General features: G+C 46.3%; 1 protein-coding gene across 1 annotated transcript; it reads left to right on the top strand.

Moving 5' to 3' along the window:
• The first annotated feature begins 25,176 nt into the window (after positions 1 to 25,176).
• Positions 25,177 to 47,190, top strand: LBHD2 (LBH domain containing 2). Its single transcript, XM_083863949.1, has 5 exons — positions 25,177 to 25,338; positions 34,458 to 34,560; positions 38,715 to 38,805; positions 42,601 to 42,802; positions 43,932 to 47,190. Exons 3-5 carry the CDS (start codon positions 38,716 to 38,718, stop codon positions 44,006 to 44,008), a joined length of 369 nt encoding a protein of 122 aa, XP_083720075.1. The 5' UTR covers positions 25,177 to 25,338; positions 34,458 to 34,560; position 38,715; the 3' UTR covers positions 44,009 to 47,190.
• The last annotated feature ends 9,660 nt before the right edge of the window (positions 47,191 to 56,850 follow it).

The following is a 56,850-nucleotide window of genomic DNA, read 5'->3' as shown; positions in this document are numbered from 1 at the left end:
GATGCTGGCTGCAGCCTGCGTTGCACTGCAGAGGAAGAGGCAATCACTCCTGCATGTCTCAGTCCATAAACCAGCTCATAAATCACCCCAGCAGCAGCCCAGGGAGGGGACAGGAGCTTGTGATAGTATTTCTCCATCATTTCCAGCCAGAACCCTCTTTCCAAAGTGCCATTTTCCCCTCCCTTAAATCCAAATTTAGTGCTAAAGATCCTGCTTGCTGCAGCAGAAGACCATAGCCGTGCCCTCTAAGCGTGATGGGGATATTAACCACAGCTCTGTGTTGTAGCTGCAGCAGCAGGAACTGTGTTGGCAGGGCTTCTGGCTGCTCCCTGCCTGTCAGAGGCTATGTCCTTCTTTCTCCCTCTGAAAGAGTTAACAAGCAAGATTAATTAATTGAGCAATAAGATGCCACATTGCTGCCAGTGACTGGACTTCTCCAATCTGACTAACAGCAAACGCTCCTCTAAGTCAGCAGCCCTGAGTCCCTGGGAGTGTCAGAGCTTCCAGCACTCAGGCTTGCTGCAGACCAAGTCCCAGCGCCACTCCTGGTTTCGTGCAAGCTGACGTGTGAGCACAAGCCTGGGTGTGGGGATGAGCAGGGCATCCAGCTCCCAGCCACTGGCTCCCCTAAGTAGCACTGCATTTATAGATTTAATGGTTCAGCTCTGCAGTTTGCCGGATGTAGGCTAAAATAATTTACTTTCCATACCTTCCCCTTGCAAATAATTAAGAAAAAGCAAGTTTTAAAAGGAAGGAAAGGTAACTTTTGTGTTGTATCATAAGATTGGCATAACAACAAGGTCATACCATTTTCCCTCTCAGTTCAGAAGCCTTGCTCCAATCAGACCCCAGGCTCTGTCTTGAAGTTATTCACCCTGCCTTGTCCTCTCCTGGCCACTTTGCTTCCCCTGGTTAGGCAATATTCCCCTGGGTAGGCTAATTAATGGCCTTATGCTGCTTGTGGTTACACTTTTGCTTTTCCCCCTCAGCAACTACTAGGAATCCCTTCCCAAATCCGCCTATTGAATGCTGAGGTCTCTCTTTAGTCATGTTCCAAAATTTTCTACAGAGATTTTGTGGTGAATGAGGAGAAATGGAGAGGAATTTAACCATGGGCAGCAAAAGGGCTGGTTTTGCTGCTGCCCTCTGCTGTGTTGCATACTGCAGTCCGCTGTCCCGTCCTTGGCATGAAGCACCTGGGGTCAGAGGGGACTGTCCCTCAGAGGGTGTTTGCACAGCACTTCACCCCCATGACCCACCAAGGAGCCCCCCAAGGAGCCCTCAAGGTGCAGTGAAGGTTGCACACCCAGCAGGTTCAGAGGTGCCACCAAGAGGGTCTCAGTGCACAGCCATAGACAAAGTCCCACAGCTGCAGGGCAAGGAAAGCATATGCTTTTGTCTCCCTGAAGTACAGCTGGTTTCCTCTCCAGGGCACAGGCTAGACAGGACTTTGTTCAGCCATTTTACACAGTACTAAGATGAAAAATAAAGAGAAAAAAACCTAAAAGTAAGCTGTGTTTGAACCAGGATCAGTGCTAGAATGGTGAATAAAAGCAAGCACTTTACCCTTCCTGAGGCTCCAGGCACCTGGTGGGGAATGACTAAATTTACTGCCCAAATGAGAAATGAATGAATTTAATTTACTTGCTTTCACCTTTGAATAGCAGAATCAAAATCTCTGCCCTTCCTGTGCCGATGGAAACAGCACAAAGATGGGCAAGGCTTCCTCCAGGACCCTTATGGTCCTGTGATGTCCCCTTCTTCCTCCTCTCTGCCCCTTCATCTGCTGATCAAAAACCTGAATTCATAGAGACTGATCCTAGGGTATGAACTATGTCTTCACTCATTTCTATTATACATCAAGAGAATATCTGCTCATCTGGAATAAAAATAGATCCAACGGCAAAGGAATCAAAAGGCAGAGCTCAGCCTAGGCAGCGGCCTTTCTCCAGCTGTGAGACCAACACCCAGCCCCTCATTGCTGCTCCTGGGCAGTAAATAATTCCTACTGAAGACAAAGGGGATGGGGAGTGACAGACAGAGAGCACATGCTGCTTCATTTAGCAGCACATCCCCAACTTTAACTGCACTGAGTGGCCATACCACTGGCCAGCATTCAACCCTCTGATAAAATCATGTCAGGAAGGGGCTTGCAGGCAGCCAGGATAGAGGCGGCAGCAATGTGAGTAGCTGCTCTCTCCGGCAAGCACCGGCAAAAAAATGTCACACACCTTCTGTTTTGTCTGAGCCACACGGGGCTCTGACAGGGGATGGTCAGCACCAGGAACAAGGGCAAGGAAAGGGGTTTGGCAGCTGCTGGCCTTGCAAGGGGCTGTGCCTCAATGCATTTGTTCCAGCAGGGGTCAAATCCAGTGTCTGAAGACTGCAATGGGAATCTGGCAGCTGGACTTCATGGGAGCCAAGCTGCTGCTTTAAGGTAGTAGCCTGAGCCCCCTGACATGGCCAGCTCTGTGCTGGACCCCGTGCCATCAGCACTGAGAACAGGTCTCACACAGGTGGTTTTGACAGCAGGAGCAGGGTCTTCTTTCCCATCTCATGAGATGGCATCTCCTGAGAGATGGGAGGCATCCCAGCTTCAGGTGGAGAGGGTTTGCACGTAGCAGTGGCTGGGCAGTGGCTGGTGCTGTGCTGCCTGAGGTCAGCTCTCCTCTGTGGTGCCAGTGGTGCTTTGGAATGATCTATTGGAGAAAAAGGCCCAGCACCAATGGATTATGAAAGAAAGCTGAGTCTTTCTATTCACCTCTCCTACCTCCTGCACTTCTTTGATTGTTCATTGAGGTGGTTGGAAAGGTGTGCTTCTGTTGCCCTCAGTCCAGCACCTTGTATTGTCTCCCTTTTTACAGGAAGGTTGGTGAAACAATTGAACAGGTTGCCTAAAGAGGTGATAGATGCCCCATCCCTGGAAACGTTCAAGGTCAGGCTGGACAGGGCTCTGAGCAGCCTGATGTAGTTGAAGATGTCCCTGCTCATTGCAGGGGCTTGGGCTGGATGACCTTTAACAGTCCCAACCCAAAATATTGAATGATACAGGGACAGCTCATGGGCAGTTGATGTTACTGAGACCTGAATGATGAGACCAAAGGGATGCCAAACTTTATTTTCTCTGTCAGCTGTGAATTACCTTGCTATCTAGTAGTGAAGTTCCATCACAATGGGGAAACCCTCCAATCTGAATGATACCATTTCAAAATAGCTTTGCTTTGTTTTCCAAAGCTTTCAGACATTTCTAACACATGCAATCCTTGCAAAATTTTCCAAGAAAGTGACACGTAAACAGTGATTCTCAAAGAGAAGGAACGTGTGCTTTCCACTTCACTTACACCCTTTGTACCGTGAGGCAGAGGAGCTCTTGGATCTATTGGCAGGGCATACTCCTCCTTGCTAAATGCTCCAGTAAGCCCAAAGGAACCCAACCAATGAGAAGGGAAAGGCAGACACATCACCAACTGGTATAATTCTCCATAAATTTTCAGTACCTAGTGACTTATGTCTCTGAATAAAGCACATCAAGCATATTGGATGGCTCAGTGGCTGTTCTACACCAAAACGTTTTCTAGCTCCTTTGTCACATACTGTCACTAAATCTCATGGAGTATCTCACAGGAAAATGAGGTGGAATTGAAATAAATAGGCCTGGAGGCAGCTCCAGGCTTGTGGGTGTTTAATGTTTAAAAGACTAGGAAGCATCACTTCAATTCCACAATATCCATTTGCCAAAGAACTGTTTCAGAAGTGTTATATGCTGTATTATTATTTGTGTTGTTATCAGGTATTTGATTCGAATTTTATCAGACCTTAGATTTCAATTTTACAAAAAAAAAGGACTTTTTTGAATCTGACACCTTACCACCAAGAGATGAAGAAATTGTCCTGCACTGGGCAGCTTATGTTTGAAATATGGCGAACAGATGAAAGGAGGAAAGAAAGGTACGGGAGGGTTCCATTACCTGCCTGAGTTCATACAGCAAAGCATTAAACTCTAATTCACAGTCTTGGGTCTGCAGGGACATCTTGATCCTCACCCGTGCTTTGGGTGGCACAGCTTGTCACTCTTCGTGTCTCAAAGTTATGGAGTAAGGGATATAGCTGGGACTGAAACATGAAAACATGAGGGGAAAGAATAAAAGAGAGGAGTGGATGACAATGAGCACATTTTCAGGTGTTTTGGCTTCACAGGGATGAAAGGAAGAGGTCAGCTGGCAGACAGCAGTGCTGACAGTGCCCTGGCAGAGAACAGTTTGGAAAGAGTCTAGAGAGAAGCAAGAGAGGGGAAAGGGCTGCCAAGCAGGTGTAGGGTCATGGCTGGTGAAAAGGGAGGTGAAAGCTGGGGTGAAGTGGGTAAAGAAGGGGCAGATGAGCTGCAGACAGGCTGGGATCAAGGAGGAAGATGACAGCTCTCTGAAAGTGCTGCAAGCTGAAGACTTAGATGAAGATTAAACCAGGTTGCAGGGTAGATGGAGCCTCAATCCCATGGGACAGAGGGTAGCAGCAGCAAAAGGAATTGTAGCAACACATCCAGCAATACAGCTACTGCAGACTTCAGCTTGAGGAAATGGAGGAAAAGGCAGAGAAGTGACAATTATGAACGATCTTTTCGCTTGGGAGAAAGCACATCTGTCCCTAAAACTGGTGTTTATGAAGTCAGGAAGGCAGGAGCATTAAACTCCTCTTGCTGGGGACGTGAACACAGCTGTGAAGCCAACACACCCTGGAAAACGCAAACTACTGCCTTTTGCCTGGCGGCCAGGTGCCTCAGCCCAAACTCCAGATGTGTACCCCATCCAGCCGGGGCTCCAGGACAGCCGAGAGGGCAGCGGGGTCCCGGGGCAGGGGCTCCCCGAGGCAGGGGCTGCCAGGCGGCCGCAGTTGTGCTGCTCGGGAAGGCCCACGAGAGGGAGCCCCGAGAAAAGCAAAGCCGCGGAGCCCCGTGTCCCGCCGGCCTTGGCGCGGAGGATGCGCGGAGGATGCGCGGGGTATCCGGACCCTCGCACCCCGCGGCCGCACCACACCGCGCCAGCTGGGGTTGGCCCTCGAAGGGTTAACAACACACTTACACGCGTGAATACCCGAGGGAAAGATTCTGTAGGTAACTTTTGCCGCCAAAGGCTAAACTTGACATAAGGGGCAGAAGTGGGCGCCTCTGGTGCTCGCCCCTCTTCTTCCTGCTGTTCTGCTTCAGTTCAGAGAAATGGGCTTTGCCATGGCAAAGTGGTGTCACCTCAGCCCCGTGGCTTTGGCCCCGCTCCCGCGGCAGGGACCAAAGGGTTGGGGACGGTCCCATCAGCCGCCCCACAGCCGGCATCTTCCCTGACACCTGGAGAGAGGATGGGGAGAGAGGGTAAGAAAACTCAGCATGGATGGCGTGGATGAAAGCTGCTTTCTCAGCACCCACTGAAGTCTTCACCTCTTTACTTCACTGGGAAATAAATGGGGCTTGGAATTGCCCAGGGATGATCCTTTGAGCTCTTAAGCTCTCAAGGAAGGTGAGCACATGCTTGTGTGAAGCCTCTGTTTAAGCACTTTTCAGGTCTGGTTACAGAGCTGAGCACCTTTCAGGGGGAGATCTGGACCCCGAGGAGGTATATCCACTTATTTAGGGATATGTTCTCGTGTTGCTGAAGTCTGTGGGAGGAGGTGGTGTTGGCCCAGGGAGCAGGGAGGACAGCAGTGCCTGTGAACCTCCTTGTGAGGGCTCTGAAACACCTCCTGTGCCACAGCTGGGAAGCAGCAGCTCAACTGTCCAGAGTGAGGAACTCTGGAGTCTCCACTGAAACCTACACACAGAAATCATTGTTTTAAAAAGTGGCTACAAAGGTAAAATACAGCCCCTACCAAAAGGCAAATTAGTAGCAGGCTCTGTCTAGCAAGTGTTGAGGGCCTTTGTTGTTATTCCCCTCCCAAAGCTTCCTGTCACAAAGAGAGAGGCACAGTCAGGGCTGAATAAATAATACATCATCATTTTCATGTCCCAGAGAGGTGACTTGGAGGCAGTTCAAAAGTTCAATGAATTATCAGTTCCCCTTGGGTTCATTATTTCTTTTGCAAAGGATGCTATCAATCTCTATAACTCACAAGCTACCAAAAATAATAATAAGTAAAAGATCATTATGTTGAAATATGTGTTGTAAGGCAGCATAGCAATTTGGAAGATTAATTCAGTCTAGAAGGGGCAATAGCTGCTGGCTAGAGATGGGCTGGACACCAATTACTTCTCTCACTCATTACTTCCATGGACAGAGATTGGGAAAACACCTGCAGTGCATGAATAATTCTCCTTGAGTTAATATGCTTTCAGTGCTGATTAACTCTATTTATACCTCATCTATAGTGATGCGAGCAATGTGATTCATTCCTTTATTTCTGTAACTCTCTGATAAATGGCATTTATTTGCCACCTCTGACCTCCTTATGTGCATGCTGCCCATTAATCCTTCTCAGCCTGGGCTGCTACTGGCATCCCAGACCCTTCAGTAGCCATCAAACAGCTGCTCCTCGTTTTCTTTCCTTCATTTAAAAGCACCAACTCTGCTACAAAGATGTGGGTTAAGGGAGAAAAGAGATGGGAAATTTCACTATGATGATGGAGGAGGGGGTGGTGGTATATTTTGTGCACATGATAGGTTTTGTAGGCTCTTTGTCCTATAGGGAAACCTCAAGGTACTTCTGAAGAAATAATGATCAAATGTGATGTGATTGGAGTATTTAGCCCTGAGTGACTGACAGCTGCAAGGTAAGGCACCCTGGCCATGCTTCAGTGAGCAAGGCATGACCAGCTTGAAATCAGATGTTGCCACTGTGTCACTGAGGACTAATCTGTGTCATGGGATTACTGGAATTAGTATTGGAATTGTCTGCCCAGGGAGGTGGTGGAGTCACCATCCCTGGATGTGTTTAAAAGAAGACTGGATGTGGCACTTGGTGCTATGGTTTAGTTGAGGTGTTAGGGCTGGGTTGGACTTGATGATCTTGAAGGTCTCTTCCAACCTAGTGATTGTGATTTTATTTTTTGGGTTTATTTAGTTTTTATTTTCCTAGTTTCTGCTTTGAGTCAGGGCTATAGTCATGACCTAGGGCCTACTCTTGAAACATATTATGGCCAAACACTGTCTCCTGAGGCAGGAAGAAGTCTGCAAAGAGACCTTGAGTGTACAAAATGTTCTTGCTTCTCCCCATCACCACCCAAACCCAGCAGTAAAACTTGTTTTGACCTGGGATGGGAAGTAAAAATATCTGACTGCTTGCAAGAAGTGGAGAGGTTCTTTTGCTCTGTTGGAAGTGGAGATGCATTCCCAGTGGCTGGTAGAATCTCTCACATTCACAATGGCAGCACAGACCCCAGTCTGAGAGAAAACTGGGGAAGTTTGACTTCTGTTTCATCATTTAACCATCCTTGCCAAGAATAAATCGTCCTTTACATATAATATCTTATTTTTCACATATCTTCTATGCCCTCCTAGATCCACCACTTGGGACCTGCAGCATTTCCCATAACCTAGGCAGAAGGAAATGTAGCCTATCTGTTAAGCCTTGCCCATGTTCTCCCTACAGCACAAACGTGCTTTTCTGCTGTGGGACAGGCTGGATTCCCTGGAGGACCTGAAATACCTCTTCTAATACCTGATTCCCACCACTGAGTCATGAATCTTTTTCCTCTGACTTTCTGGGGGCAGGTTCTTAATTTACATTTTCCTTTGATCATTGTTTTAAAATCTTGAGGGATTCAGCTGCCTGCTCTGTTTATCTTGCTACCCTTTTTTCTCATTCAAAGTCTCCAAACACCTTCTCTAAGAGTGAGATAAAAGCTTGCACTGAGACCCTGGCTGTTTTGTCTAATTCCCTAGCTTGCCTGGATCTCCTCACTGGCCTCAGCAGGCTTAAATGTCATTGTACTTTTGTGTAGGTGTCCTTCTCCCTACATTTCAAACCACACTTTTATTTCCAGTGTGTCCAAGGTATTTTTTCTCAGTAGAGACCTGTGCTTAGCAGGCCACTCTGCTCTCATGGCACTTCAGAGCCAGCCCAAGCCTTTGGTGAAGAATTTGTTGCAAGTGGCCTCCTGCCACTGATGGTTTTGGTTCAGGTGCTGTCTCTGCTGGTGCTTTTTGTCATCATCTGGTACTCATTGAATTATAGCTGGACAGTGTGGGGGAGTTTGGAGACAAAAGGGTCAGAGCTGGCAAGGGTGGGTTAAATCCACCAGTTAAACCAGTTTGTGGTGGCCAAGACTGGGACCTGCCACTTACTCCTGCCCCAAGCAGCTCAGTGCCTCCTGCTAGTGTGAAACAGCCCCAAGTCAAATGAGGACACATTGCATCTGGAGATATTCTCTGCCTCCAGAAGATCAGCAGGATTTCAAAGGCTTAAGTAAGAAAGAGGAAGGCCCATAAAATAAGCTTTCATAGCTCCACTGTTGTGTTTTGGCTTGGCAGAGTGATGTTTCAGGCAGAGGTGAGGTCAGATAACTGCTGGCAGAACACTGGGTGGCCAGGTCAGACTTCATCAAACAACACTGAGATCTGGACTTGAGAAAAATACTGTAATTTGAAAAAATTCATATAATTTGCTGTTTCCAGGCTCACTGTTGAAGGAAAGTCATCAGTACTGAGGGATGGTTAGATGTGAGAGGCGGCACAGCGGTCCGCAGATGGATGGACATTGGAGTCAGGCTCTATGGGGATTAATTGCTGCGAGCCCAGAAAATAACCGTAAAGGGATAACACAGCTGCTGCTGGAAAAAGCAAACCTCTTGGCTTCTTGCACCACCTCATGCACAGTGTTCCCCTCCCCTCCATCTCTCCGTGCTCCCTGTGTGCTGCCATAAGGCACGTCCTGGAGCCGTGCTTAATGGAAAAGTGATTTGTCTCATAACTGCAGCTTTACACAGTGTGCTACTGTGGGCGTTACAAATTGCTAAGCAGATTTAAAGTGTTCTTTGAGTTGCAAACTGCAGTATTTCTCCACGTAGTGATTATTATTCATCTTTTCCAAGACACCGTGGGCCTGATCCTGCAATCTGCACTCCTATTAAAGTCAGTGCTGTGGGAGTACTGCCGGCATACAGACGGCAGGAGTAAGACCCAATTAATTTAGCCACAGGGAAGAGTAGGGCAGCAAACAACCTTTTTTTCCTTTCTTGTTTTCCTTTTTCTTTCTTTTTCTTTTCTTTTTTTTTTTTTTTTCTCCCCTGTGCTTGTATGTGAATTTTCTTGTTCTGTGGCCACTTCCGGAGAAGTGTATCTGGGTGCAGGCTGCTGGCCAGTGCAGCCCAGGTGTGCTCACCAGCTTCTCGACTCTCTGGGAACATGTTCCCTTTCACTCCACCTCCTGCCTTCTGTCTTTCTCTTGGGTCAGATGACCAGTAAGTCTTTCTCAATGGAAATGTCATCCAAACTGATCTGTGTGCTTGGTGGGAAGGGGCACAAACAGATAATTAAAATGCTATGTCTGGAAAAGCTGGAGGTCTAAAAATGTGGTGTGCATGTATGCCTTGAGCCCTGACCCACATCACCAACCCTGCAGAGGCTTGTCCCCACCGAGAGCAACCCTGCATGGGATGCTGCAGACAGAATTTATGGATGTGTTCCTCACCCAACATCAGGGTCTGTTTGTGGGCAATCTGGAAAAAACCTCCAATCCTCATTCACCCTCTTCTACTGGGGAAGACAGCTCAGTGCTCTCCTGGAGGAGAAGGCAACTCTCCTTCAGTGACTGGCCTGCTGTGCTCTCCCTGCCTAGAGGTGCTGGCACCAAGGTGATGAGCTCCAGCTGCACTGCAAGGAGCATAAAACCTTGGGATGGCTGCCCTGGTGGCCCAGCCCATGGGCTGTCCCACTGGCCCTGGTGTCACTGTAACCTCCATCACAGGAGCAGACCTTGCATTAGGCTCCATTAAAGAGCATTGAGGCAACAGTGAGCCTCATGGTGAGGTGTTCATGGAAACGTGTGTTGCTAAGCAAAGAGGATATTGTGCTTTGTATCAACTGGAGTGGTTTTAGCTTGTAAGATTGCATGCCTTGAGGACAGCTGAGCCTTGGAACCACAAATATGTGGTATTGAAGCCAAGGATGATCTGGAGTCTTCCCAACAGGAGGAGGGTGTTTGTGTGACTGTGACACTGGGATACATGGTGTCCTCAGCGAGAGCTCCTCAAGTCCTGCTGAGCTTTGGATGAGAGCTTTCACCATGCAGGGAAACCTCTGCTTCCTTACCCAGATCCCAGCAGCACAGGGTGATGCCTGGGTGAGAGAAAACATCTCCTCCTTGCTTTTTTATGAAAGCTTTCTGTGAAAGCTTTTCTCACAGAAAGCCATGACAAATCTCCTATCCTCTCCCAGGGAGGCTGTGCCAGCCAGAAACACCTTAGGGAGTGAAAAATACTCTGTCAAAAACATAAGAGAAAACAAGTGGAGAAAGATCATGATTAGTTGCTTTTCTGCCATGTGCATGTATAATAAAGAACCTTGGGAGTGAGGCCACGTTAGTCGTAATTAGAGCTCTTTAAATATTTATATAGCCTAATCTGCTTACTTTGTTGGTTGGCCTAGACCAGCACATCTGTAGGGCTGCCCTTTCCAACTCAGACCCATTCATATATTTATTTCACTGGTCCCTGGGTAGCTATTATTTTGCTTTATCTGAGAGGAGAAAAACAGATCACACCAGAAAGGTAAACCCCAGGTAAAAAAGGTACAGTGTTAAATAAAAGCAAGAGGTACAAATGTGTTGTTTTGCCTGCATAATAGGTTCGTTACAATCTCCTCTCTCCATCATTTATGCAGATTTTTAACAAATGCAAAATCTGCAGATTTCAGGAAAATTCAGCATTGGACATTCCCTGAAGAATCGACTGAGACAACCACATTTCTTTTCCTGTGTGACCTCCACCAAATTGTAAATGATACCTTCAGCAGTGACAGAGTAGTACATTAACCCCCTCTTTCACCTCTCAATGCTTCATTACAACAGGTCTATTTAGATGTAATAGGAATGGCTGGGAGATAGATTAGATGCTCATGATGTGGAATTAGTTGTGTAACCAACCCCTCTTTTAGCCCTTTTCTTGAAATCCTTTTTCTAATACCTTTCCTTCAATAAACCTAAGGATCTCAGGCTCATTTCCAAAGAACTACTTGTAAACTAGAGGAGTGAAAATCCAGACTAATGTTAGTTAATATCCTCCAACCTTGGATCACACCCATTCCCCACTGTGTATACTGAACATCTAGGGCATAAATCCACATAGTAAGTGTCCCACAGTGAGGAAGTAGGCAAATTATGGACTGTCTATAACACCACCAGTGAAATGACCATCAATATGTACAGAAGAGGTGTGCAGCTCTCAGGATTTTGGTCATTTTGGCAATTTGAAGAATCTCTAATGTAGCATTTTTCATCCTGAGCACCCTTATGAGCCTGTTATGCAAGCAAAACAACACATCTGTACCTCCTGTTGCTTCCACAAAACCTTTTTAAAGGAGATGTTACAACAGAGGGACTAAATTAGTTTGCATAAAAAGTGCCTGATGTTCTCACACTGCTTGCTTCCATAACCAATTTTGCTGGCTGATCTAAGGTCTGAAATAAAAAATGAAATCAAAACAGGGACCATTCTCTGCCTCTGAAGCCAAGTAACACAGATTAGCCATTTCCCATCCACAGTACATCTGATTCTCGGTCTCATCTGACCCCCTGTGCTGTCCCTATGGCCTTAATACAGTATTCTTAGCATTATATTTTTATTTTGTTTTCTTCCCCCACTTCTAAGTGTCTGAAATAGCATTGCAGTTGAGCAGGGTGATATTTCTGTGAAAATCAGGCTATGGAAAAAGTATGGCACTGCGTGGGGAGGACAGTGCTGAAACTGGTGCAGTCTATTCCTCCCTGCCTCGTATTTGGGAACAGTCCTCAGTGCATACTGCCCTCCATGCTGTACCAGGGCACTGGCTGGCACCAGGACAGGGAGGAGGACAATGATTAAAGAGCATAAATGATGGCCAGCACCTAGGGCCTTTCGTTTGCTCATGCCAAAAGACTCATAAGAAACTTCCGTGAACAGGTTCTGGTTGACTTCCCAGTGAAGCCATTTGGTGTCTAGTCCTGAAGGCTCATTTCAAACTGTGTTTGGAGGGAAACTTTCCTGCAAAGTTTCAGGCCAACAGGTGCTTTCTTCAGGACTTGAATGTCTCATATAGAATGAGTTAGGTTCAGCAGAGGCTCTAGGGTGCCTTCCTCCAGATCCCAAACATCCTTGGACTGGGGGTACTGCAAACTGGGGAATCAGAAAGATATATTTGGAAAGTCTTTTCCTGGGCTAAGAAGCCTTCAGGTTAAGGGTCTGGCCCAATTTCCTGAAACTCAGAGGGAGGGGGAAGGGAAAAAAAAAAAAGTTCTTTTTGGTGAAGCAGAATTCCTGATCTGCAGCCAGCTCTGGTACTAACAGTGCCATCTATGTTACATTTCCAAACATTGACCAAGTGATTGCTCCTTATCAGGACTGACCTCCTTGGTACCTTGTGAGCACACCACAGCCCCAGCTACACCTTGACTTGGTGCCAGCTCTCTGGTGCTGGTCATTGCCCAGTGCTTGAGAGCAACATGTTGGTTTAGCAGCACTGCACAGCTGCCCTGTGCAGCCTGCAGGGGCCTGATGAGACTGCCTCTCCAGGGCTGCACGTTCAGTCTCCATCTGGAGAAGCCCCACCAGGACAAGGAGAGCCACAGGGAAGGGATGGCTCTCCTCGAGCCAGTGCAGTGCTGCAGGAAGGCAAGACCACTCTGGCAGGCAGGCAGGCCTGATCCAACTCTTTATTCAGCTTATGAGGGGCTGGACTGTATTTCTACAGGTTAATTTCCCTGACATTATCAGTGTGCTGAACAAATTACACTGCCAGATAGGACAGTGGTGGGACAGACTCTTTTCCCAGAACCACCCTGTTGCCAGTGAGGAACAAGACAAAATTTACCTCCAGCATCTTTTTTTTTTTTTTTTTTCACCTCAGAAGTGCCCAATGATCTGCCAAGGTGGGCATTAGCAGAGGAAGCCAGTGATGGGCAGAGACATACCAGATTTGAACAATGCACTCAAATGCCTTGAGAAGAGCTTCATCAGATGTGGTACAGAGACAGCCTGCAGTAGCAGGTAAGTATAAATACATGTAAACTACATAATATGTATCCAAATACTAGGGTAATATATAAAAGCTCTGTTTTCCAATATTGGCTCCCTATTTGCTTCACATTCAACCCTCTTTCCTCCTGTATATAGAATCCCAAAATCATTAAGGTTGGAAAGAACCTGTAAGATCATTGAGTCGTACCATTACCCCAAAGCCACTGTGTTCACCACTAAGCTGTGTCTCCAAGTATCACATCCCATGTTTTCTGAACATTTCCAGGGATGGTGACTCCACCACTTTGCTGGGCAGCCCATTACAGTGCTTGACCACTCTTTCAGTGAGAAATGTTTCCTAACATCCCATCTAAACCTCTTCCTGGTGCAACTTAAGGCATTTCCCTCTTGTCCTTTCACTTGTTAACTGATAGAAGACACCAAATGCTTTCCACAATTCAAAATGAAGTCTTCCAAGACTTGCAGGTTTTCTGCCTCCTACCACCACCCTGCAGCTGTTATCCAGGCTTGCTGCCCTTGCATCCCATTCCCCTGTTGCCAGCAGTTTGCTCAGCTCAGCACACCTGCAGCAGTTCACACAATGCAGGGTTCAGTGACCAACAACACACTGATTAAATAGTTAAGCACACTGCAAACCCAGTATGTGTAGAACAGTAATACATCCCAGGCAAAAAAAAAATCTTACTAGGAAGGGTTCTCCAACTTATTATTTCACTCAGCTGAAGATGAGTTGTCAGCACTGAGCTCCTGCAATCAAACTCCCAAGGCTGACCAAGGTGCAGGCAGGCTTTAGGGTGCTGAGAAGTGCTCAGGAAGACCTCTGGGAAACTCAGTTAATTTGCAGTGCACTTGTGCTGCTCTGTAGGTCCTGTGTAGGGGAAATCAAAGCCCAGATGGCAGAGCATACCCTTGCAAGGCAAAGGCTCCCCCTTTCCACACCTGCAGGCACAAGGAGAGCTAAGCTGGCTCCTGGTGTGGTCTTGCAGTGACCATTGCATCTTCAGACAAGACCTGTTTGGGTCCTGGGAGTTCACGGCAAGGCAACGTACCAGCTACCCAGGGATGCCCCATGCCCTGTAACATTTGTCCTGGAGGCGTGGGCAGCACTGAGCCTTTGCCACAGTAGTCTGTCCTTGAGGAAACAGAGGGGCCATTGCCTCCTCCTGAACAGAACTGAGGAGTGGGAAGAAAGGAAGTGAATGGCATTCCTGAAACATGGGAAAAGAAATGTTTTATCATGGTTGCCATGGAAACTGGGAATGGACAATAAGCACTTAGATGTTTTATCATGTCCCTTAGCACTTGTAGCATGTAACCTGTGTGAAAAGAACCATTATCTTGAACAGGGAGGCTGACAGGTACCTGAATGGGGAAAAAAAAAAGTGAAAGAATCTGTGCCAGGGCATCCCAGCAGAATGCATCCCAGCAGAGGGGCTACAGAGACAGCAGGGAGATGGCACTTCCTGAGGTGCTGCCAAAGAATGGGAACGAGGTACCCTGGAAAGATGGGCAGTGAAGAGTCAAACATCTAGGGAGACAGGATTTGGCACGGAGAATCCCATGGAACTGCAAGGCATGCACTACCCTTGGGCTCTCATTACTGCCAGCCCCATGTTGGCACCTTTCTGTGATCCTTTCTGTGGTCCTAAGTCCAAGCAGGGATCTCACTCACAGCTGTTCTGTTTGTGTGCTTCCTCTCTGCACTCTTGGAGGTTTTATTCAACACATCATGTACTACTTTCATCACTCAAATTCATTTTGGTGCATTTGACTGGAAAAGGTCACGTAGATCCAGCTCAACCCCTAAATGACAGATCATGCCCACACACTATCAATACTCCAAAGAGCAAGACATTTCCCTGGTTACAATGCATTCATAGGCCAAAAATCACTCTCTGTCCTCAGCACACCAAACATCCAGTATGTTGTGGTCATGATTATTTTGGTCATTTTGCTTTCCCCATCTGCCTAAAACATTAAATTTCTTCCTCCTGCTCCCACTCACATTCCTCCTCCAACATTTCCTTCAGGAAATCTTCTTATGGATGTGCAAAAAAACGGCACTTATCACATGAAGCACATCATGATGAGAAACACCCACCCTTCTCATGAAGTACCACCTCCCTCCTATCCATCTTCTTGAAGTACATGCCAGTGATCATCTGCAACCACTCTGCACAAAGCTAAATAATTCTTCCTTCATGCTGAAACCACCAACAAAGAGCCTCCTTGGCCAGGGAAATGGAGCCTACACTGAATCCAGATGCCCAGAACAAGAAGAGGAACTGTAATGTTTATATCTCTAAAAGCAAATAGTCCCCTCTATTCCAGCACCCAAACCTTTTTTGCAACAACAGAGCATCACAGACCTTTCCACTACCCATAACTTTCTGTTAGTCTGCCTCTGAAAACCCATGGAAAATACCTGGTCCTGCAAGAAAAGACCTGGTATGTGTGTCTGTCATTTACAACCCCTAAAGCCAGCTCCAACTCTTGCACATTTCCAAGCTTTTGACATGACAGAGCAGAAATCTCCCCATTTCAAATCTCTGTGACATTTGCTGTAGCTGATCCCCCAAGCCTGGCTGGTGAGCTCCTGATCAGCAGTAAGATGGCAGAGGTAATGGTGGCAGGGTTGCCCACTTGGATGGGCACATTCATGCTCCTCTCTTGTAGCTCTGCTCACAGATCCAATTGGTCTTTGTCATCCAAAAGCTTTGACACTGGCAGTGACCATCCAGTTCTGAACCACTACTTGTTCTCACCAGTTGTTGCTGCCTAGGTGAGCCCCAAAACAAAAAAATTGTCAAATAAGACTGCTTCATGTAACTTCTCCACAAAATTTTATCTCATCTTCTTCCAGTATAATTCCTGCAGTGTATCACCTCAGTATCCAGTGTCTTTGGAAACCTCAGATGTAAATTCTTCTGCCTGCCCAACTACAAATGCATGTGCATAATTCTGTCCATATTAATGAATCTCATAATCATAGCACTTAGCAGCATGTCCTCCATCTGCCAAATAGTAATTTGAAAGTGGTGCCAGGAACATTAATGGGTGTCAGGAAAGGATGTGAATCACGGGAGTTCAGCGGTTTAATATGCTTACGCTCCAGACCAGTATTCCTGTAGTTTTGGAAAGGCATCCCACAAATTACTGCCAGTAAATTTGTAGAGTACAGAATAGAGGAAGGGACCATTGAACCTCAGGATATCTCCCAAGTACTGAGAAAATAGCATATGCACAAGGGTTGTCAAGAGAAGCACATTAGACTCTGGTAAATAAGCAGGGTGCACCAGGGAGTTTGATGTAGAGCGTAAAATGTACATGTTTATGTACTGAAAAATACCATTCCTGTATAGACATGGGCAAAGCTCTAAAAATGTTAATGTCTTTTCTATAGATGGCCCAAAGACATCCTTAAAAATCTAGAGATGTATTTGAGTACCGGAGGGAGAGAAAACTGCAAGCTGTCTTCCTGACTGGTAGCTGGGACTAAATCCAGAATAGTTGTTTTTCCCCATGGAGTTATATGACTATATTTTGACAGGTATATTATTTGAATCTACTTTTTCATGGTGGGGAGAAACATAGTTCAACTGAATTTCTGTGAGCATAAGCCCTCTCTTTGGCTATGGTAAAATACATTCCAGTGCACAGCAAACATGATTTGAAGCAAAGGTCTGTAGAGAATTAATATTCTAGATAAAGGCTTGGGTTTTGCCTGACACAGCACCAGAATGAATGGGCTGTTGTTAGGTTGAATTCTTTTCCTGTTACCAAGCAGGTCTCCCAGTAGCACTTGCAAAGATAAGGAGATCAGATCTCCAAAGTCAGTGTGAAAACTGATCACTAAATCATGATGGAAATTTTTCTCTTGCTTTCAAGGTATCAGGTAGTGGCCATTACCACAGGCTACTGTGTCAGTTTGGAGACACATAAAATACCCTATTTTCTTCACCCTTAATACCAAGATTGTTGCCTCCCCATTAATATGCCCTTTTTATCTTTTCTCTTTAATTTGATATGTAATGCTACACTTTGCTTTGCTTGGTACTTTGCTGTGTGACCTACATCCCAAGGAGAGCACAAGTGACTGTGGGTCATATTTGTTTGGTAGCAGGTCTGGCTGCAGATCATCATTTGAGTTGTCCATACAGGATATGTAGCTGGTTGGCATAAAACCATCTCTGCCATGTAAATCTGAGGTCTCCTTTGTCACATTGCTTCACAGCACAGATAAGTATGTCCTGCAAACACATTTCTGTGCATCTGAATCTTTTTATGGGTTTGCTTTGACTGTGTTCCTTCCTTTTTTTGTGTTTGCTTTCCACAGTTATCCTTGGGAACACATTTTCTGGAAGGAATACTCACCAAGTGTGAATTTAGCATGAAAACACATTTCAGACTCATAATAACATCCACTTACATCACAAAATAATTCCAGAAAGTTACACTCACCCACTTGGGAACAGAAACACATCACATCATCAGAATACCAACATATCCCAAAGAGCTGGCCACAAATGAGACACAAAGCACAGATTATTCCAATAAATTATTTAGCAAGTAAGTCTAAGCAATAGGTCCATACATAAATATTGTGATCTCTTCTCAGATAATCTACAAAGATAAATGATTTAGCTATGTGTCAGATAAATTATTCAGCCAAATACTTGGAAAATAAGTGAGATGCAAACATTTGTTCTTAAAGAAGTCCTTTTAATCAACTAATCCTGTCAGCTTCTGACATAGGAAAAATGGAAAGAGAATGAAGCAGAACAGTTTCTTCCTGAGAATCATTGATTATATGTCTGCAACATCCTTGTTTTAAATGTGGAGAAGTCTTTGAATGCTAGTAACTTTCTTAAATCTTCCTTTGAGTTTGTAAAATCATACATAGCATCAAGACACTACATCTCAAAAGTTCTGCAGAGATGCTCAAGGTCACAATCTTTGGTTCTCAGAGAGATTCAAGAAATTAGTGAATAGGCATCTCATGCCTCTCCATTTGTTTCCTCTGTTGGATCACAAAATGTCTTTCCCTCTTCTTGCACCTTTCCTGAGTTACATCACAGCACCCCACTAAGGAAAATATGAATACATCTAATGACTCTCTTTCAAAACCACATTGAAATGCTTCTCCAAGAGAAGCAGCCTGCATCTCCCTTGAGCAATGAAGTCTGCCATCTGGTAGGTTTGTTCTTTATAGTCATTTAGAGGATATTAAATCTTCTTTTGTATGCAGAGAATTAGGTGGTGGAGGGACTTGGCATTCTATTGAAGAAAAAAAAGATGGAGAAAAAACAGTTCATAAAGGCATTGTGTCCAGAGAAGAATATTAGAGAGGCATTAAGTAGAAAGACAAAAGGCAAGCTAGCATCAGCTTCTTTGAAAGCTGTAAATCATTCCAACTCCTCGGGTGGTTGGTTAAGTTCATTGTTAGTTGGATAATTATTATCCTTCGTTAGAACCTAAGCTTCTAAACATATTTTGAAACAAAATCATCTAAAATGAGCTCCCAGAAAGACCTAATAATGTCAAGGGAGAATCATGGAAAAAAATATGTTCTAACAGAGCCTTTAAGGAAACCCGCGACTTTTCATTTACGTAGCTACATTGATTATCTCTGGAAATTAGGGGTTTTTCAAGCTGTTGTCTTTGGTCACTGAGTAAGTGTTGAAGGTAACAGGTTCCTTAAGGGAGAAAGAGTCTCCAGACAAGGGTTCTGGTATACCCTGGGGACTTTCAACAGACCCTCTAACCTGGAGACTAATGGAGCAGGATAATGCTTCCAAATGTGTTGTCTCAGCAGATGCCAGGAGCGTTGGCCAGGGTGGAGGGCCCCTTCTGTGAAGTGGAGGCTGTTGGCAGACTCTTCCAGCTGGAGGGATCAGGTAAATCCCAACAGAGAGTGAAGAGCTAGCAAATCCATGGGCATGCTAGAAATTCAGGAGATTTGTGCAGAGTCTGATTATCTAAAGCAAATGCATTACAATCATTGATGGCATGGGATGGATGGATTGGTTGCAAAGACATCGCAGCTTCCAAAACAGGGTTCACAACTCTAGAAGGCTTAAGCAGGGCCATAAACCTAATTTAGATTCAAGTTAATTTTATTTTAATGCTGACAGTTGTTGAGGCTTTAAGCATTTGGCTTGTATGTGAGGATACAAGAAAAAGTTAAGAACATTGAGCTAGACAGTGTCACCACACAATGCAGAACAGCCTTAAAATTGAAACCCACTGTAGCACCTGCACTGGGGAAGTGCCCAGTGCCACACATAGCAGCCCTGAGCTAAGTTTTCTTAGTAGCAGCAGTCAGGAGTGGCATTTTGTGCCACCCTGTAGTCTCACATTGCAAACTCATCCAGACTTGCAGGACACAGCTGGCCCAGCCTCCTACCTGGGACTATACAGTCACCTCAGGGCTCATGTAGGTCAGAAACTCTATGAAATGGGAATCCAATTGCTCTTGAATCATGGTGAAAACACAAAAAGCCCTCACAAAAATGCTATACACTCCCGTGAAGTGCTGACCAAGCACAGGGCAGCACCTACACCACAAAGTAGATGCATGGAAGCCAGCTGGAACAACCAGATGTAAATTGGAGGAGGCCCCTGGCTCACATTGCTACCTGTAGGAAAAAACAACCCTGTAATGAGCAGCAGCAGCAGCAAATTTCCAAACCCCTCTGCTACTTCTCCAGATTCACAGTCCGTTTCCTACCAGACTCATGTGTCAGCAGATCATAAAAAGTTTCAAGTCTCCTTTTCTTTTTCTGGCGTTCTGGAAGAAGTTGTACTAACAATGAGCCACTGCTTGACAGCTCTGAATCCCAAGCTGTTGGGGTACAGTGTGACTTCCAACATATTGCTTCCAGCCCCCACCACCCACGGGGAATGGCCTGGCAAGGGGAGAAGCACAGCCTGTTAGGAGGAGCCTTCCACAAAGAGATTCCTTATTCCCTGCGCTCATCACAAGCGCAGCACCCACATCAGGCAGTGCAAAGAAGCCAGTTCAGCTTCTGGCAGGTCAGGAGGTCAAGAAAGTGTGTGGTAGCTTCACACATTTTGTGTGCTGCATGGCCCAAATCAAAGGATGCAGAACAAAAGATAACCACAGCCAGAGAGGATGGAGGTTTTTCTTCACCTTGAAGTGCAGCTACAAACCCATGCAGGAAAGCTAACCCCAGGGGGCTGGAGGACAAAGAAAAAAAATTAAATGCCACTAACTGCTGTCACTGGGTCTGGCTTTGCTTCAAGGTCTGTTGGAGCTGAGATTGATTAGGATATATAGTATCCTGGAAACAGTCAGTACCTTTAGCTGATTATAAAGCCATTTTAATTGTCTTGCCACCGCCATGGCAACCATACCCCCAACCACAGCCTCCAGGTGAGGAGATGGGCTGTTGGAGGACAGTCCAGTGCCTATAGACCCCATCTGATGATGATGCAGTGATTCAGACAGATAAAACCTTGCTCCAACACCAGAAGAGACCAAATTCAGAGAAGGAAATCAAGCCAATACTGTAATACATAGTAGCTCATTATGATAGCCAACATTTAGCATAAAAATTTTAATGGACCTGTGGTATTATAGTGGGAGGCCTCCTGTTATGGCAATCTCTGCACATTTTATCCCACCAACAACCCCTGCAGTGTTGTACACCCACATTGGGGCAGGCAGGGCCACATTCCATGCACAGCAGCAAGGAATGAAGATGTGTGGTCTCAAAAGCATACCAGGGAGTGAAGCTTGAGGAGGGGGAAAGCATATAAGGGAGGATGGGAAAAGCATGTAAGTAGGAGCTCTGCAGCCAAGGAACAGTAGGTGTTTTAATGAAAGGTAACTCTTCTCCTTCCAGTAAGTTTTTGCTGTTTAATATCAGAATGCTTTGTGTGATTCTTTATTATTTCTCCAGCCTGAAGCCCAAATGACACCTGAAGCCTCTTTGATTCCCATGCTTAGTGCAGGTTAATACACCTCACCTTCCCTGCTTCAAACAGAACCCCAGCATGACCAGATTCTCTGACTCAAACGTCCTTTTATGAGGTGAGAATTGATCCCTTTAGCTGCTGCCTGATTTGTGTGAGAGCTGAACCTGTCATTGGCCAGCTCGTTTATGCCTGTTTGGATTGAAGAGCTGTGCTGCCTGCGTTTTTCTTCAGGATATGGAGCCGTGGAACTTTATGTATTATGAGATGCTTCGCAAAAACAGCTTTTAAAATAATCATATATCTGCAAATGAATTGGAAACTCTTCTTTCCCCTGTCTCTGCAAGGACATTACTCAGTCAAATGCATCCAGAAAACTGAAGGACTGAGAATTTTCAATCGGGGAGGATTGGGGTGATTAATTTTCTCGGAGCACTCACATGGTGACAAGCACAACGAACAACAGGGTGTGACATCTCACAATTCACCACAAGAGGTGTCTCCAGGAGGGACAGAGATCCACAAGTGGGGGAGAGGTTGGAGGAGAAAGGTCAAATTTATAACATTAAATTCACAAGGTTAATAATGCCTTAGCATCATGCACATTCATCTGACCACTTCAGCTGAGCCAGCTGTCCCTGCTTCTGATATTTCCCTGCAACAGAGGCAAAAGAATTTGGTTCCTTTTAATCTATGGCCAAAAAGGTTTACAGTAAGAGATGCATACTGTAAAGACGCTGTGTAGATGGGCAGTTGCCTCTGCTCAGCTGATGCACTGACTTGTCAAGGCATGTGGAAACTGCAGGATACGTGCCATGAAGAAGCGAGGTGAGAGCTGCATCTTTTGCACACAGCTCTACAGGCAGATGTGGAAAATGGAAACACCTGTGTGCAAGTGCTCTTGCAGATATCCAACTCTGGAAATTGCATGTCCAGCCTGGGTATCTTTGGCCACAATAATAAAATCAGATTTTGGCTGAGGCTCAAGGCAAAGACATCTCTTATGCAATAGTGCTAGCACATGGGGGCTTGCACAGATCCTTTTCCCAAGACCCTGGAGGTGGCACGTGCATGGGGTGCCATCCTTGGCCTCAGCACAGGCACTTCTCACCAAGCATCCTGGCCATGAGTTTTCATCTGGATCTGGTGTGCAGGATGAGTGTCCTTCCCACACCAGTCTTATCTGGATCTGAAAATGCAACCCTCATCTTTTGGAGCCAGTAATTATTTCCATGAGATTCATTTAACAAAGGCACCTATCCAATATTTGTGGTCTCCTGGCATAATTAATCACGAAATTAAATTCAGTCTGTGTAGTGTACAGATCAGTTACACATGAATAACACTGACTGACTGGCACTCACCCTGTTCATCATCAAGACAGCCTTTGCCATACAGCCTATTTTTAGAAACTGCTGTGGGCTTCAGCAACCACCAGTATAGGACTTCCAGGAGCCCACACAGATGATACCCCATCCATATCCTCTGCTTTTCCAGCTGAGGTCTCATCAACTTGCCCATGGAGCAAACTGAATTCCCCACTTGAGACCTCAAGGGTTGGAAACACAACTCCAAAGTTGTGTTGGAGAGCACCAGGCAGATGTTAGCTGCTTCTGAATGTTTACTCTAGCTGCCATGGACACATCTTGAACCCTACAACACTCTACAGGTCACTGTGGGGGCCAGGAAAAAAAGACAGAATGTCCCACAGTGCTCACTGGGCTGAGGGCAGCCTCTGTCTGCCACTGAGGCATATCTGCCACCCAAGACTAAACAGATCCTGTGGTGGAGACAGAAGCCTGCTCTTCTCTTCCTTGGGGCCACAAAACCAAAATAAATTGTTTCCACAAAGCTCAAAATAGCTTTAAACCATTGTTTTCTTTGACAGTAGTCACTGCCTGTCTCTGCTCTCCACCTTGCCTCTTGCAGCTCCTGGTGAAGCAGCTTGGGAAAACATACAGGCAGGAACTTGCTCATGGAGAATAGAAGTGAAACCAAAGGAAAAATCCCTTGGAGGAGTTGCACTCTCTCCACCCACCTCCCTGCAAGATTCTGGTGCTCTTAGATACAGGTGGCAGAAGCAGTAGCAGCAGTTTCTCTGGAGAACAGGGGAACAGCTTGTCCCTGGATCCTGCCCTGTCCCACCCAACACCTGCACTGCACAAAGGACATTTCCCTGATGGGATACCTCCCTGATAGGGTGGGGTACACACGTGCCCTAGTATCTCCCTGGGGCCAGGGACACGTTCTACTTAAAGATTTCCTGCAATCCCAATGTTATTAGGGAGTTAGTTTTAGTCTCCACAGGATAAATCTCCCCTTGCAGCTGTTCTGTCCTCAGGCAATAACTCAGGAGTCTGGGAACAAAACTGTCAGAAACAATTGGCCAGCCCATTGCCACGTGGGGTTCATTCTCAGAACACTGAGCTATACAGTGAAGCTGTACATTGAATATATAGGATTAAACCAACAGCTATGTTTTATACACACTTGCAGAAAGCATGTGTAAAAGCACAAAGTACATAAAAGCTCACTGTTCAAGAGCAGCTTCTAAAAAGAGCCTACAAACTGGTTCTTGGGTGGCTGTTGGGCTGGAATTCATACCCAAACCCCAGCACTGGAAAAATTCCAGTAGATACAGTTCCTGCGTAGAGAGTGTACATATATCTATATATATCCTCTGGAAGGAGCTGCTTTCTATCCCAAATGGGTTTCCTGGGCATGGGAACAGATCCTTCTCATCCACCTTGCTGGGTGCATGAAGAGCTGACTGCAGCTGTGCCACCACTGTCCCACTGCCCTGATTGAATTTCCTTCCACACTGCCCACAGAAACAGGCGGTCTCTTCCCTTAAATCAGCAGCAGCCGACATTTGCACCCCCACCAGCTAAGCATGAATGACCCTGAAATGGAGGCCGAGCTCCTTATTTCCTGACAGCTCAATGTTACACGGAGCAGAGGAGATGGAAGCAGAGGTTACACACTGCTTCCTCTTCACCTGCAGCTGTGTCTTCCCTGGATGCTGCATGCACCCTGTGCCACCCATGCATGCTGGCACTCCTTTTGCAGGACCTTGCACAAAACAAATGCTGGAAGGGTCTCCCTTGCTTGACACCCCTCTCCCTTTCAGTGTTCCCGCTGCTCCATCGTGCTCCTGTGTGCCTGTGCCAGCAGCACCACTCTCGGGAAAAAGGAGCTAAAGGAAAGGCCCGTTCCAGCAGCCATGGTGCATGTCCCTCCTTTGAGCCTGGCAAAGAGGGGATCCCAGGGGCTGCACCTCTGCAGGCTGAAGCCACAGCTCCCATTGCTGGATGTGCAGAGGGAGGGAGGCAGGGCTGGGCCCCCCTCGCATCCCTCCGCACCCCAGTTTGAGCTGTTTCCTGGGGGGATGCCCAGCAGTGGGGAGGACCGTGCTCCTTTGTACATCCACATTCCTCCACCACTGCTCTCCAAGGCTGCTGCCACCAACGTGACTTCTGCCACCGCGTGTGTTTTTTGCCTCCATCACCAGCAGCACCAATACATGCAGAGCTGCAGATGCCCCCTGACAGCCTGTCTGCAGTGAGCCCCTGGCAGGGGGGAGCCCCTCATCACAACCCTGGTGGCACAGACCGCCTGCCAGCCCCAGGACGAGGTGGCGGGATGCTGAGCACGGCAGAGCGCGCCCCTGCCGCGGGTCGGGGATGCAGATGGGAAACTCACCCCGGTGTGGAGCACCCGCCCCCCGCAAAAAAGGAACCCCTCCAAAAAGAACCCCAAGAAGTTTGTGCTTTCCGCATTTGACGTTTTCTCAGCAAGGACTGGCTGCAGGGCGGGCTCGGGACACCCGTGCGCAAAGCACGGGGAGAGGAGGAACTGCTCCGGGAGAGTGAGTGACCCCTCCGGGACCTCGGTCCGGCGCCTGGAGCTGTGTGACCCCGGCACCGCGCGGGGGTCGGGTCAGGGCGCGGCCGTGCGGTCCCACACGTGTTCCCGGGAAGTGTCCCCTCCCCTCGGGGCGTCCGGCCCGAGCCGAGCCGAGCCGGGCCGGGCCGTGTGTGCGCCGCCCCGCCGGCGCTGCCGGGGGAGTGGTTTCCCCGCGCTGGCGGCGGCGGGGCCGGTCTGCGGGCGGGGAGGTGCCGCGGCGGCGGTGCCAGCGCCCGGCCCGGGAGGATGCAGATGCGCTGACGGAGCTGCCGGCTCCCCTCTGCCGCCGTGCATGGGCGGCGGGCGGCTGCCCCTCGCCTCGCCTCGCCTCGCCTCGCCTGCCGGTGAGCGGGGAGTCTCCGCCGGGCTCGGGGGGTGCGGGCGGCGGAGCGGGGGACAGCTGCCACCTGTGAGTGCCCCGCTCGCAGCCCCGCGGAGCTCCCCGGGACCTGGGCTGTGCGCCCGTGGCGGAGCCGCCGACCGGAGCCGGAGCAGGGGCGGTGGGTCGGGTGTGTGCGGGTCGGGTCCGTGCGGTGCGGGTCCGGTCAGTGAGGCTGGGTCAGTGGGGGTGGGTCAGTGCCGTGCGGGTCGGGTCAGTGGGATGGGTCAGTGTGCGGTGCGGGTCGGGTCTGTGCCCTAGGTGTCGGGTCAGTGCTCGGGAGCCCCGGGCGCGGGGCCGCGGTCGGTCGGGGGCTGCGGGGCCGTGCGGGGCGGGTCGGAGCGCGGAGCGGGAGAAGCGCTCCGGTCCCACGGGCGGCTGCGGGTGACGGGGGAAGAGGGAGAGGCGGAACGCGCCTCTGCCCGGCTCGTTTCGCCACACGCTTGTCTGTGCGAGTAAAGGCTGTTACGGAGGATTCGCCGAGAAAAAGGGTTCTCGTTTGGAAAAACACCGCCTAAGTCGTTGGGCAGCCGAAAGGGCTGTGTGAAGGAATCCCGATGAATGAGCGCAGCGCTGAGAGTGTTGTTGGTTTGGGGACTGTGATCGCCTCAGCTATTCGTTTATGCCTTTTTTTTTTCCCAAGACAACTTTTGAGACGAGGAGGAGACTCACAAAGCACAAGTTTAAGACAGTGATGCTTTTGCTTGCGAGCTGAACTGGAAACTGAAATCCTGCATCTCCCATCAGGTGGCAAATACCACACATATGATTACTTTTAGAGCATGAAAGAACCTACTTTGCTCTGTAAATGAGGACTATGTTTCACTCGGAGAAAGGGGTGTGAGTATTTTCCATCTGCCAAATGAACATACCACAAAAATTTTCTTTTCATCTGGGACAGAGCCGTGTTTGTGCATCTCTGAATATGGCTACAGTCGTGGAGGGGAGTTGGGTTAGCCTGGATGTGGCATTAACCCCTCCAGCCACAATAAGCAATACCCAGAGAGAAATTTGTTTCCGTTAGTCTTTTCCTGACTGAGATCTTTAGTGCAGCTGTACAGTCAGCACAGCAATGAAGCTCTCCTGGCTTTAGGTTCACATCTTTCTGAAGAATCCAGGGCTAGTGTTCACACCTGCCCTGTAGCTCTCCTGGCTCACAGCACAATGCCTTCTTATGAGGAGCCTGTAATGGAAGGTGAAGCTGGGAAATTCTGCCTACGCACAACCAGGCTCAAGCCAGTGTTTTCCTTCTCTTAGTTTTAATGAGCAACAAATTTTTTTTTGCCCAGAAAAGAATCCAGCTCACAGCTCAGAATTTTGATAGTTAATATGCCATTTAAAAAACATGTTTTCAGAGTCAACATTATGATTCCAAAGAGAAAACAAGCAAACAGGGAATAACTTGACCCGGTTTTGTCGCTTTCCCGTTCTAGCTTGACAATTTGTCAATCAGGTGGAATTTCCTCCAACGTCTTTGGTACATTGCTTTAGCAGAAGAAATAATGTACAAATATAGTTACTACTTTTCCTCCTTTCTCACAATGATCTCTTTGTATTAAGCAACAGGCTTTTGCATAGATCAGGTACCAACCTCAGAGCGTCACAGGGTGAAATTGCTCTTTCTCTCTCGTTTCTGAAATTATGCTCCTGTGTTTGAGCCCATTTAACCATTTCTGTTTTGGAGAAATTGGTCAGAGAAGCCTTGATCCTATGTCATTCAAGGCAGGAAGAACTCTGCGAGGACTTCAAGGAGACCAGTATCTGCCTCAGCAAGAGCCCTTCCTTTTGCTTCCTAAACATGCACATTCTCTGGAAAATTTTGTATACTAATTAATTTCCTGAATTTTCAGTCTTCAAGGGAAGGCTTTATTGCAAACCCCAGGAAAGCTGCCAACCAGTAACATCCAGCTAGAATGAAGTAGGTTGATTGATACCAACAGGTCTTTAAAATCTCATCTCAGTCTTTGTCCCTCTTTGATTGCAAGTCTTTGGGTCTGGGGCCACCTCTTCTTCATGATTTGGAGAGAGCATGACCAGTTCCCTGCAGAGCAGATGCCAGTGCTGGAAGAAGCTGTGGTCCAGCAGGATAATCCCCTTCTCTCACCAGTGTGCATTGACTGATCCCACAGTGTTTTACTCCCTAGTGCCCATGTCCCCATAGGACTAGGAGAAAATAGTCCCAAGTCCAGCTCCTCCATTGAGACCACTGCAGCTTGTGTAAGATGTAACCTGAATTTTCAGCTGAGTTCAGTCTCTGACATGCACACATGTAAACTACCTCTGTGCAAATACTTAGCAGACCTCTAGATTCAGAAGGTGAATGTTAATTGGTTGGCAGGAAAACTCACAGCCTTGTTAATGCATATCTGCTTTCAGTGTTAGCGGCTCATTTAAGAAAAGGCACACTGAATGTTTTGTTTTTTAGTGATTTCTTAATTTTTAGCTGTGTGTTGTCCTCACCCTGCATCTTCCCCATTCTTACTGTGGTAGGACACAGTGTTCTCATATCCTCCATGTTGAGCTAGGGCAGCTTCCCATGCTTGGAAATTCCGTTGAGGTGACGGAGTTTTAATTCGTGGACAAAACCAGCTGCATCTCTGGTGTTAGGTTGTGATATCATGACACCTGTGGTTGTGCTGTTAATTGCCAAGAAGGAATATTAAAGGCCACTTCATTGTCTTTGTTCTCGTAGGAGTCTCTGGTGGGCTCATTTGCTTGTTTTTTAAAAGCCCTACCACTTTTGCTTTCTTTGCCTTACCAAATTCTCTGCTAAATGTTCAATATATCAGGTTATAACTCTGATAGCACTGTATTCTAATTTTCCTAAGGTTACAAGGAAATAAGTAATTTGTCATTTAAGTAAAATACTGTTCTATCTGACTGCACCTAACCTCTTGCCCCTCTGATGCCTAGAAATGAGCCCAGTGATAGACTATCCAGAGTATTCTTTCACATTGCCTGAAAGACATCAAACATTTTGCAACCCATTTCCCATGACATTTCCATCTGAGAATCATGTACTCTGTGTTGATGCTCTAAGATGTTTTTCCCCCCACTCTCCTGCTTAAATTCAGAACTCTCCAAAAATACCCAGGGGATGGTAGAAGGAAGCACAGGAAGCCAAATTTAATCTGTCACTGATTCCCATGGGTGCTGCAAGGTGAGGGACAATTGCGGCATGAAATACTAGGGATGAGAGAATCATCGTCTCCCAGAACAGATCACAGAAACAAAACCATGTCTTTCTAAAAGCCTTTAGTAAGGGTTGCTCTGAGTTCGAAGGAACAATATAGTCATCTGTAAGGTGCTGGCTTTGTAAGGTTATGGGAAATTAAGGTCTATGCAGAATCACTGTGCTCAATACAGGTGTTTCTGATGCCAAAAGCAAGTTCTCAGATGGGAATATTTGCGCAGCAAGTACCAGAAGAGATGCCTCTAAAACATTTAACAGCTTGTTGAGGCTTATCTCTAATTTTGATGGGGTGTTTTCCTGATGAGTTCCTCTCACATCAGTTAGCTGCCGAATCTGATGTTAAAAACATAAATCCAAACTTTTTCTTGGCACATGGTTCCGTGAGGGCTCTGTGGAGATTTCCATGATATCGAGGTCTACCAGCATTCAGAGGAGCAGACTTAGTCATTCTTCCCATCTGCTCTACTTCTTCCTCCCTCCGCTGCTCTACACATGCTTCCTGGCTGTCTGCTCCCCTTCCCTATCTCCAAGCATCCTGTCTGGCTGCCCCCCTCCTCTCCTGCCGTACCTATCCCTTGTGGCATCTTCCATGAGGAAGCTCAGGTAGTTTAGTGCTGAGATCAAAGAGCTGAAATAAATGAGCTGCTTTAAAGCAGCCAGGAGAAAAGAAAAAGCAAAAGGAAGAATCCACCAAGGAAGCACCCATAGCAAGCAGCATAGCAAAAATAATTCGAAAAAAGCTTTGAGTTGAATCATCCCCAAATCATGAGATTGCTTTAAAAATTGTGATAGTTAAACACAGGCACATTTTAGTTCTTTTTACTTCTTGTTTGACTATTTATGAATCTAGTTTGTAGCTCCTTTTTGCCAAGAGGGCCAGTAGGAACTTGGGCAACCACAGCAAACTGTAAGTTGAGGTTTGTATGTAGCCATGGTGCTCCAGGATCCGGGGGTGTCAGAAGAACAGCGGCTCCCCAATGGCTGATTGTGCAACACCAGGAGTCAAGGAGGCTGAGTTAGAGTCCTCTGCCAGCACTGGCCCTTCGCAAGCCTGTGTTTTGTAGTGTTGGGAGTCCACAGATGAGTGTCTGAGAAATTCCCGAGGGTGATATTTACCCCAGTAGTTTCTTTGGAGCAGGAACAGTAAAAACTGCAGCTCACCACCAAGTTAGCGGTGAGAGGCAGCATGGTCTGGAAATAGCAGCCTCCTACCCCTTTTCGCTCTCCCAAACTACGTGCTGTGTCTCATGCTGAAAAGCCTCAGCTCCTCCACTTTGAGAGTTGTTTCATCTCGCTGCTTCCTGAGAGAGATCGACATCTTCTGTGGAGCACACGCTGCCGAGGAGAGGAAGGCAGCTTTGGCCTGCGGAGAGCAGAACTCAAGTACTGCGTGGGTGGCCGAAGACAAGAGCTTCTGAAACGAGGGAACAGAACAGATCTCTAATCTCCAGACTCTGACACATATCGCACTTTTCTCAGTTGCTTAGGAAAGAGATTTGCATCCAAAAAGAAGTGGGAGGTTTAAATAGGAGTTCGTACATTTATCTTCTGTGGTCCATGCGGTGATTTACATTTTGCTAGTCCCATGGAATCCACAACACTTTATAAAGTGCATTAATTACAAACACGCAAACAGGGAAAACAAAGATCCTGTCCAAGTTCCTGCTTGCAGTGTCCAAAAGCTGAGCCGAGTTGGAGTCAGGGAAACAAGGCTGTGGGGTGTCACTGATGTCAGTGCTTGTTTTGGGTTGTGCCAAGATACTGAAATTACTGTCCCACCCTCAGTAGAGTACTAGGCATGGTCTTGCCTGTGGATGGCCAGGCTACCTGTGTGGTTCTCAGCCATAGTCCTTCTTAGGACTAACAGAAGGCTGAGATATAGAGGAATTGGATCCACAGAAGCACATGGCCTTGGAAAATTCAAACTGACATGCCTTGCAGGGACATGCATCTTCTTCTACCATGTGAACAGCCCCTTGATGGCTTCATGCACCATCACATCTGTAGCTCTGCCATAGAGTGCCCACTCCACCTTGGCTGAACTGCCAGCTTGCTCTGCTACAGCAGAGTGGCCTGAATAAGGCACCCTTTCTTCTTCTGGATGGAAAAACCTCCTTTGACCTGTTTGTTTATTGGGACTTGCTGAGCAGGGTTTCCTGTGACCCATCGAAATTTTCCACTCTGCAAATGCACAAGCAGCAGACCATTTCTTCTCCCACCTAATGCCATTCTTATGCATGGCCTGTCCCAATTTTCCTTGTAATCAATAGCAGGAGTTTCTTTTTGTAGCACACACAAAGGCTTGAGCCCTTGAATGAAGAAAAGTTTGCATTTATCCCAGGGCTGTGGAGGGGTGAGGCCAGTGGTGGGGCCGGGTGCCCAAGGTTGAACTCCTGGCTGTGAATTGGTGGGAGCCGCGTGTGAGCCGTGACTGTGCCCGGAGCTCTGTCCTTGTGGCTGGAGCCTGAGCCACCAGAGCCTCACGGGGGTGGGGGGGTCTGTCCAGCACAATTTAAGTACAGGGCTCAAAAAGCCCTTGGGATTAACCCATTGAAATAAGGAGGGGAGGGCTCCTGTTTCTGCCCTGCCAGAAAAATGATAGATTTGCAAGTGTAGCGAGTGGTTCAAGGCCAATTTCTGCCTCCTATCTACTCTTTGTTAGAAGGTGCACCTTCAATGTGGTATTGTTAGGCTGTTATCGTAATATTTCCATGAGTGCTCAGTGGGGAATGATTACTTTGGGAAGCCTGGGAAGGGAAGAGGGTGTCCTGCAGTCCCTGCTAATCTAGCAGCAGCCCTGCATCCTGCAGTCAGGTCTCACTTTGCCACCCAGTCGTCTCCAGCACTGGGGCAGCTCTGCCAGAAGGGGTGATGTTTTCAGAGTAGGAGGAATCTCTAAGTATAAGTGCCCCAATTTTGGAGGTGCTGCTGCCTGTGGGGGAAAAGCTTGGGGCTCAGAGCTTCTGAAACATGCTCCTTTATTGACTGGACAATCTGTGTACTTCTAGGATTGCAGCCTGTGCCCAATTCTTGTTTCTGTTTTGGCCGATAAAGCACACTTGCTTTATAAATATCTACTTTGCAATTCACAGTGGATTTATCCCAGGGAGAGGCCTCTGCTGCTGTGCCTGGTGGAGTCTTTTGCCCCCATGGAGAGCAGGCTCAGGAGAGACATCCAGGCTGGGCTTCTCATACACTCCAGCTGACCAGATGCCCAATATCCCGCTTCTGCTCTGGCACCAGTTGCTCTCCCATGGGTAATGAGACTACCCCACTGGGACAGGCTGTGTCCTCAGGTTGTAGAAGCTCCAAAAATGCAATTTGTTCCAAATGCTTTCCAAAGTGAGAGAGAAGCCCAGAGAGCACCTTTCAGTGGCTGGATTTGTGACCCATGCCACCATCACAGGTGGAGATTCATCCCCTTGTGTGAACTGAGGGCCCTTGGTCTGGGCAGAGGGGCCACCACTGAAGCATTCCTTGGTCTCACTAGTGAAAACTTGGGAAATCTCAGGACTTCCTTACTTGATGGTATGGCTTCTAAAGAGGCAAGACGTGACTAGCTCATTGGAGTAATCCCTAAGTTAATTGATCTTTGCTGGGAGGTATAGCCAGGCTCTGCAAACCCAGACAAGGGGTAGCCAAGGCAGTACCACTGGTCTTTGAGACTTGAGAGTTGACTTGGTTCCTATTAATGACAGTACAGCTGTGTTGGTGCTCCTGCAGCCAGAGAAGAAGCTGGTTATCAAGCTGAGGCAAAGGAGGGCAAATTATTCTGGCAGCAGAAGATGGGTGGTTTGGAAGAGGGTGCACTGAGCAAATGGGGTCCAGGCTGAAAAGCAGCAAAGGCAGGTAAAAGTAAGAGACAAGAAGATATAACCAGAGAAGGGCATTACTTGGGAAATTTCCAGATAGTTTCCATTGCAGTAAAAGCTCTTTGCATGGCCTCAGTAGCTGTGGCTTGTTTTTAAAAGATTAAGCATTATCACAGAAGGAAGGGATTTAGTTTATGTTTCCTCTGTTGTCAGCTACAGAACTAATCACATCTATTAGGTAGGTAGAGTATTTTCTCTTCAGAGAATAAATTCTGGTAGTTCTGTACACTGGAAACATTGAACTCTTCAACAGTCTTGACTGTTTTTCTGGTTTTAAATATGGCTGTGGTACTGGGAAAAGGGACATTTTCCATGCTGTGGTCCTGAATGGAATTTTTTTTATCACAGGTTTCAAGTAACTGAGCAGCAGGGGCTGACGTCCCCTGTCCAATACTGCATGCACCATAGGACAGAGTTGCCCAAAACACCAGAGAGGGGATTTGGCTTGGATTGGTTAAATCCAGAAGTCTTTTGCTGAGACTGGAAAGCAGTGAATGTGGGTTTAATTAATTCAGTACTGCGTGGGTCCTTGTACACCACTAACCAGTCATCTGAAGATATCTCTAAATAGAAAGTGGCCTGGCTTGGATTTCAACCAGTGACCATGTGGTGCCTGGTTCCTTATCTCTTCCACCCTTTTGTCCCTCATTGACAGTGTAATAATTACTCTGTGTAATAATTTTTCTTATTATATCCAGTCTTTTCTCAAGGAGACATTGAAGGTAGACAAGTTTGAGCTGAATTTTCATAGGTTTAGTAATAGCAGCTTTGTAATGGGTAGTGGGATAAAAATCTTCTTCCCAGAGCATTGGATAGCATGTTATCAGATGCTCCCTTGTTTTTATAAGAGACAAGCACTGAGTGTAGTCATGAATTTTTAAGGGACAAAACATTAATTAGCCTTCCTGAAGTTGGTTTGGTCATTGGTTAGGAAGGAGAATTGCCAGACAAGAATTAAACCTTCTGAATTGAATCCTGGGGATGGAGAAGTGATTTCCTGCTTCCCTAATTTTCAATAAGTGTGGCCTGTGGCATGAGAAGAAACTCCAGAATGCAATACACAATTTTTCCTCTGTCACTGTTTTTGAATAAAATCAGTGTGCAGTTAATCCAGTGTTATAAATCTTGGTAGGAAGGCTTCCAGAGCAGGTAGATTTGTTTAATCATTTGGGCTGGAATCCAAACCACTGGAGGCTATAAAATACATATACTAGTGCCATTCACTTCACTGAAAACACCTTTTTCCCATCCAAGGAAATAGCTGTGGCTGGCATGAATATATATTTGGAAAGCTGTAGAGCCAAACAAATTTCTCAGAAAATCATCTCTGGCCTAGATACTGACTATATTTACGCACTGTAACTCCTGAGGCTCATCAGCTAAGGCTTTCTGACAGAGAAGTCATCAGAAATCAGTGATTCACACTTTGAAATGGTGGGATCCTCACCTCTGCTCAGCAGGCTCCCTGTCTTGATACCAGTCATCGTATTACCTTCAAATTGGAGTAGATCTTTCAAAAAATCACTTCCTCTGTAACTTCCTAAAGAACTGTGCAATAATGCAATGTTAATGGACCCTTCTATGAGCATATGTTGTCTTGTGTCTTTATCAGAACTGTGTCTCACTAAACAAACTGATCCTGCCAAATAAGGGAATACATTTTTTTATTTTTCAGTTTTCCAGCTATCAATACAGTTTCTGTATGGGAGGATTTCAGAATATCACAGTTTCAGCAGTTTTTGTGTAACTCACACAAGGGAATAAGGTTTAGCATCACAAAGAGTCAGATTGTGAGGTGTTTCAGATAGCTTTAGGTGGCTCTGGTACATTAATTGCCTCAGTAATTCACAAGATGCTCTATGAGTTTAGTCCTTAGCGAGATCAACTCCCATCTCTCACAGAAAATGATACAGACCTCCACAGTGGGAGTTTCTGCAGCAAGCTTTCAGCAGAACTCTTTCACACCAGTGCCTGCCAGCATTGTCACAAGCTCTGACTCTGCTGTATTGTCTCTTCCAGGCACTTCTAGGATTTGACTGAGCGTGCACGACGCTCCATCAGTGACACGGGCGCCTGCAGCAAGGAGAGTTTTTGGAAGTGACACCCGTTGATGTGATTGAAGGTAACACGCTCTCTTCTGTCATTGCCCTGAACTTGCTGCTTATCCTCCACAGAGCCTCATGCTCTGGCCAGTGTCCCCTTTGCTGCCTGTCCTGGCTGGGGAGCTGAGAGCAGGGTCAGGTCTCATGCACTGCATGTCTGAGAATCCCCCAGACTGATCCTTGCTTCGGGTGACAGCTCTTCCTAAGCTCAGCTTGTCCCATAAAACATGTTTGTGCCCCTGTCCTTAAGGAAATACTTCCTTAACATTGCATGACCTGCCTATTTTTCGTAAGTGCAGCAAATTTTTGAGTCCTGAGGCTGGTCTGCATTCAGATACTGGTTTTTCCCCGTGAATTTCACAGGTCAGTTTTGCCCTCTGTTCACAACCTAAAATAAAAATGTGTGTGCATTGTTTCTGAGGCCTTTTCCATGGGAGGTGGTTTAGCACTTGTCAGGCTATATATTGCTCTGTATGTTGCTGACCTTGTTAGTGCCATCACCAGCAGCAGAAAGTGATCTGTTCTTTTGCTCCATGCCTCTGGAAAAAGATCAGCATAGTGTGGTCCTGGGACTTTAGCACTGCATTTAAGATAATCTTATCTAAATGTAGTTTTTCTCACAGAAATGCAAGAACAGATTTTGTTTCCCCCCACCCCAAATTGGTATAGTTGTGCTTAATTAAACCTAGGAGAAGTAATGTATCTCTTAATTCACTGACATGAGGATTTTAAGGTTCAGAGTAGATGACTCATCCACCAGAACAGAATTTATCCTTTGTTTGTAAATGCTATTTATTGCTTTGTTTTGCATCACTATGGCTACTGTATGTCATTGGTGGTACCAGCATCTACCGTACATAAAATGAATGCAAGACTGAATTAAAGAGCTGTAGTTCTTATAATTGTATCAGCCACTTTTCTGTTGTATGTCAGTCAGTACATCTCACGTAAAAGCAGCACTAAAAGTGGCATAATATTTTCCATCAACACTGGCTGAAAAGCAAAAAATTGTCCCATGCATAAAGCCTATCATAGTTTAAAAAGCCCTAAGCAGCACACCACCAGCCTCTCGTTCAGATTATACAGCTTTATAAACAACTCAGTGATCTCCTACAGGTGATTTTGAAGTTTCAGTGGTTTGCAGTGGCATTCTCAATTATTTTGCATCTAGTTATTTGTCATGTTAAAGACCTAGTTAAGCTTGTTTGAAACATCACTGCTTTCACAGCCCATATTCTTCTGCTTTCCTTCACTGTTTTGGAGACTGGGAATAATTAATCTATTCCAGGTAAAGCCTAATTATTTTGCCAATTGCATGGCCTCATGTTCTATTCTGAAACACATCAAGTACAATCACTTCTGCCATCCTATTCAATCAAAGCCTTAAGTTGCACAGATTTTCTGAAATGGCCTGGGCTTCAGCAGCTTGGGAGCTGATTCACTGAGGCATCTGCTCTAACACTGGCAGGACTGTCACCATTTTTCTAGCCCAAATCATTTGTCTTTGTCACTTACAAATAATCTGCAGGGTATAATGTGGTCTTAGGGAAGCACGGAGCCCATTATTGCTCAATAATAGAATTTCGTGAGGTCTTAACATCTTTGAGGTCATATGACACATTTGACAGTGCATGTGTGGATGTGTATCTCTAATTTCCCATGGAACAAGGACAGAGAAATATTTAAACATTTGCAATGTATTGAATGGCTGCTAAAATAAACCAGCCAGCTATGAGTGACTGCAGGAGTCTGCTGGTGGCTAGCAGGGACCAACCCCCAGGACACACAGCAGTGGGGCATGGCTTTTCTGTGATTGCCAAGACCAAGACTTCATAAATCCTGGCCCCACACTAAGCCTCCAAGATTATTTCCATCTAGACACACACTTTCTCATTTCCTTTTCCCTGCAATCCAGGACAGCTGGGCTTAGGGTGCCGACTCCGAAAAGGATGCCAAGACAAAGATGTTCATCTTGGACATGCTCAGAGTGGTGGGCCCAGTGCTCCTCCAGGCTCACAGCTGGCTCTGGCTAACACAGGGTGTGAAAGCCGTGCAAATCAGCTCTTCCCAAAGAGTTGGGCTGGGAGAGCATGGTCCTGCTATTGCCTAGTGGGCAATTCCCAGAGGGGCAGCAGGAGGGGTGAAAAGGGTCCCTCTGGGAACAAGGAAGAGACTGGGGCCAGAGTGGGGGAAAAAAGACAAGAATGGAATGAGCAGCAGGGGTGATCAGGGGGAGGAGATATCAGAGGGAATCCTACTTTCCCTTTGGTCCAAGGACACATCTCTATTCTTTTAAGTGCAGTCAGAGCTGGCAGGAGCAGCTGGCAGAGCAAGGTCCACAGTCACCACTGCTGGGAGGAGTCTCCCATTTCCAGCTCACCACTCCCTCAGTGCTGTTGTCCACAGGTGCCCAGTGGTGTGGCCTGCTGGATGCTGCAGGAATAAAAGCACGTGTCCAGAAAACCTATGTATTTTACTGATTAAGTGGTTTGTGCAGTCCCTGGGGAGTAGTACAGGTCCAGGCAAGGGCTGGGAACTGAACACTTTTCCTAGCAGGCAGACTCTGTCTCTCTTCTACTGTGCCATGGCTCTGGGAGGATTCAGGTGTAAGCTGCAGGGTGCTCAGATTGGGGATTTGGTTCAGCCTTTTGATGGGTTTCAGAGCCTGGTTCTGCTTTGCTGTTCTGTGCATGTATCAGGAAGTATGTGAATTAATTCAGTGTTGGTTGGGTCCAACAGTGACCCTTCAGGGCTTTTCCATATGCTGCTGAATGCCTATGGGCTTGGATCCTGGTCCACAGCTGAGCTCAGGTGTCCTGTGGTTCTGCCATGTTTTTTTTAAAATGTGATGCAGTGGGAGTGAAAGTCTCTGCACTATGATGCTGCTCCATGCTACAGCTAATTAAAGTCATTGTGAAGGGTTTTGTAGTAATTGCAGATATTGTAAAATTTAGTTCTGTCCGGTAATTGGTAATGTAAGCCTGAAACAAGTTATCCTTAAGATGTTTTAGTTGGCATTTCTCAGTAGGTGCAGCCTTTTCAAAGAAGGCTTTTGTGTGTGCAGCAGGACCAGAATTAATGGCAGCATTTAGTTGTGCCTAAAGGGGTGTTTGCTGTGGCAGGTGGCAGGGCAGCCTAATGGATGATGCCTACATTCTGTGTGCTGCAGGAGGCTCCAGCAGCCACTCACTGCACTACCTGATGAATGCCAGCTAAAAAGATTGTAAGCCCCATTCCAGATCTCTCCAGGGCTGGTGTATTAACATGTAAAATGATCGTGGCCCTTTCAGCTCAGAGTGGCTCTGTTTGCTGCTACACATTTAATATGGAGATTTCAGGCATCCTCAGATTTTTCAGTGGAATGCTGTGTTTATAACTGGCAAGTGTGAGGAAAATCCCAATGCCACAGAGGGCTGGGCTGGGCTCTGCAGTGAGGGCTGCAGTGGGCTCTGTCTCTCTGCTCTGGAATCCTGCAATGCCCAGCAGAACCAGGCGAGCTCCGAGGCCAGCTCTGCAGTGCCAAATGGAACAGGGTGATGCTTAATGGCCACAAAAGCACCATAGGTTCCTAAGTCCCTGATTTAAATGAGATTTAGGTGCCTAACAGTCCCTGATGCATTTGGAAGTCCCACTCAACACCTCTCCAAACACTCAGGCAAGTAAAGACTACTGAAAATCTGGTCCTTAGACACCAATACAGCTGGTGTGTCTGGAGTTAACAGCTTAAAAAGAAGTGCTGGCTCATGACTAAATTGAAGAGACATCTGGAAGAGCAAATATTTGAAGGCATTACGAAGAATCAGAATAAGAATTTAATTCAAGGATGATATTTCCACCAGTAACTTTTTTTGGTCAACAGATGCAATTTCTGAGCTCATATGTCAGTAATAAACTGATTGCTGATAACACTGGAAGACTCCAGTTTCCAGCTGATGACTCTGGGGGGGTCCTCTCTGCTGTTCCAGGAGCAGCTGGGGTCGATGCCCTGCTCAGCATCACAACATGCAGCAGTAACAGTTGGCTTGGAGGCCAAGGAAGTATTGTTTGGACTGTTCAGGAAGGACAGTGCAACACAATTATTTTAAGCAATATGAAAAGCCAGTACCTTTTGTTAAATTAGCTGTGAGGACAAAGCTCAGAGCTGAGGTGTCCCATTCTCTTTTAATATTCACAGTATGACAGAGGTGATGAACACCCGGGAGCCGGTGATGGAGGAATTCGCACTCAGCCAGACTCCTGAGGAGGAAGGAGGCCCTTCAAGCCAGGTAACTTCAGCAGAGCTGAAAAGTGTTCCTGAGTTGTTTGTCAGAAGAGATTTAATGGCAACCAATAGCTGTCTTTAGGGTAGGTGTTGAATTGCAGAGCACTGCTGCCAGAAGAACGAGCCCTGAAATATGTGTTTGATCCTGCTTAGGTTCTGTTATTAAAAGTTAAGAGTTTGGCAGAAGTGTTTTGTGGGATGCCAGGTCTGCAGGGCACAGTGGCAGCAATGCCCAGATCCTGCAGGGATGCAGGCACAGACAAACTCTTTTTTGTCACCAAGAGTTCAGATCTGAGCAACTGCTGTGCAATGAAGACATCCAGCCAGTACTGTGCCAAGCTTTTATACAGCCACCCTTGAAATGAACTGCGTTTCCTTAGGCTCAGAGAGAGCTCCCTTTTTAGAACAGAGACCATTTGAAATGATTGGCTGATTCACAGAAATGGCTGTGGCATCATAGCAGCACCACTGGTCAGGACCATTTGCTGGCAGGTGCAAGAACATTTTCTGTCCCCAGGCAGTTCCACACACGCACTCAAACACCCACCCGTGGTGCCTGTTGCAGCAGGAGGGATCACGATGTCCCAGGCCCCCCTTGTGGCAGCCCCCACATGGCACGTTGTGCTCTGTGGTTGTGCTCATGACTCTGTGTCACCACCAGGGACAAACCATGTAATGTGTCCTGGTGGACTCGAGCTGCTTCTCAACACAATGTGTAATGTTGGAAGCAGGCTCAGAGGGCTACCCTAGGAGCAGCCTGTTGCAGGTGAAAAGCTAGCATTTGGAAGCCAGGGAAGTCAGAACAGAAATTTTGCAAATTCCCTTTGGATCACTTGTTCATGTAATGAAAGGCTTTGTGCATTTAAGGAGTATACCATGAGCTTTCCCGTGCCTCAGAGGTTGCACAGGATGGATGCTGCTCACTCAAGGAGCATGTTTTCAATATTCTTTTTCCTCTTCTTCACCAAGTTCCAGGTTTTCGGTGTTGTATTAGTGTATGCTGCCCAAACTCTGTCCCAGCCCTGACTTCACCTGTGTATTTAGGGCTGTGCTATGGTGTCTCTGATCATATGCCCCAGAGTTTTCCCCCACCTCCTTTACCTTTCCCCTCTGGGAGAAGGTACTACCTCCACATTTTAATGATAACCACTTGAGGCAAAAAAAAAATCAAACAGAAATGAGATGTAGCACAAACTCAGTGACTCAGTGGGAAAACTAGGTTCCTTCCAGCAACTTCCAAGCACTTTGTCCAGGAGACCCGTCCTTCTCTCCCTGCAGTCTCCTGCCCACTCATCACACTCTCCAGCTTCTGCAGAAAAACACAGCAAGGCCCAGCAGGCAGCTCTGCTTCCTGCCAGTCCTGACTCATTCCTGGAGGGACATGGTAAATACTGGGCTCTGGTGGAAAAAAAAATTATGTGGTTGATGTGAGAAAAGACCATATGAGAATGACACAAACAAAAATAGCCACAGCTGAGGCCACACAGGTGCCTTTCCTAAATTTTCTTGCAGCTGTAATAATCATCTCTCAGCCCATTTTTAGATCTTTCCGTGTCATTTCCTCAGGCTTCAGAAAGCAGATGAAAAAGCAGAATTTTTGTTGTATTGCATTCCCTATCCAGGGGTTGCCAGCAGGCTTCAGGATGGGGCGGCTGTCATTCAGCCCTCTGCCACCCCAGCAGGCTGCACAATAGCCAGGGAAGAGGTCACTGTCACCTGCCTGTGCAGCCATGGGAGAAAATACAGCAATTTGGCCACAATTTTCTGGCTATTTTCTGCCAGCTGAGCCATGAGGCTGAGGGAGCTGGGCTCCACTGTGGGTCTGCAGAGGAGGGCACTGCTGCTCAGAGGGTCTGTGAACCTGTCCTGCCCAAGGAGACCTTGTCTCATATTTGGTTTCCAAAAAGCGGGATTGTATTAGCCAGTTTTTAAAAATTCCTAACAGTCAAGACAGCTGCCATGGAAATGTCTTTCCAAATTATGAGCAGCTCAGGAGAAGTCTGTGTAATGGGAAGTTGGACAGCTCTTTTCTGATAGGCAGCATAAGCATTGCTTGGTCAGGATGAGTTATAAACTGTGGGTGCAGCTCAGAGTGGCGTCAGAAATGTTTGCATTCAGTGATTCACTTGGTCTAATTGTACTGAAGGTACTTTCTCACAAAGGAATGTTTTTCCTAATTGTGTCTCATAACACTAATATGCAACATTTCTCACCTTTGTATAGATTTGCAAGAAGTATTGAATCTCTGTGACACTACCATGGGGAGCAAGGGTGCGAGGATGAGGGTTATTGTCCTTCCCCGTCTTCAGAAGTCAGATATGGGCAGCACAGCAATGTTAAAAATGTGCTTGCTGCTTCCTAGATGCACAGCATTTCCTGAGGTCTTGCCTCCCCATGCCAGCTCTGATGCCAAGTGGGACAACTAAACAGTCAGCTGTTAGGGAATACAGCTGCTGAGATAGAGGAACATTGCAAAAAAACATGGAGCAAACACTTCCAGTGGGTTATGGCACTCCCAGACCCCTGTCAATGTCCTGTGCTCACAGCAGGGGCTGTGCTGAGACTGGCACACATAACCAGCAGGGCTTGATCAAGCAGAGACCCTCATTCAGTGGTGAACATGCTGCAGATGTGTGAGCAGGTTCCCTCCAGCCCACAGCAAACCTGTGGCAGCCTCTGAAGTTAAACTAGGATCATTCTTGCTCTCATGTCCTGGTTCAGTCCCCTCACATGCACCTTGATTTTATTGTTAGAAATGAAATGCAATGAAATAAAATAAAGATAAAACTCAGCTGGCACAGAGAGATTTGTAGCTTGTTAGTGCAGGGATATGGAAGTTGGAGGATCCAGTAGAAAAGGTTTCAGTGAAGCAACAACAGAATTTCTTATGGTAATGTCCTGGAGGAGCCTGATGATTTTTCCTCCAAAAAAAACCACAAACAAACCAAAAAAAAACCACCCTCAAAAAAACCAACCAAAAAAAATCCAGAAAAAAACCCGATTCAAAACAAAGTACCCTGAGAGATTTAAGTGATCCAGCTATGTTGAAAACAGGAAAGCACTTTTACGTGTTACAATATCCTTCACTAAAAAGCCCCAGTTCAGCTTCAAGCTCTAATCACTGTGTAGTGTTTGATCTGCAGCTTCAATGTGACAAATGAAAATAAATAGCTGGCACCATCCTCTGTGTAAAGATGTTCTCTGGGGCTACCTGTTTTGCATGAATGCATCATAAAATAGTGTTTCACATTGCAGAAAATAGCTCTGCACAGTGGTGGCTTCTTAATAAACTATCACTGCAAGGAAACGTGAATATCATATCAGAGCAAAAGGACAGCAGCCAGAAAGGCTGCAGCAGCCATTTAGCTTAGCCTTGGAGCAAAGACTTCTGTGTCCCAAAACCCCACCAGAACTGAAACACGAGTGTTTGGCAGCATAACAAATTCTGTCTCCCAAGTCTTCATTTGCACTGCTCATGTCAGATCACACAAGTTAAGGCAATCATCTCCTCAGCACACTGACAAGCAAAGTGGTTTCTTTGCTCAGGAGAGGACAGCATGTGCAGGGGAGAGTGTGCTGAGACCTACAGCCCCTCTGCACCACGCTTGGCCAGCAAGGAGCCGAGTTCAGCTGGTTTTGAAATCCTCCCTTTGCAGGGCTGTTGATTTGCACTAGTTGGAAGAGGAATTTTTAATGGACCTGTGAGTGCATGTCAGATGTAGAAAGGACATACTCTGATTGCTCTGGGTACACATCCCTGTGCAAAGCTGTGATGTACATTCCCCAAATGTCTCCCCAGGCCTTCCCAGACTCACGTGAGAAGTACCCTAAGCTGTCCAAAAGGCTGCCCTCCATTGTGGTGGAGCCCACCGAGTCCGGGGAGGTGGAGAGCGGGGAGCTGCGCTGGCCTCCCGAGGACCTCAAGTCAGCAGAGGACAAGGGTCTGCATGGTGACCAAAGAGTCTGTGTCCAGCAACAGCAGCAGCAGATGGATCTGGAAGGTCTGGATGAGTAATTTTCATTCTTGTTCTCCCATAGGAAAATAGATGTTTCAGACAGTGCTGTGCACTGAAGTAAACAATGAGACTAGCAACTGTAGGTACTTGAAAGTGCCCAGAAGACATCTGCACTGGAGGAGTCCTGTGGAGTGAAAATTTTATTGTAGGTTTTGAGCAGTGGTGTTTTCATCTGCATCAGCCACTTCTATGGCCAACAGGCAGCCATTGCACTGCATGTTAGCAGGTCACTCTGGGGGACAGTAATCTTTGTCAGGCATGTATCTGTCCCTGTCTCTTAGCACAGAAGTGAAGTGTTTGACAGCTGCACATTTTCAAAGCATCCTGGTGTCTCAGGGGTGTGTCAGTGCAGCAGAAGCTCACAAATACGTACCCCTGACTAGTGTCACTGTGAGGTAAATGCAGGTAAAGGTAAGACCTTGTCTAAGTGTAGCTTGCACAGGAAGTGCTCCAGTGGGAAACTGGTCTATTTATTTCCTTTTTTTTTTTTTTTTTTTTCATCTCAGTGCTGTCCTTTTCTCTTAGAGAGTGACCCAGTTTCCATTTCAGTTTACCAGCATTTGCCAACCAAACGCCCAGACACAGCAGCCAGGGCAGGGTGCAAGATGCACCTTCCCTTCCCTTTAAAGGGGTGATGACAAAAGGTCTTGAAGTGTAAAATCACCTGCTATTCCAGTTGGCATTTCTGGGTGATGACAACCACAGGGTTTGATCATTCAAGAGGAAATGTGACCCAAATCTGTTTCCTGACCTCCAGGTTATACATTGTGGCTTTTCTGTTGGTTTTGTGCTTTCATTTAGACTCATCATGTCTTCAGGCCTGACAGCTTCAGCAGATTTCTGAGACTGGGTAGCCTTCCCATGACAGTGGCTGTCCCACAGGGATCACCTCATCTCGCTAATATCTTACCTGAGCTCTCAGGTTCCCTGACAAATCAGACTGTGATGCTCTCAGAATTCCCTGCTCCAGGTTTAACTACTGGTTTGCAGGCAGAGAAGATTTCTTGTGTTGGATCTGATCACCCTAACAGATTAACTGCCAGGTAGAGCAGGGAATCAAACAAAGGCTGTGTCTATATGGGGAAATAAATGCTGACAAGCTGTTTCTTTGCAGATACTTTAGCACACCCAGCTCAAGAAGTGGAAGACAGTACAGATACTCTGGAAAGCAGAAGTGAAGAGAATGAGTAGGAACTCCATGGCCTCAGATGTGAAACTTCATTGTGAATGTTATTGGAAAGCTAACACACTCTGAAGACATGTCAAAGTAATCTGTATTTAAATCTGCAAGGGTCTTATTTAGTTAGTACCTGGTAAGAAGCATCTGGGCTTTAGAACTGTTCTTCTAACATTTTGATTTTCAGGCTGGGATACATATTATTTGTTTAATTTCCCCTTGGGAAACAATGGGATGTGTTAGGAAATACAAGGCTGTCAAGGAAAAGATGCTCCTAATTTTAATTAGTGCATTTAATTGGTTTTGTGTTTTTCAAGAAAGGCTGCTTTCAGGTATCAACAGCAGGACAAAGGGGTTGCGTTTCTACAGGAGGAATGTCTTAAATCTAAAAACTTTCTTTTTTTAGCCATTTAAAACTAGCACTGTGATATTAAGGACAATAGATGTAATATAATGTCACCAGTTGATTTTGTAACTTTTGTATAGAGACGCAAGGGCAAGGTTTGCCTCCAGGCTGCCGCCCTGGGGTAGCCCAGAGCAGTTCTCTCCCTTTGGCTAACCTGTGCATATTTGGACTGCCAGCCTTTCCTTAGCTGCCTTTTCAGTGAGGCTGATGCCTTTTGGAAGCGCTTTCTCGCTGTCCCTGAACAAGGTGATGAGCTGGTTGCTGGTGTTTGTGGTGCGGGGCTGTCTGTATTGGGCTTGGTGGGGTGGATCCTGCTGTTGATGCACTCCTCAGGCCAGGCCCAGCCATGGTGTGGTGTGCACTTCTCACCCTTAAAGCCAGTGAGGTGGCTCCTGCTTCCCCCAGGGCTGGCTTTGTCCCACCTTGTTAATAGAGATTGTTGTGGTATTGGTTCTTTGGTATGTTTGGTGTATAATGTAGGTGCAGAGGCACAGCTGCTCCTCCCTTGCCCTGAGCTGGGTGGTGATAAGGGGTAGGTGGCAGGAGCTCCACAGCACATCCCAAACCTCTCCTGCATTTTGCCTGGCTCCAGGTTTCCCCTGAGCCCCCTGCAGTGGGAGGGGTGTGGTGGAAGGACAACCAGCTGCCTCCCTCGTGCCCAAGCTGGCACTGCTGGCAGGAACACTTGTACCAAGGGGTGCCCTCCTCGCCTGTGGCGTGGCCCCCTCAGCTCTGTCACCTCCTGGAGCCCAGAGCTCATGTGGGACAAGCTGTCTCTGGACACCTCTGCCCTCCAGTGGATTTTCCTTGGGAATTTGGGGGTCATTTTGACAGGAGTGAATCCCTTCCTGCACAGGGACCTCCCAAAGACTCCCTCCCACTCTCCCAGGAGGATCACCAATCTCAGCCCAAAACAGGACCCGTTGGATGGGCTGGTGGGGGTGGATACTGCCTGTACTCAGAGGGGTTTGACTGTCAGTGATGAGTGTCCTGTAAGCTGCAAAGCTGGCTTTCTCCATCTCTGCAGGGCTGGATGGGGTCTGTACTTCCAATTAATGTTGCATCCAGAAGAAGCTGCTCACTGTAGGTGGAGCGAAATAATAGGATTTCTTCCAGCATTAACTCCTAAGTTGACTTCCAAGTGCTTTCTTTTCTCCAGTAATAATTTTCACTAACAACAACTTTTAATTGTGTGATGGTTGATAAAATTTACTGGCCAGATGTATTAATAAGTTTTTACCTTCTTAGCAACCAAATTTAATATATTTACTTACAAAGAATTCTGTGCAATGAATGTTTATTACAAAGGAAAGAGACTATTTTACTTCAAAGCAACATTAATTTATGTACAAAACTATAGCTCATTATCTGGGGTGTTTGGGATCTAGGACCCTTTTTATAAGCAGTGTAGTACAGTATAATGTGATACTTTAGTTAAACTTTGCTCTCTCAATCTATATAACAATCTGTTTTGCCTTCTTGATGTAGACTTTCTTGCCAACACTGTTAGAATTACTTTGTTGGGTGAGTGGGATTCTGGTCAGAGCACCAAATTTCACCAGAGTAACTGAAGGTTTCAAGAGCACTTCCTAAATCTGGCTGCTGCCCCTGTCACCCCCTTCACTGGGGACAGTTTTCTGGTAAAGCCAGTGAAGCCAGCACATCTGGAGCTACGTGTTGGCACAGGAGCAGTGAGGGGAGGGAGGTCCCCAGCTCGGACCCACCGTGGCAGGAGGAGAGCTGTGCTGCCGAGGCAGCCAGGCTGATGGGAGGTGCTCTTTAAATGCTGCTTTTGCATCGACTGTCAAGAAGTTTTACAAAGCTCTGGGGAGAAAACAACAGCAGTGACGACATATTTTTAGCTGTATGATTTCCTTCCAATCTGCATCTGCCCAGCTCTGTGAGGAATGACATTAGATGTATCACTTAATTTGCTTTTTGCTTTATAAAAGGAAAAACAGTTGTTTGAAACACTTCCCCCAATTTTCTGTGCTCTCTATCTGCTTTCAGACGCTCCCTCCCTTCCTGCTCTGGATGGCCCTTATCCTATTTCCACCTGAGGTCAATGGCACTTCCCTAAATATGTTTCCCAAAGAAACAACTAAATCCTACATACACCCTGAAAAAACGCCACGCAAGCACCACTACTTTTTTTCATCCTTGTACTTAAAGCTGCAGCAGGTATAAAAATCCCAGATTTCCTTCTTCCAGCCTAATTACTCCTTTCTTTCCTTTCCCCTCTTTTGTGCTGCTCCCCTGAAGTATTTTACCTGAAGGAAATGGTTGCTTCAAGCTAAAGCTTTCTCCTAAAGCTGTGTGGCCTCAGTTTAAGAACCGTGCAAAGCCAAACTCCTCCTCCCATTTTTATTTTTCTGACCATGGGCCAGAGGCCCTAAAACAGGAAAGCAAGATAGAGAGAAAATTGTTTTATACAAACAAACCCTATTTATTCAACTTGCAGGTCTATGAATGTCCACTTACTTTGTCTGTGTGCAAGTGTTGTCTCTCTAATAAACTCAATAGTTGTTTTGTATTTTTTTCTGGATTAAAAGCTTTGTAGAAACTAAAAAGAAAAAAAAAAGACATTCAGTCATATTTTTCTAGTCTAGCTTGTAGAATATTTCATGTAGTGCAGAAAGGAAGTTTTATGGAGTATGACATTGTTGAACTTTGCTCTATTTCAGTTCTTTCTAATTTTGTAAAATGCCACCTGTACATAATACTCGACTAATGTATGTCCTGTAGATGTATTACACCATTTAGCCTATTAAATGCCTATACTGAACTGATTGGAAGAAGCAGTGTATCCCTAGTGTCTTTGTTTAAACATGGAAAGGTTATAACTGGTGGTGTGTGTCCTACCACTAATACAGGGAATGAAGCCCATTCTAGAGCTGCCTCTGCTCCAGGGCGTGCAAATCCTCACCCAGGCCCTCCAAACCACATACTCCTACACAGATAAATCCAGATTTACATCAGTGACAGCTGCCATAGCCATCTCTTTTCTTCGAGCCCTTCTTTGACCAGGCAGCTCAACACTCCCTGCTTGTGTTTTGGGATTTCCTCTCTGCCCTGCTCACCCCGCTGGTGCTCTGCCTTGCTGTGCTACCAGTGAGCCTGTTGGCTCATCCTCATTCACCTCTCAATGCAATGCACATTTTTAACCTTTTCTGGAAAGGCAGTTGTGGAGCCTAGCAGGAACTCACATTACTGGAAACCTACACTCTGTGCAAAGAGAGCAGGGTCATGTAGCAGAGAAGATGAGAGGCAGAGATAGTCTGCCAGTGAACAACCAATTTTTTCCCAAAACATCAAGTTGCCAAAAAGCAAAGGATCAGATAGCTGGAGGGTGAACCTGCATCTTACTTACCCTGCTCAAAAGCAGCTGCTGCTCTCTGAGATGAGTAAATCAGCATGCCAAAGGCATTACTGGAGGTCAAAGCCAGCTCCCTGCCACTGCAGGGCTGTGCCTGCTGGGCAGTGGTGGCATGGCAAGGGGAATTTGCTGTATCCCAGGCTGGGGCAGTGAGCCAGCTTTGACACTGCTTCAGCACACCTGATGCTCAGTGTCTCTCAGTACTGGAGTTTCCATGCACCATGCCTGGAAAATCTCATGTGCAGGCATACATTACCCTGAGGGTGGGATGGCAGAGGGACTGACACTGCTGTCTCCTCACCTCCCTAGGAGTTGTCCCTTCCATCTGGGGTTTTGCTGTGTGGTGTTCAGCCCTGTAAGGATGCAACAGGTGCTTCCTGATGGCTCCAGGGGATGCAGTTTCAACTGGGGCCAATTTTATGTTGCTGTGAGATCTGTAAAGAGTCCTGGTTTCTTTCTTTGGTCTGAAGGCAGGGGGAGTTTATTGGTAATTAATTAAACAGGACGAGTGTGGGAACACCGTTGTCGTGCTATTTGTATTTTAAACTTAAATCCACTGGACCCACAGGTTATCCCACTGACTTGAGACATTTTCATTTATTTTTAATCAGACATCTGCTTAGTATATTTATTTTAGATGTGTTCTGCCTGACACTCTTGTCTAAAGAAGCAAATAACATTTTCAGTGGAATTAGCTTTTTTAAAAATGACTAGTAAGAGACAAAAACTGACTTTTAAAATCATGTTAAAATGAAAAATGTAATGTCTAAATGACATCAAGCTTGATTTTTGTTTTTACCATCTTTTTTTTCCTCATTTTTTACTTTTAAAATTCTAGACTATTTGTGAATCATTTTGGGAGAAAGGTGCCTTACAGCCTCAGAGGGCCATGACTCCCCCAGCAAATAGCACATCCCTCACTTTCATGTTATAAAAGCTTATGTCATATGCACTGATCCCACCACAAATTAGACCAAGACAGCTCTCTTCCCTCTGTCTTTTAAAACACGTGGCTTTTATTTTTCAGAGACACTAACTCTCCATAGCTTACATTCACTCAGTTCTGGAAAATTAGGATTTAAAAACTTCTTTTCCCCTCTTTTAAAAAAAAAGGAAAAATAAATTTGAAACATTCAAAAGTTGCAGTTTTCCTCTAAGAACACTGGTAAAATATTTTCCTACATTTTCTCCCAACATTTCTGCCATTAAGAGCCCAAAAGCTTCACATCTAACCTTAGCAGACCTCCCTCCCAGAGACCTTCCCTGAGTCCAGTGGGCAGGAGTCGAGGAGCAGGGTTCTCCAGGGAGCTGGGGACATGGAGCAGGGGCCTACACTCAGCTTTCAGACCCCAGACTTTACACCAGAAAGGCAAAGGATCATTTCATCCTGCCTGAGGATTTGTGCCCACACACCAAAGAAAATCTGTTTAAAATGCCCAGGATTGCAGTGAGTCCAGCCATTAACTGGATGTTTGCAATCAAGCCAGCATTCAGCTTCAGCGTGGCTCCTGGAGTGTGACAAATTCTCTTTATGAATTAGTCATTTAATTTGTGAAACATAGGTTGGGTATTGTCACATACCCACGTGTCCTCCACAGCCCTGACAACTGTACCCCCACGCATTACTATTCACTAGGAGACAAAGCCATGAAAACCCTTGGGACTGGGATGCTGTTGGGACACACAGCCAGATTCAGGATCAGGAGAAAGCTCCAGATTTCCGGCACTGGAAACCTAAGAATAACCTATTGTTGCTGTCAGCTATTCACTGATGATAACTTTGAACGAGAAGAAACAGCACAGGCACCTTTCTAATCAGCTCAGCCCTCCCTTGACAGCCTTGTGTGCCCACATTCAGGCTGGTGAAATCTGGCAAGTACAGAACTGCAACCAAAAACACAAAGATGAAACAACATAAACTGAACGTGGCATGAAAGCCAGAAACTCAGCTGCTGTTTCAGTGGTACTAGCTTGGAAGTGTGGTGGGAAGCAACTGGCTTTTTCCCCCCAGAATTTACAGCTGAGGCAAGACAAAGTGAACTGGACACAATGAAGGTCTCCACGCAGCTGTGGGGTGCACCAGCTCTGGAAGCAGTGTGGTTGTTTCTTTGATTCTCAGTGGCTGTGACCAGACACCAGCACTCCTGTTCCCACAGGACACATCTGTGGCTGGGGACTCCCCCTCCCTGTGAGCCCAAGGGCTGGGATCTGTTTCTCTAAATCTCAGGTGTGTCTGTCCATTCTGGGTTCATCAATGTGGCCCAGGGTGTGGTGTGAAGGTGCTGGGATGGCAACCCTTGGCAGGGCAGGAGCTACTCCACTCCTGTGAAGGGTCTGCAGAGGGGGAAGAGCAAGACTTGGTGCTTTCACCCTCGAGGTACCACAGGGATGAACAGTCACTCTCACAGTGCTGAAACGAATTCTACTCCAGTAGGAACATGAAAAAAAATTAAGATGGGTTTTGGGATGCTAAATGCCAGGAAGACTTGGTGCTTAGAGCTCCAAGCAAACAGAGAACACGAGCCAAAGCAAAGCAGCCTTTTGACTCCTGCTGTCCTCAGCACCTTCTTTCTAGCCCAAGGTCTCCCTTTGGACCACACCCGGTGCCCTCAGTTGCCTTTAATGACCCTTTAGTGGAGAGACACGTCTGAGATTGAAGCTGTGCCCTCAAACATAACTGAGGAGGCAGATCTGAATTCCCTAGTTCGCACAGAGGCTAAGGTGCTGCTGCCTATTTATAGCCAGATGGGTTAAATAAAGTGCCTTATTCATCCTTGAGGTTTTAAACAAATTCCAGAGAGGACAAAGGGCCTTGTGTCTTTTTCTCCACCCATTTTGTTTTGGCCCAGTTTGTACATGCAGAGCTAAAACTTGTTCCAAGATTGATTCAAAATAAGACTAGAGAATTATTTGCTGGCTCAGCATGAACCACTGTCCTGCTAGAGATCATCTGCATAGTTTTCATGTGCATTTTGTGAAAAAGGAGCTATTAAAAATGTAAATTTTGGTGTGTGGGTACAAACCCTGCTTGAAGATCCACTGATAGTAACCCTTTCAAATTGCTGCCATTGCTGAAGTTTCACTGCAGCTGAGGGATGAGTTTGGGTGTCAAGGGGAAGAAAGATGGAATAAAATGAGAGTATTTTAAACCCCTGCTTTATAGAAATGCTCAGTAATTTATTGGAATAAACAGAACAAGTGTGCTTATCACGCTGAGCTGCTGACCCAAGCAAGGCCAGCTCGCTGAGTCCGTTCACTTTTTATTGCATTCTCCAAAGATTTATGGGCTTCTGACAGTGATGTGTGCCCTTCTCATGCGCAGAGCCTCAGTGTGTTTGGGCAGGAGTGCTGCTGGCCGTGCCTCACTCTGTGAACAGCCCAGCAAACTACATTGCTTAGGTGGTTGCATCTCATTCCAACAAATAGAAAAGAACTGATTCAATTCACAAATAACCCAGACGTGTAATTGCCTTGCTTTCGCAAGGGTGATTTTGTCACAGTCTGGCATCTGGCTCGGGTTGTGATAAGCACTAACATAACCAAGCCAAAGCTTTCCTTCCAAGTGATTTGTCTTTAAACTCTTTAAGGGTAGCAACTACCTTGTGGTTGTTTTGTACTGGAGTTACCTTAGGAGCACAGTGCCTTTGACAGTGGGTTCTGCTCTGCAAGCACATGGGCTGGGGGAAAATCAGCAGCAGTTGCCTGCAGTGCTTTACCTTGAGATGTGCCTGGTCCATACCCTGCCTGAGGCTTGAGTTTGCCCCTCTTTGGGGTACTTTTCACATATTTCCTCTCTGCCACCAGCCCTGCTCCCCTTGACAGCCCACATGGGGAGCACAGCTGTGTGGGTGAGCTGGCTCTGGGAAGGAAAAAACCAGCAGGGTTTTGCTGCATTCACCACTGCAAGTGCCCAGGGCCAAACCAAGAGTGGGCTGAGACTTGAAGAGGAGGCAGGTGAAATGGCCCAAGAACTGCACAGCACATTTGCCTAAAAGCAGAATGACAACGATGGCTCCAAGTCTCTCCAGATATCTCTTCTGGTTACCCTTGAGTTACCAGAAAAACTACGGACAAATTAACCAATTTGTTCTTTTGTTGCCTTCCCCGCTCCCACCCCCCTCCCCCCCTTCTATCCAGAAAAGCTCCCATGTATTTATTTGAAGACATGAAGTGTTTCTGCCATGCAGAACTCTGCCTAGAGCTGTGCTTGTTGTTCCAGATTTGCAATAAAAATGTTGTGCAAATGACCTAGATACATAGAGTACAGCACTTAAGTAGGGATTTGGCTAAATCCAGCATATATATCTAATCAGGAAACATCTACAGGCTTGGGAAAACACCATGATGGGATCTTACAGAGTCTTAACGCATAGGTGGTTGTAGGTTACATAAGAAGAGACTGCAGTAATTCTGGAAACTCTATCTTGTCTTGTTCTGGTGTTGGTAACATCTGGTGGCCAAAGGAGAGAATGAAGATCATCTTGAGATGTAAATCAACCTGATCCACCAGATCTGTGCCTGAAGTCATTTGACCTCTTGAATCTTACTCATAGAAAACTGGACAAATGGCTGATTCCCAAAATGAGAACCAGATGCTGATACATTTATCAAAATTTCCTGCTTGTGGAACTTACTTAGAAAGAAAAATTCACAGGCAACAATTTTGTGCCTTGAACACAAGATGATGTGAGCCCTTAGCAGATGCATGACTGCAGATGGCAGGGTAGGGCCCATGCTTTACACCAGAGCAGAACAGAGCTCTCGCTATTTTGTGACCCTGCCTGGAGTGCTCAGAAGCAAAAGAGCTTCTGTAGCAGCATATGCTGTAGGGGTTGTCTCACACCAGGTAGGTCTGTAAATACTGTACCACTGCAGAGCAGTGAATTTACACAAGTTAAACACACACAAAATGAATGAGACAGACTGGCACAGAACACATGGTGCCAAACATGAGGTACTAAACTTTCCTAGGGTGACCATCAGCACTTATCCAGAGGATACCATTATCCTCTGAGTTGTAGTTTGCTACCAACTCAAAGCAAAATGCCCTGCACAGAGAACACAGGACAGAGCAGGAATCGCCAGTATCTAATGTGAAAACAGCTAACACATACTCAACTTTTATCACAAAGGCATAAACCAGCCCCACAGTGCCCATGCTGCTGAGCTAGGTCTGGTGAACTTGTCCTCATGAACCTGAGGTTCTACAGAGATCAGGTATGTACAGAGGTAATTCCTGTGACTTTGTAGACCTGATTTTACATTGGTAATACACTGAATGTGGATGTTTGGACTGTAACTGGATCTTAATTTTAAAGTGGTTGTGGCCTCGTTTATCTAGTGTGCATTTCCTGGCAGCTTTGCTGGCCCTCCACTGAGGACTTTCCTCAAGTGTCTTCTTGGAGAGATCGGGCACCTCAGCCAGAGGAAGGATTAAAAACCACAGAATGGGATTCCTTGCAGTGCTGACATGTTTCCCTCTCCATTTTGCAAAATGGAGACTATTGCAGAAGGGAATGCTAAGCCAAGCTGGCCTCCTTTGTGCCAGAGGCTGGTGGATTTGGCCCACGGCCTGGAGAAGAAGTCAGCTAATATGCCCCATCTTTGCTAAGCAACCTAGTTTCTGTCTGAATTCCTACATGATTAGCACACAGAGTGCATATTAAAGATTAATGCAAACGACCCTGCAGAGTGGAGCTTCCTGGAAGGCATCACACAGCAGGTTTTCGTTAGCGCACGAGAGCAGATGGACACACCCCGGGGGGCTGACAGCACATGCAATGCCTCTCTGCACTTTCTTCTTCAGCCTAATGCCTCTGAACTTCATAAGCAGCCTCAAAACATCCATAAATGATTTAAAAGAAGATGGATTAACCAAGGGGGAGAAATGTTTCTTGCTGGGTTGTAGGAGACCCTAAACTTTTGTTCTGGTTCTTGTTCCACCACAAATATGGGCATGGCCACTTACCTGTCTGAGCTGAAGTTACACATTATTTATATGGTCAGTCCCCAGATTGTGAACCCCTCCATCTTTACTGTCATGAGAGTATCTACCTTTCCTCAGTTCTGCATTTTTACACCTGACATCCACAGCTGCTTACACCTGTGGATTTGACAAACTTTCTCATCAATGGGGTCTGTCCAGGAGACAGTGCCCTCACAGACAGGCAGGTTTTGGCTGCCTCTTCCTGGGGATAGAGGAAGGTTGCTGAGCAGTTTTAAAGTGTTCCCTGCTAAGAGTATAGCAGTGAGATGACATGATGGTTAAAGTGACACCCCTACTGATTTTTCCCTTTTCAACTCAAACTAAAAAGCAGCAATTTATATGCCTAGCATTTCAGAAATGTTAAAAATTACAAAAGACTACCAAATAATGCCCACACAATGTGACAATGTACACTGCTGCTTAGCAAATTGGACAAGAATCACACATGATGTAAGACTATGAGTTTAACAACAGTGTTTTCACTTGCAGCTCTTGGTGACTCTAACAGTTTGCATAAAACATACTGGTGAGGATGGCATGATTTAGGGATTACATCTCCAAACTAATGGGTAGAAACATGCACATAGTTACCAGAAACTGTTACTCTTCAGTTCTTGACTCTTCTCCCTTTGACATTTGCTTTTGTGTAGCATTTCTGGTGCTGACACTGAGCTTTATACACAAAGAGTGAAATAGCTCAAATATTCTACGTTCCTATCAGCAGTCGCCTGATGTTGCTACACACCCATCTCTTCTCCCCAGGACACAGCTGCCTCTGTTGGACGTGAACAGCTGAGAGTCTTGAGGAGCCAAACCTGTGGCTGCAGTGATGGTCAGCCAAGACCTGCTGCTGGCAATAGCCTTGCTGCCTGCCCTGAGCACATGCCAGTGCTCAGCCCTCTGAGTGCCACCAAACCTGCACCTTCAATCTGAATTATTGGCCTTTTTCCACCCACGAGTGCCTCACTATGGTCTACAGCTTCCTCACACAAGAAAGAGAAGCAGGTACAGATCTCTTCTCTCTGGTGAGCAGTGACAGGACCCAAGGGAATGGCCTAAAGCTGTGTCAGGAGAGGTTTAGGTTGGATATTAGGAAAAGGTTCTTCACCCAGAGGGTGGTTGGGCACTGGAGCAGGTGGCCTAGGAAAGTGGTCATGGTCCCAAGCCTCATAGTGTAAGAAGATTTTGGGCAACTCTCTCAGGCACATGATGTGATTCTTGGGGCTGTTCTGTGCAGAACCAGGAGTTGGACTCTATGATCCTTATGAGTCCCTTCCAGCTCTGGTTGTTCTATGATTCTGTGCTTGATACTGGAATTTGCATTGTATGGCATTCAGCCCCACCACTGCCCAGCATCCTGTGTGGTGCCACCAGCTCCTCAATTCCTCTGCTCTTTGACAACTCACTGGTCTGCAAACTCCAGCAATGTCAAATTGTTTTCTGAACGTGGATCTAGTTTTAGCAACTCTGTATCTTCCTAAATAACCACCCAGCCATGCAATTTAGTCTGTAGCCTGTAGTATCACATAAATTAATTTTTATTATCAGTCTTTCAAAAGGGAATGTCTTTTGCAGAAGCACACCTTCCAAAACGCCTGACAATCTCCAATTTCTTCAACACAATGTTTCCAGTTGGAGGGAAAAAATAATGTACCCAGCCCAGCTTCTAGAAACACACTGCTCACCATAGAAACCATAAACTAAAACAATCCTACTGGTGATTACAGCCCAATGGAGCATTTTGGTTAATAAGTTATTTGAGTAAGAGGAATATTTGCAAAACATCACTGCTAATCCTGCTATTTGCTGTATGTGGAAGGGCTCCAGCTGATTGCAGTGACACTCCACCCATGAGTGGGGAGCAGAGCGAGGGACACAGTGAGCTCTTGCCTTTTTCACCAAAATAACCTCTCAGCAGCCACATTTCAATGTAAACTATTCAGGAATATACATGGCACTGTTTCTCAGTAGCAGTTTAACTTTTTCCCCCTCTCTCTGTCCCAGAAGAGTTGTTCAGAATTTGCTTTCACATCATCTGCACTGGATGTCCATCACTGCCTGTGGGGTAGCAAGGCTGGGTGTGAGTAATGAGGTAATGAGCTTCTTGTGCTGCCCCAAAAGAATGTATCCTGCTCTTTCCCTTGAACAGTCCTGGGAAAACCTGTCTTTCTTGGCACACGTGGGAAAATTCTAGGAGTGGTCCAAGAAAGGTTTATGAGCTTGACTCTTCTCTGCAAGCTGACTCTGCTCATGTCAGCTCAATGGCTGGAAGTGCCATTGAACTCATGTCACTGTGCACAGATGAGTGAAATGGTAACACTGGGTTTGAGCTCAGCTTAACTCTACCACTAAGAGTACATCCTTTGGATTTCTCTTCCTGAAGTCTTACTCATTCCATTTAGCATAGGTTGATTTATGTATCTACCCATCCTCTGTTTCCCATGAGAAGTCACAAGCTAAGTTTTGAAGGCAAGCATCTAAATAAATTATTAGGCTACATCAGGATTTTTATCTTGGAAGAAGCAAAGATATAAATTCCCCATACAAGTTCTTTGAAAATCATGCCTTTTTTGATTCATTGTTTCTGAAAGCTTTTCTGAGACAGACAAAGCAGACCTCTTTGGGATATTCATTTTGAAAGTTGAACAAAGGATAGAAGCATCATTTAGGAAGTCTGTTCAGCATTCCAAAAGATGAACAACCCAAATATGCAACTACATATATTATCTTTCCTTCTGACCGAGTGACAGCAGCCTCTCCATCATACAGACAAAAAGCACATGAATACTTCAACAGAGGCCAGCACACAGGAACCTGAATGTTCAAGATAACAAGTGCCTGTTTCAAGAAACTGGAGCAGCTTTTGCAAAATACCTTTCAAATTGAAGACAGCTGTATCTGTGCAGATATTTACAAAGACTGGGTGGTCTAGGCACAGGGACCTCTGAGACATAGGACTGCCAACTCCAGGTGTTCAAAAGTTCTACAGTTTGGGCTTTAAAATGCAAGACTTAAAACAAGTGGGTCTGGGCTCCCTATCTGCTTTTTACAGCAGGGGAACAGGAGAAGTACTTCATATTCAGTCATT

Source organism: Zosterops lateralis (assembly GCF_965231275.1).
Source record: "Zosterops lateralis genome assembly, chromosome: 6".
NCBI lineage: Eukaryota > Metazoa > Chordata > Aves > Passeriformes > Zosteropidae > Zosterops > Zosterops lateralis.
This window is presented reverse-complemented; position numbering and strand designations above follow the sequence as displayed.

Coding starts and splice junctions, on each gene's coding strand:
- LBHD2 (XM_083863949.1), top strand. CDS start 38,716: ATGACAGAGGTGATGAACACCCGGGAGCCGGTGATGGAGGAATTCGCA. Junction 38,806..42,600: donor AAGGAGGCCCTTCAAGCCAG/GTAACTTCAGCA, acceptor ATGTCTCCCCAG/GCCTTCCCAGACTCACGTGA. Junction 42,803..43,931: donor GCAGCAGATGGATCTGGAAG/GTCTGGATGAGT, acceptor GTTTCTTTGCAG/ATACTTTAGCACACCCAGCT.